We start from the raw sequence: 72,089 nt of genomic DNA on the forward strand, positions 1-72,089 counted from the left end.
GAAAGCCAGAAGGTTGACCTGGTGGAAGAATCGGAGGTGTCCTGTACTCGGCACAAGATTAGGAAGAAGGAAAAAAAAAAAAAGATTAGGAAGAAGGCTCTGGGAGGGTGTAGGAAACTCACCAGGCTGCCAGTTTTGCCTGTTGGCCAGACCTTCAAAATGAAACTTCCAGCAGCACACTAAAGATGACAAAAAGACAATCAGGAGAACTATAACTTACTAAAGAGACCTAGGACTTTCCTCCTGATAAGAACTTTCCTCTCTGGGTCACAGAACCCCATTTGTGTAATCAAAGAGTTGGACCTTAGGAAGTTAAGATCTTTTCCCCCTCTGATTTTCTATGGCTCACTGAGCTTAGTAACAGAATGGAACTAGCTACCCAAAAATTCTATAGGATTCCTTACTTATTGTAGTTCTCCCATTGCCTAGAAGTGAGTAGCACCAATACCTCAAGTTTCTGGATGTTCACTTTTGAAGAAGGCAGAAAAGGGAAGAGGTTAAGGAGATTGTGTTCAAATCCATGGCTAAATTCCCACCAGTAATGGGGTAGAACCCACGAAAATTGAGTCAGTAAATGTAAAGAGAAGGAAGCAGATACAATCCTAGAGCCAGAGGAAAAGAGGAAGAGGAGGCCTCAGCCAGACATGGATAAGGTGCTCTAGACACCTCCCCAGCTGACTCTTGGATTCCCTGATCATATTCTCTTTATATTCTCCCCTCCAGCTCATCTTACCATGTACAAACGTAGTGTGGCCTGTACTGGCTGCCCAGCTCTAGTTTACCACTCTCATCATTTTCTGTTCCCCTTCCTTGATGTGCCCAGGAAACTACAGTTTGAAGAGAATGTTTTTAAATTATTACATAATACAGAGTCCTTGTATCAAAGGTCTGAGTTCTAGTCCCAGATTTGCTCCTGACTTACTCTGTGGCTTTGGGCAAGTTTCCCTGATATATTCTCAGGAACTCATCTGTAACTTAAAGGTTTTGTAATGCTTCTTAACTTTTTCTGAGATCCTAGAATTGTAAGAAACTGATGAAATCTGTGAATGCAGATGGTACAATTTTGCATATAATTTCAGGTGATTCATAGACCCCCTAGGCTAAGAATTCTTGCCTGATAGCTAAGGGCCCTTTCAGCTCTCAGTCTGTGGTTATGTGATCTGGACTTAAGGCCAAGGTCTGCCTGCCCCTTTCAGAGGAAGCAGAAGAATCCACCTTCCAAATACATGTTTGGCCTGAGCTTCCAGTTGCTTTTGGCTTTAAACCATGACACTCTGGCTAAGTGGAGTTCTTGTTTCCCTCACAAGGCCTGAAACTGAGTCACAAAGACAAAGGCAAGGTGCTAGAGATCTGTTTAAAACCCAGTGCCTCAGGATACCTAGGTGGCTCAGTGGTTGAATGTCTGCCTTCGGCTCAGGTTGTGATCCTGGGGTCCTGGGATCAAGTCCCACATCAGGCTCTTCCACAGGGAGCCACTTCTCCCTTTGCTTATATCTCCGCCTCTCTGTGTCTCATGAATAAATAAATAAATAAAATCTGAAAAAAGACACCCAGTGCCTCTGAGCTCCCTTTCTGGCACCCCTCGGGTGCCAGCCTAAAATTAAAGGCAGTAGAAGGTAGGCCTCTGGTCCAGGTAAAAAAAATGACCCCAGGAAGTCTGGCTTGCATTGCTGGCTGGAAAGTCTTGTCCAGACTGTGCTGTCCTCTGGTGGCTATGAAGACATACATATATAAACTTTGCCATACGCCCAAAATTTTAATGGCAGTTTACTGGGACGGTGAGCAGCTGGTATCAAGCCCAAAGAAGTCCCACAGAGTGCTTGGATATTTTTCCACAGCTACTGTTATAAGACAATCTCAGTATTGGACTCTAGGGAGCTAGAGGTGAGGCAGTACTACCATAACATTCTGAGGTTATCCTGAGCAAGTACTCACGTTTGATCTTGGAGGCATCATTGCTGACTCTAGTGAGCCCTCTCTTTTACAGATCCTTGTTATTCTTTCCTTGGGACCCTGAAGTAGAGTTCCCTTATTAAGACTCTATCAATATATTAGGCATGAGAAAGGAGGGGGTGGTCAATGAATAGCCAGGCCTCTAACTACAGATGAAGACCAGGGCTCCTTCTCAAGTATCAAGACTAATCTCATCCTCTTTTGGGCTCAAACCTATGTAGTCAACTGCCTGCTGGGCATCATATACCTAGATGTACCACAGATTTTTTTCCCTCAAATCACCATATCCCAACTTAACTCATCACTTTCATAACCTTTTTTTTCTTTCCTAACCTTTTTATATCACTTAGGAGGCTTTGAACTGCAAGTAATAGAAGTATAAGTAAAATAGATTGATTTATGATAAAATTTATGAAAATGTATTGTCTTTAACAAATACCCTGGAGGTAGTCAGTTATGATGTTGGTCAATTCAGTGGCTCAATAATACCAAGAATTCAGGTCCTTTCCATCTGTCTGCTCTATTGTCTTCAGCATGTCAGCTACTCCTTTTATGGTCAAAAGATGGCTACAGCAGTGCCACACATCAAGTTTTTGTACAATGTTGTCCATGGACTTAAGTACAGGACAACCCATCTTTTTATCTTTTTTAAAGGGAAAATATTACCTAGGAACTTCACAGCAGACTTCTCCTCACATGTCATGGGTAATAATTACACCAAATGACTTAAGCTTTAGAAATTAGTATCAGGGTAAATGCTGGTCTAGTAGAATGTATTTGGAAGCCTTCCTTCCTCTTCTATTGTTTGGAAAAGTTTGAGGAGAATAGGTGTTAATTCTTCTTCAAAATGTTTGTTAGAACTCACCTGTGAATCCATCTGGTTCTGGGCATTTATTTTTTGGTACTTTTTGTTTACCATTTCAATTTTGTTACTTGTAATCAGTCTGTTCATATGTCCTATTTCTCCCTGGTATAGTTTTGGAAGACTATATTTCTAGGAATTTATCCATTTCTTCTATATTGTACGATTTGTTGGCATATAAGTGTTCCTAATAATCTATTATGATTTTTCCCATTTTTGTGATATTAGTTTTACTTCTCTTCAATTTCTGATTTTAGTTATTTGAATCCTTTCCCTATTTTTCTTCATAAGTCTGTCTAAAGGATTATGAATTTTGTTTATCTTTCCAAAGAATCAGCTCTTGATTTCATTGATATGTTCTATTTTTTTAGTGTCTACTTTACTTTTAATTTTTTAAAGTTCTCTTAAGTTCCATTTAGTTAAAGTACAGTGTAATATTAGCTGCAAGTGTACTATATGGTGATTCATCACTTCCACACAACACCCAGTGCTCATCACAGCAAGTGCACTCCTCAATTTCCATCACCTATTTCATCCACTTCTGCAGCCACCTCCCCTCTACTATCAGTTTTTTCTTGATAGTTAAGAGTCTGTTGTATGGTTTGCCCCTCTCTCTCTTTTCTTCCTTTTGCTCATTTGTTTTGTTTCTTAAATTCCTTATATGAGTGAAATTATATGGTATTTGTCTTTTTCTGAATGACTTATTTTGCTTAGCATAATACTCAAGCTCCATATAATATATATGTGATACATATATATACATTACCTCTTTATCCATTCATCAGTCAATAGACACTGAGCTGTTTCCATTATTTGGCTATTATAGATAGTGCTACTATAAATCTTTGAATTAGTATTTTGTATAGCTAGGAGTGTAACTGATGGATCATAAAGTAGTTTTATTTTTACCATTTTGAGGAACCTCCATACTGTTTTCCACAGTGGATTGGCTGCACCAGTTTGCATTCCCATCAACAGTGTGAGATGAGAGGGTTCCTTTTCTTCATATCCTCACCAATACCTATTGTTTCTTGTCTTGTTAATTCTAGCCAGGCTAACTGGTATGAGGTGATATCTCATTATAGTTTTGATTTGTTTTTCCCTAGTGATCAGTGATGTTGAGCATCTTTTTATGTATCTGTAGGACATCTATATGTGTTCTTTGGAAAAATAACTATTTGTGTCTTCTGCTCATATTAATTGGATTATTTGGTTTTGGGGTGTTGTGTTTTACAAGTTCTTTATATATCTTGGATAGTAACCCTTTGTCAGATATGTTATTTGCAAATATCTTCTCCCATTCCATAGGTTGTCTTTTAGTCTTATTGATTATTTCCTTTTGCTGCACAAAAGCTTTTTATTTTCCTAAAGTCCCAATAATTTGTTATTGCTTTTGTTTCTCTTGCCTCGGGACACATATCCAGAAGTTGCTATGGCCAATGTCAAAGAGGTTGCTGCCTGTGTTCTTTTCTAGGATTTTTATAGTTTCAGGTTTCATATTTGGATCTTTATCCATTTTGAATTGATTTTGTGTATAAGAAAGTGGTCCAGTTTCACTGATCCTAATGGGGAAAAACTGAGAGCTTTTTCTCTGTGATTGGGAATAAGACAGAGATGTCCACTCTCACCACTGTTATTTAATATAGTACGGAGGTCTGGGCCACAATAATCAGACAACAAAAAGAAATAAAAGGCATCCAAATCAGCAAGGAGGAAGTCAAACTTTCACTATTTGCAGATGACATGGTATTCTATGCAGAAAACCCAAAGGAGTACATAAAAAAACTGCTAGGACTGATAAATAAGTTTAGTAATGTCACAAGATACAAAATCAGTATACTGAAACATGTTGCATTTCTATACACCAATAATGAAGCAGCAGAAAGCAAGGCGAGGAATCAATCTGACTTATAATTGCACCCAAACCATAAGATACCTAGGAATAAACCAAACCAAACAGGTGAAAAATATATGTTCTGAAAACTATAAAACAGTGATGAAAGAAATTAAAGAGGACACAAAGAAATGGAAAAACATTCCATGCTCATTGATTGGAAAATCAAATATTATTAGTCTATACTACCCAAAGCAATCTACACATTCAATGCAATCCCTATCAAAATACCGCTAGCATTTTTCACAGAGCTAGAAGAAACAATCCTAAAATTTGCGTAAAACCACAAAGGAGGGATCCCTGGGTGGCGCAGTGGTTTAGCGCCTGCCTTTGGCCCAGGGCGCAATCCTGGAGACCCGGGATCGAATCCCACGTGGGGCTCCCGGGGCAGGGAGCCTGCTTCTCCCTCTGCCTGTGTCTCTGCCTCTCTCTCTCTCTCTCTCTCTCTCTCTGTGTGACTATCATAAATAAATAAATAAAAATTTAAAAAAAAAACCACAAAGGACCCCAAATAGCCAAAGCGATCTTGAAAAAGCAAAGCAAAGCTGGAGGCATCACAATTCCAGACTTCAAGTTATGCTACAAAGCTGCAGTGATTGAGACAGTATGATTTTGGCAAAAAGCGGACACATAGATCAATGGAACACAATGGAAAACCACAAAATGAACCCACAACTATATGGTCAGTGAATCTTTGACAAAGCAGGGAAGAATATCCAGTGGAAAAAAAGAGAGTCTCTTTAACAAATAGTGTTGGGTACACTGGACAGCAACATACAGAATGAAAGTGTACCGCTTCCTTACACCATACATAAAAGGAATTCAAAATGGATGAAAGACCTAAATGTGAGACAGGAAACCATCAAATTCCTAGAGGAAAGCACAGACAGCAACCTCTTTGACATCAGCCTTAGCAACTTCTTATTAGTTTTGCCCTTTATCACCCAGCACTCTAGTCATTCTGAAAGTTTTTGTTTTTGTGTGAGAACCCAATTTTTGGATACAAGGGGAGCTATCGGAGAGAGGTAGCTATTCCTTTCTTCGGTCTGGTTCAAAACACTTACCAGTCACACCTGATTCTTCTTAGGACCTTGGTTCTCTGACAGCATAAACCTATCATGAGCCCTGGTATGTTTTCTATGACTGCTCTGGCTGAGTTCTCAGCCTATTTATCCATAACCAGGGACAGCTTTCCACAAACAGGAGCTGCCATAGGTTCGGAAATCTTCATCTCTCCCCAAGAAACACCTCTAAGAGTATGACCCATGGAAAAAGAATGTAATAGAATGTGCCATCTCTGGAAATCTTGGTGACTTTAGCACACTTCCTCCCTGTCCTTCCCATCACCTACCATCACCACCAGTCCTCTCTACTGACAGCTAGCCCAGTGCATTCTCACACCACACATTGTCATAAAAATGGTAGACTTAGAAATACATTTTAAGACAATATGGAAGAATGACTTAAAAACTGTGTAATTGGGACTCCAGGGTTGCTCAATGGTTGAGTGTCTGCTTTCGGCTCAGGGCGTCATCCTGGGTTCTGGGATGGAGTCCCACATTGGGCTCCCCGCATGGAGCCTGCTTCTCCCTCTGCCTGTGTCTCTGCTTCTCTCTCTCTGTGTCTCTCATGAATAAATAAATAGAATCTTAAAAAAAATAAATAAACTGTGTCATTGGGAAGCTTAGGGCACAGGGAGAATATGGTTTTCATGCTGCATTCCTTATTCATTCATCACTCATTTGTTTACTCACTCCTTAACAATTACCACGTGTCTTTTGTGGATTAAGTCCTGTGTGAGATTCTGGGAATAAAGAAATAAGGCACAAACCACTACCCTCAAAGAATCCCCAGATTAGTGGAAGCAGATCTGACAGTGTTGTAATACATAGTGTTCAGTGTCAGCTTAGGGTTTATGTACAAAATTTGCGTTAGAGGATTCAAGCAACATTCACAAAAAAGATAGTTTTTTTTAGTGATTTTGGAAGAACAAATAGGATTTCACCATTAGAAGTGGGAAAGGGGGACACCTGGGTGGCTCAATGCTTGAGTGTCTGCCTTCAGCTCAGGGGTTGATCCCGGGATCCTGGGATTGAGTCCTGCTTTGGGTTCCCCGCGGGGAGCCTGCTTCTCCCTCTGCCTATGTCTCTGTCTGTCATTAATAAATTAATAAAATCTTTAAAAAAAAAAGAAGTGGGAAAGGGTGCTCTAAGCAGAGGGACTACAATGTCAAAAGCCTGTGACTAAATTATAATAGTTAATATTTATTGAGAATCTACTATGTATCAAGTATTTTATGCACTAATTCATTTAATTCTAACAAATACCGTAAGAAGTAAATATTATTACCTCACTTACAGATGGGTAATTGAGGCACAGAGAGGTTAAATGACTTGCCCAAGGCTATTTTAACTAGGAAATAGGGAAGTCATTATTTGTACCTGGGAAGTTGGACTTCAGAGTTAATGCTCTTAACCACCATCTCTTTCAGATGCTAGTAAGAAACCTTTTGACTAGCCTATAAAGATGGACAGATGGAGAGATACAGAGGTGAAAATGGCAAGAAGCAAGTTGAAGATCATTTCAAAGACGTATGTGGAGAAACAATGAGGATGTTTTAAAATGGAGACTTTTGCATTAGGTTTGACTCTTAGACAAAAATTCAGTCCTATGTGGAATACCCTATTTGCTCACCTCTATGTAAGACATTATTGCCACATCCCAGGTTAGCACCAGAATCCAGGAGGCTTATGCAGTGTGCAGATAAATGGAAGAAGAACTTTTTAAAAAGGTTATTTATTTATTAGAGAGAGAGCACAAACAAACAGGGGGGAGCAGCAGAGGAAGAGGGAGAAGCAGACTCCCTGCTGAGCAGGGAGCCTGATACGGGGTTCAATCCCAGGATCCTGGGATCATGACCTGAGCTGAAGGAAAATGCTTAACCCTCTGGGCCACCAGGTGCCCTGGAATAAGAGTTTATAATCTCCAGATTCTTTTTTTTTTTTTTAAGATTTTATTTATTCATGAGAGACACACAGAGAGAAAAGCAGAGACATAGGCATAGGGAGAAGCAGGTTCTATGCAGGGAGCCTGATGTGGGACTGGATCCCAGGACTGCAGGATCACGCCCTGAGGCAAAGGCAGATACTCAACCACTGAGCCACCCAGGTGTCACTAATCTCCAGATTCTTATGGCCTCTACTGACACCCTTGTTATCCAAGCCCAGCCAATGGCTTATGAAAGAGGCAAGCTGAAAACTACCTGAGGAAATTAGGCCCAGGCAACCATTGTCTTTGGCTTTGGTTCAGAAAAAGCTTGTGAGGTCCAGAGATGTATTTGAATTTGGGGGAGAAACTGGGAGGGCAGAGATGTAGCTTCTTGAGAGGTAAGGATATTGTGTTCTGGCCACAAAACCCTTCTTTGGAAATGTAACCACATTACTAAGAGTTTCTTTTCTCAGCATTCTTCTGCCTTTAATCTTTTTTGGTAGTTAGTTTTTGTGTGTGTGAAATGTCAGTAACTTTAAGTTGTGCTACAAAGAAGCAGAAAATATATGTTTGCAAACATAGCTTGTTCTCACCCAGTATCCGTTCTCTTCTTCTTGTCTCATGGAACTGATTTTGAGTCCCAGATAAAACAAGCAAACAGACAGATACAAAACTACATGTTTCACCCTTCCTAGCCTCCCAGAAGGGTGGCTAGATGAATTAGTTCTGACCAATGAGATGTAAGCAGAAGTCACTGTGTGGAGATTCTAAGAAAGTATTTTTAAAAGGGGTAGACTCTGTGGAAAAATAACTTTTGCTTTTTTCCTGTCCTATTTTCCTGGAATGTAGACTTGAAGTCTGGTGCTACAAGAGCTATCTGTTTTATAGATAGAATTCTATACCCTAAGAATCACACCACAGGTAAGAATAGTAGAACATAAAGACAGGGTGATCTGGATACCCAGTGGGTCTTAAACTCTCTCGTAATTTCTTATTATGTGAGGAAAATAAATGCCTTACATATTTAAACCTCTGAGTTTTTTTTAAAGATTTTATTTATGTATTCATAGAGACACAGAGAGAGAGAGAGAGAGGCAGAGACACAGGCAGAGGGAGAAGCAGGTTCCATGCAGAGAGCCCGACGTGGGACTCGATCCAGGGTCTCCAGGATCACGCCCTGGGCTGCAGGCAGCGCTAAACCGCTGCGCCACCGGGGCTGCCCAAACCTCTGAGTTTTTTGTATGCTTGTTTTATTTTATTATTTGTGGCCAAATGCAATACCAAATTGGTGTAGTCTGCAGCCTTCTTCAAGTGGAGTTTCAAGAGTGGTGGAACAATGGAGTCTACTGAGGAAGAGGTGATTCTGAGGAGTACTCTGTGAGCAGCTGCTCCTTCCCTCTCACAAGGAAGCTCCTCTTTGTCCAAACCTGAGAATTTCTTCTGAAACTCCTCTTTGTCCAAACCTAGGAATTTCTCTGTTCTGATTAAATCAGTAAGGCAGTGCTCTTAGAAGGGGTGGCAGTGAGAACAAGAGCCTTTAAAGTTCAGGAGATAAAATATGGACATCCGATAAAAGCTGTACTTTCCCCTCCTATATCTCTGCCTTTTGAAACTTTTCTCTAACAAAATCGAGGATAGTCCCTGTTCTGTTATTTTTTAGATATATAAATGTAATGATTTAATAACTACAAGTAAGACAAAGTGATAGAATTGTGCTTCTTTTGCAAACTGGTGACAATGATATGTTTAGATACAATTTTCACATAGAAACTGAAAACAATTTTCACATTGAATAAAAACCTTCACAAATAACTCATGGGCAATGAAGACATACTGAGTTTGACCAAAGTAAAACATTATCAAAAATTGTTGGAGTTACTCATATTTTAAATTCAATATATTTACTGTGTTTAAAAATTTACCTGTTTATCACAATAACTTACTAATATTTTCAGGTATTACAGAGAAGGTATATTCCATTGTTTATAACATTTTTGAAGTTTTAATTTTAATTCCAGGATACTTAACATACAGTGTTATAATAGTGTCAGGCATGCAGTATAGTGATACAATTCCTTTTATCACCCAGTGCTCATCGTGACAAGTGCCCTCCTAAATCTTTATCACCTATTTCACACATGCCCTGACCCACTTCCCCTCTGGCAACGATCTGTTTGTTCTCCAAGTTAAGAGTAAGTTTCTTGGTTTGCCTCTCTTTTGTTTCCCTTTGCCTATTTGTTTTGATTCCTAAATTCCACATATGAGGGAAATCATATGATATTTTTCTTTCTCTGACTTATTTTACTTAGCATTATACTGTCTGGCTCCATTCATGTCATTGCCAATGGCAAGATTTCATTCTATTTTATGGCTAAATACCATTCCATTGTCTATCATCTATCTATCTATCTATCTATCTATCTATCTATCATCTATCTATTTATCTATCTATCATCTATCTATATCCATATATACATTCCTTATGTCTCCATATATCCCACAACTCTCTCTCTCTATGTGTGTGTGTCTGGGTGTCTGTGTGCATCCCACAACTTCTTTGACCACTCATCAGTCAATGGACACTTGGGCTGCTTCCATATCTTGGCTTATTTTTAAAAACAAACACAGGAATGCATGTATCCCTTTGAATTAGTGTTTTTTGTTTGTTTGTTTTTGTTTTGTTTGGGTTTTTTTTTTGGCAAATACTCAGTAGCGTGATTGCTAGATCATAGGGTACTTCTATTTTTAATTTTTTGAGGAAGTTTCATACTGTTTTCCACAGTGGCTGTATCAGTTTGCATTCCCACCAATAGTACAGGAGAGTTCATTTTTTCCCACATCCTCACCAACACCTGTTGTTTCTTGAATTGTTGATTTTAGCCATTCTGTCAGATGTGACATGGTATCTCATCATGGTTTTGATTTGTATTTCCTTGATGATGAGTGATGTTGAGCATGTCTTCATGTGTCTGTTGGCCCCCTGGATGTCTTTTTGGAAAAATGTCTATTCATGTCTTCTTCCCATTTTTAATTGCGTTATTCATTTTGGGGGTGTTGAGTCTTATAAGTTCTTTATATATTTTTTTCATACTAACTCTGTATTGGATAGGTCATTTTCAAATATTCTCTCACATTCCATAGGTTGCCTTTTAGATTTGTTGATTATTTCCTTCACTGTGCAACTTTTTATTTTGATATAATCCCAAAAGCTTATCTTTGTTTTTGTTTCCCTTGCCTCAGGGGACATGTCTAGAAAGAATTGCTATGGCTAATGCCAAAGATGATACTGCCTGTGTTCCTCTCTAGGATTTCTATGGTTTCAGGTCTCACATTTAGGTGTTTTATCCATTTTGAGTTTATTTTCGTGTATGGTGTAATACAGTGATCCAGTTTCTTTCTTTTGCATGTTGCTGTCCAGTTTTCCCAAAACCATTTGTTGAAGATTTCTTTTTCCCACTGGATATTCTTTCCTGCTTTGTTGAAGGTTAGTGATGAATAGTTTTGGATTCATTTCTAGGTTTTCTATTCTATTCCATTGATCTATGTGTCTGTTTTTGTGCCAGTATCATACTGTCTTGATCATTACAGCTCTGGAATTGTTATGCCTCCAGATTTTAAAGGGTTACATGCACCCTAATGTTTATAGCAGCATTATCAACAATAGACAAAATATGGGAAGAGCCAAAATGTTCATTGACTGATGAATGAATAAAGAAGAGGTGACACACACCCACACCTCCCTCCCCCCTCCCACACTCACACAATGGAATATTAGCCATAAAAAGAATGAAATCTTGCCATTTGCAATGACATGGATGGAGACAGACAATATAATGCTAAGTAAAGTAAGTTGGTCAGAGAAAGATAAATACTATGTGATTTCACTCATATGTTGAATTTAAGAAACAAAACAAATGAGCAGAGGGGAATAAAAGAAAGAAAGGCAAACCAAGGAACATGTTCTTAGCTATAGAGAACAAATAGATGTTTACCAGAGGGGCGGTTGGTGTGAGGAATGGATTAAATAAGATTACATACATAAAAATCCCAAAACATAGAAAAAGACAGGACACCATGTGTATAATCAGCAGAAATAACTGCCTTACAGTTATCAAGATTTTAAATAATGGAATTATCAGGCACATAATAAAAAATAAGAATTAATGTTTTAAAATAATTTTAGGGATGCCTGGGTGGCTCCACAGTTGAGCATCTGCCCTCAGCTCAGGGCATGATCCCAGGATCCAGTATCTAGTCTCACATTGGGATCCCTACTAGGAGCCTGCTTCTCCCTCTGCCTGTGTCTCTGCCTCTCTCTGTGTGTCTCTCATGAATAAATAAATGAATTTTTAAAAAATTAAAAAAAATAATTTTAAAAAGGGACTCCTGGGTGGCTCAGTTGGTTAAGTGGCCTACTCTTGATTTTGGCTCAGGTCATGACCTCAGGGCCCTGGGATCAAGCCCCAAGTCAGGCTCTTGCTCAGTGAGGAGTCTGCTTAAGGATTCTCTCTTCCTCTCTCTCTGTCCCTCCTCCTGCTTGTGCTCTTTCTCTCTCTCAAATAAATAAATCATAAAAATTAATAAAATAATTTTAAAAAATTAAAATAATATAATAAAGTGCAAGAGAGAATTTTTTCATGAAGAAATTAAAAAAAATTTAATTAGAATTTCTCAAGATAAAAAAAGATAATTGAATTAAAAACCCTTGGTAGATTTAGCAGCATATTGAACAAACCTGGAGAGGATTAGGGTCATAGATGATAGAACACAAGAGATTATCAGACAGCACAGAGAAGAAAAAAGATGTAATTTCTTTTAAAGCTTAATATGTAAATTAAGAAGGACCAACATAGATCCAATTAAAGTCCCATAAGGGAAGAGGAAAAAAAATGTACAGGATCAATATATAGAGAGATGATGCCTACAAATTTTCAAAACTGATAAAAGGCAAGTTTATGTATTAAAACACCAAGGAATAGCGACACCTGGGTGGCTCAGTGGTTGAGCATCTGCCTTCGGCTTAGGGTGTGATCCCAGAGTTCTGGGAACTCTCTGCTGGTCAGAAGCACTTACATTGCTGAGCCCTATGGACTGAAACAATTGGTGAAAAAGCTCTTGGAAGGCTACCCACCCAGGGCACAACACAGTAGACTAAAACATATCCCTAGTCGTCCAGTGAAAAGGGCCTATTTACTTATCCTGGAGCTCAGCTTGAGGGGCAGATTTCAGATTAATCATGTCTAGATGTTACAGAGGAGATTTTAGAGAATATAGGCCAAGCGACACTTGCTTTGCACTCTCCCTGGGTCTCCCTATAGCTTGCCAGTACTTCTCAGAAAGGAGCTTATACACTCATCTGGAGCCCCAGTTTTTGCAACTGTTGCCAAAGGGCCACCTTTAGTCTGAAGACTCCAGGGGTTTTAACTGTTGTCCCATAGGACTATATGTATTTGCATACTTTACAAGCTGCTAGTGAGTCTGTTTCAAATCAGCCTGAAAATAGGTGCTGTTATCCCTCCCTTTGGAACACTGATGGGTTTTGGCATAATCTCAGCAACTGAGACCTATCAATAATAAATCTAGCTACTGAGAAATATGAGGATATGAGAAATAGTGAGGCTAAGGGTAATGAGGTGCCACACATAGGTGAAGAAGTTATCTTGGAAGGGATCTTCCAGTCTCAGGTATTATAACAGGCATCAGGTAGATCAGAAACTATCCAACCAAAGTCCTTCCCCAGATTCCTGACCTAGAAAATCATGAAATATAATACAAATGGTTGTTTAAAAGTCATTAAGTTTTGGGGCTGCTTGTTAAGTAGCAATAGATAACCAGAGCAATATTATACCCCTTTGTCCTACATAATGGTTTTGTCCTTTAACTCCACTTTTTCCAACAATAACACTATTTCTCCTTTAGTATGTCAAACCATTTCCATTTTTAAATTCTCCTTCTCATCTTTTTAAAAAAAATGTGTTTCTCATAAGCAGCATAGTTTGTGTCTTAAACCAATATTACAGATTTTCTTTTGCTTGGAGAATTCAGTTTGTCTACATTAAAAAACACTTTTTAAAGATTTTATTTATTTATTTGACAGAGAAAGAGAGAACAAGCAGCAGGAGCAGCAGGCAGAGGGAGAGAAAGAAGCAGGATTCCCACTGAGCAAGGGCTCCAGATGAGTATATAAGCTCCTTTCTGAGAAGTACTGGCAAGCTATAGGGAGGCCCAGGGAGAATGACCTCAGGACCCTGGGATCATGACCTGAGCCAAAGGCAGACACTCAACCAACTGAGCCATGCAGCTGCCTCATTTCTTTACATTTATGTTGATAAGTGAGACTTGGTTAATACTTCTGTCTTGTTTTACATTTATTATATTTTATCATCATTTACTCTTTTATGACTTGCTAACTCTCTGGCTGATTCACTTTTCCCCTTTCCTTAATTTTTACAGTTTTGTCAGCTTTCATTTAATTCAATTTTCTTCAATGTTATTTTGAAAGTTCTACTAGTTTTTTAATTCAATTTTGATAATGGTTTCATTTTCATGTCTCACAACCATAACTTTCTCTGTAACTATTGATATTTAATAACTATATTTTTGCCAAGATACTTTACTTACCCATAACCTTCCTCTCATCCATGGACTAAATTGAGACATTTGCTTACTTAAATTTCCCTACTACCCAAGGTTCATCTTTCTCTGCACTCTGACACAAACTCCCATCAGCCACATCCACCACCAATAGCAACAACAACAAAAACAACTACTACAGTGTTTGCAAAGAATTCTAGACATTTTAATTACAGGTAATCATTATGTTTTCCTTATATCATTTTCATGACTTTTCTGTTTCAACAATCTTTAATTAACATTTAAATATTTTCAGCAGTATAGTATCATTAACTCATTTAACATTAATTATATACACACATTATAAGATTGCTAGCTACTTTTTTCTTATGCTTTTCATCATAGGCTAGCTTAGGAACACTGGTAACATTTTACTTACATTTATTTAGGGCACTTCTTTAAATATTTTCCTCAAATAGATAAGAAAGTGGCCCTATGTCTTATGTTATATATGTACACATTTTTTTTCATTTCCCCCATAAGATGAATGATATTTTAGCTTATTTCAGGATTCATTGCTCTTTTTTCCTTAATCATCTAAATATATTGATTGTTTCACTGTCTTCCGGCTTTCTCTATGTATTAGTTAAAAACAGATTAGGTTGCTGTGACAAAGGGAACATACAGAGTTATCTAAACAGGTTATAAGTTTATTTTCTTTCACATAAAAGTCAAGGTAGGTAATGTAATGTAGGTATGTCAGTTCAACAGTGCAAGAGACTAATGCCTCTTGTATTTTATTGCTTTATCATTTTCAAAACATGGGTTACATCTCATGGTACAAGTTGGAATCACCAGCTTTCACTCATATTTAAAGTCCAGGCAATTGGAAGGCAGAATAAAAAAGGGGAGAGCTTGTTTCTCCCCTTTAAGAGTGTGATCCATATGTTGCACAAGTTACCTCCATTTGTACCAAATTAGTCACAATTTAGTTTTATTACTGTTTAACTACTAAAAAAGAAGGTTAAAATGGTTATTGGGGGATTTGTAGTTTTTTTCAACATTGTACCCTTATTGATCATCTAAATGTGTACTGGTCCTCCCACACATCAATATGTTCACCCTTGTCCTCAAAAATACACTTGTATCAGACTCAAAGTATCTGAATAATGAAAAGTTATCACTATCTTATCTGGGTGTGGCTTCCTGTAGCAGTGACCAAAATACTAATAGACAAGCTATCTGTACAAACATAATATACAATGGAGGAAAAGAGACAATATGCCTGCAACAAAATACCAATGTAGAAAAGAAAAAAAAAGGTCCATAAAAATTATAAGATCCTACTGAGTAGAAATTGTAAAAATTCTCTTTCCTACTTGTGAAATAATCTTGGTGACTCCTTGTTTCTTCAATCTTGGAGGCATTCATTCCCTTGTTCATTGATTTTCTTGTTGCCCGGCTTTCCTTTCCAGGAGGTTCTCCCTTGTCAGTTATCTTCTCACAGGCACTGCTTAGGGATAAGTTTTTCTTTTCCACTTCTAGAATACTGTGTCTCTTTTGGTAGCATGGAAGATTAAATCACATGCCAGTCCTTTATTGTGTAAATCTCAAAAGAACTTGCAGCCTCAAATATATACTACAAGACCAGCAAGTATGCCAATTGGTTGTTGTGCTACTGCAGATAAAAAAAATATAGGGGAAATATGTCCGGAGGCCACAACCTTCCAGGATCCCTATTAGCACTATTGTTTGGGTTGTAAAAATCTGGAATTAATTAAATGTCCCTCAATATGAAAATGGATAAATTGCAGCATATCCACATTATGCAAAAGCAGCCATTAAATAGTATGATATCAGCCTACATGAACTAGCATACAAATTGATTCGTGTACTATTAAGAAAAAATCATAAGTTTAAGAAGCATATGTATTGTATTTTTCTATTTATAGTAAGAAAACTATATATATATAGTTTTATATATATAAGCATATATAAAACATATATATATATATATATATGTTAAAAGGCATAGGAAAGTATCAGAAATATACAAAAATAATTACTACTGGTTACCTGTGGTGAGGAGAAAAGAATATGTGGAAGTGAGGAAACTCACTGGAGAAGGAATCTTCCATTTTTTTCTAAGTATTCATATTATGGCAATATTTAAGTATTAGACAACTCAGTTTTAGTCCATTTAATTCCTTTTGTCCTACACCCCCTCTCCTTTTTAGATAATGTTTGTGAAGTATTAGCTTACTGTCTGAAAAGGAGGCCACAGAAGAATAACAACAAGAGTTAATTTTTGGATTTTAATTTTAAAAATGCACTTTTGAATACTAACAATCAAGATATATTCAATAGTTTATAGACTAAGAAGAATGAGTGAAGAGATAAGAGCTAGTTATCTCACTCTAGTGGTGGGAGCTATCCACCTAGAGATGGAGATCCAGAGAGGGAAATAAGAGATATAGACTTATGAGGGCACTGAAAAAAGAGACCCTAAAGTCAACCTGATCCCTCTAAGAAATGGAGCATCAGAAACCCCCAGATGAATTTGTGCAGCTGAGAAAATATATCTTTTTCTTGCTTCTCATAGCTTTCTTAGGAGGTACATGAGAGAGTAGAGTTGGTGGAATGAGGCGCTCGGTACAAATGGGCCTATATTAGGCTCATGGAGTTCTACTATCTGTGTTCAAGGACTAAAAAGTTTATATTAGACACAGTAAAATTGAGGAAAGGCTCAGAGGTATTAAGGCCAGGCTGAGAACTCTTGAGATTTGTTCAGACAAATGAAGAGGTTGGTTGAGGTTCCACATTTTTCAGTTGAAGTCAGTTGGCATACATGTCAACCACTATGGACTAGGTAGCTCCTCCTACATGAAATGGACCACCTTGTTATTTTCCTGGAACTCAAAAACAACCCAGGAATTATCAGAGAAAAATGGCCTTAAGTTACTTTAGATTTAACTGGAAAAAAAGGCAATCCTACTTGATGAGATTTTGATCCAGAAAATAATGTTATCCTTTGCAACCAGAGTTCGTAGCCCATAAGGACTACTTTCAGTGAAGATGACAGAGGAGTATGGGATCCTAAATTTGGTCCCTGGGATTCAGCTAGTAGTTATCAAATCATTCTGAACATCTGTGAAATCAGTTGGAGATCTGAGAAAAGAAGTGTTACAATTCTACATATAAAAAAGCAATCACTTTTTGGAAAGTAGGAGGTGCAGAGACTTGAATCCGGGGTGATAAAACTAAGGATACAGGGGAGGAGCAGGTGCAGGGGTAGGGAGCCAGCTTAAGAAAGTGACTGAAAAGTATTATAAGCAGAGGAGTGCAAAATTGGAACTTTTATAAGTCTTCTATAGCAAGGGACATCCCAAGCTTAAAGGTGCGCAGGTGGCAAAATGGGGAGGAATCCTAAGCAGGAGAGCATGGTCTTAGGATCCCCAGGTTCACAAGAAAATAAAGGGTGCCTGAATGCAGCAGAATCTCCCAGCATTGGAGTGGGGAAGCCATCTGAAAACAGTGAGTCTAGGTGCCAACTTTCTGCTCTGTGTTTTCATAAACTGAAAACCATGCAGTCATGCAACTGCTTTTCCAGGAAGGACCCAGTAAAAGGCAAAAGAATGGTAAGATCCCCCTCCCTCTCCTAGGAGGAATGGCCTGGGTCCACACCACAGGAGTCCATAAAATTTGGAGTCTTGAAACTCAGTTCTGTGTTTGAGATAAAAATGCTCTGTCACAGGCTAGGGGAAGAGAGTTTGGAGGAAACCAGGGAGACAAGAGTGATTGACTGCTTTTCTGTGAGGGCTCACTGAAGAGTTGGGGGCATGAACTTTCAGCTCTAGGGCTAGAGAGGAGGGCCCTGTCATTTTCAACTAGCCTATCAGTGCTGAATGCCTTTAGGGAGAAAAACAGCACCACATAGTGGAATCTAGAGCCAGTTACACTGAACTCAGCCCCTGGCAAGGGAGACACATTTCCACAAGGACAAGGGCACCTGAGAATCGGCACAATGGGCCCCTCGCAAAGAACAGCACAAAGTTTACTGATCATAGAGAACTGCAAAGCTTCAGCTTTTGGGGAAAACAGTATATAGAATTTATGGGGTTTAAAAAAATTCTTTAGTCTTTTAATTTTATTTTTCAGTTATCTTATTTTTTCTTCTTTAACTTTTATTTTTATGTGTATGCTATATATATATGTATATATATGTATGTATATATATGTTTTATTTTTGCTTTCCTTTTATTATACTGTGTTTTATTTTTGTACATATGTGTTTTTCCTTCTTTCCTCTTTTGGGATCCAGTAGCAACAAGCAGACCAAAACACACCCAGGATCTATTTTTTTTGTTTGTTTTTTTCTGTTTTGTGTCTTGTTTGATTTTTTTTTCTGGATTGTTTTGAGTTTTATCCCTGTTGTTGTCTTTTTCTCTTTCTTCTATTCATTTCTGGACAAAATGACAAAATGGAGAAATTCATCCCAAAAGAAAAAACAGGAGGCAGTAGTACTCACTGCCCAGGATTCACTCAATATGGATATAAGTAAGATGTCTGACCTACAATTTAAATTATTATAAAGATACTAGGGCTTAAAAAAGGCATAGAAGACACTAGGGAATCCCTGACTATAGTAAAAAACAATTGAAATCTACTCAGGCCAAAATTAAAAATGCTATTACTGAGATGCAGTCCCAAATGGAGCCTCTAAAAGAGAGGAGAAATGAGGCATAAGAGAGATTCAATGATATAGAAGATAAATGATGGAAAATAAGAAAGCTGAAAGGAAAAGAGAAGACAAACTACTGGATCACAAAGGGAGACTTTGACAACTCAGTGATTCCATAAAGCAAAATAATATCAAGATAATAGAGGTCTCAGAAGATGAAAAGAGGGAAAGAAGGGCAGAAGGTTTATTTGAGCAAATTATATCCAAGAACTTCCTTAATCTGGGGAAGGAAACAGGCATTCAAGTCCAGGAAGCACAGAGTACACCATCAAAATCAATGAAAATAGGTCAACACATTGACATATAAGAGAGAAGCTTGCAAATTTCAAAAATAAAGAGAAAATCCTGAAAGCAGCATGAAACAAGAGGTTCTTAAAACCTACAAAGTTAGAAACATAAGTCGGGTAGCAGATATGTCCACAGAGACCTGGCAGGCTAGAAAGGACTGGCATGATATATTCAATGTGTTAAATGAGAAAAACATGTAGCCAACAATACCATATGCAGAAGGGTATCATTCAGAATAGAGATAAGGAGTCTTCAGGATAAAACAAACAAATAAAAAAAAAACAACAACAAAACTGAAAGGAATTTGTGAACAATAAACCAGTCCTCTAAGAAATATTAAAGGGGGGCAGTCCAGGTGACTCAGCGGTTTAGTGCTGCCTTCAGCCCAGGGTGTGATCCTGGAGATCCAGGATCGAGTCCCACTTCGGGCTCCCTGCATAGAGCCTGCTTCTCCCTCTGCCTGTGTCTCTGCCTCTCTCTCTCTCTCTCTCTCTCTCTCTCTGTCTCTCATGAATAAATAAATAAACGTTTTTTTTAAAAAGAAATATTAAAGGGGATCCTTTGAGTAGAGAGCCCCAAAATAACACAGACCAGAAAAGAACAGAGACAACCTACAAGAAGAGCAACTTTATAGGTAATACAATAGCACTAAATTCATATCTTTCAATAATTATTCTGAATAAAAATGGGTGGAATGCTCCAATCAAAATACATAAGGTATCAGAATGGATAAAAAAAATAAAAGACCCATTGATATGCTGTTTACGAGAGACTTATTTTAGACCCAAGGGCAACTCAAATTGAAACTGAGGGGATGGTGTACCTGGGAAGGTATCAAGGTAATGGACATCCAAAGAAAGCTGGACTAGCCATCCTTATATCAGGTAAACTAGATTTTAAACAAAAGACATTAATAAGAGTTGAAGGAGGACACTATGTAGGACAGCCCTGGTGGCTCAGTGGTTTAGCACTGCCTTCAGCCCAGTGTGTGGTCCTGAGGACCGTGATTGAGTCCCGGGTCGGGCTCTCTGCATGGAGCCTGCTTCTCCCTCTCTCTCTCTCTCTCTCTCTCTCTCTCTCTCTCTCTCTCATGAATAAATTAAATCTTTAAAAGAAAAAAAAGGAGGACACTATGTCATAATAAAAGGGTCTGTCCAAAAACAAGACCTAACAATTGTAAATATTTATGCCACTAACTTGGGAACAGCTATCATCTATCTATCTATCTATCTATCTATCTATCTATCTATCTATCTATCATCTATCTATCATCTATCTATCTATCATCATCTATCTAAAATACAATAATAGTAGGAGACTATAACACCCAACTCACAGCAATAGACAGATAATATAAGCAGAAAAAGAACGAAATAAAGCCTTTGAATGACATACTGGACCAGATGGACTTAACAGATTTATTCACAGCATTTCAAACAAAAGTAACAGAATACACAATCTTCTCAAGTGCACATGGAACATGGAACATTCTCCAGAATAGGTCACATACTATATCAAAAATCAAGTCTCAACTTGTACAGAAAGACTGAGATTATATAATGTATATTTTCAAAATACAATGCTTTAAATCTTGAACTCAATCACAAGAAAAAATTTGGAAGTAACACAAATACATGGACTTTAAAGAGAATCCTACTAAAGAACTAATGGATCAGCCAGGAAATTAAAGAAGAATTAAAAAACACACAGAAGCAAATGAAAATGAAAACACAATGGCTCAGAACCTTTGTAATATGGCAAAGGCAATCCTAAAAGGGAAGTTTACAGCAATACTGGTCTTTCTCAAGAAATAAGAAAAGTTTCCAATACAGAAAATAACTTGACACCTAAAAAAGATGGAGAAAGAGCAGCAAATAAAGCCTAAACCCAGCAAGAGAAGAGAAATAGTAAAGATTAGATCAGAAATTGACAATATTAATTTTTTAAAAAATCAATAGAAAGATCAATGAAACTAGGAGCTAGTTCTTTGAAAGAATAATAAACTCCTAGTGAGACTTATCAAAAAGAAAAGAGAAAGGAGGGGAGATCACAACCATCACTGAAGAAATAAAAACAATTAAAAGAGACTATTATGAGAAATTATATGCCAAAAATTAGGCAATCTGGAAGAAATGGATGCATTCTTAGAAACCTGAACAGACCCATAATTAACAAAGAAATTGACTCAGTAATGAAAAATCCTCTAACAAACAAGAATCTAAGGCTAGATGGCCTCCCAGCAGAATTCTATCAGACATTTAAAGAAGATTTAATACCTATTGTTCTGAAACAATTTCCAAAAATAAAAATGGAAGGAAAATTTCTAAACTCGTTCTATGAGGCCAGCATTACCTTGATCCCAAAACCAAAGACCCCACCAGGAAGGAGAATTGTGGGCCAATATCTCTGATGAACATGGATGCAAAATTCTCACCAAGATACTACCTAATAGGATCCAACAGTATATTAAAAGGATTATTCACCACGACCAAATGGGATTTATTCTTGGACTGCAAGAGTGGTTCAACATCAGAAAATCAATCAATGTGATACACAACATTAGTAAAAGAAAGGACAAAAAAATACGATCCTGTCAATAAAGGCAGAAAAAGCATTGACATAATACAACATCCTTTCTTGATAAAAACTCTCCGTGGTGTAGGGATAGTAAAAACATACCTCAACATCATAAAAGCTATATGCAAAAAAATTCACAGCAAATATTATCCTTAACAGGGAAAAACTGTGAGTTTTCCCCTAAGATCAGGTACACAATAGAGATGTCAACTCTCACCCTTGTTGTTCAACAAAGCACTGGAAGTCCTAGCATCAGCAATCACACAGCAAAAAGAAGAAAAAAAAAGAATCCAAACCACCAAAGAGGATGTCAAACTCTCATGCTTCCCAGATGACATGATACTCTATGTAGAAACTCCAAAAGACCCCACCCCCAAATTGCTAGAACTGATACAGAAATTCAGCAAAGTTGGAGGATATATCAATGCACAGAAGTCAGTTGCATTTTATTTTTTTTTTATTTTTTTTTCATTTTTTTTTATTGGTGTTCAATTTACTAACATACAGAATAACCCCCAGTGCCCATCACCCATTCACTCCCACCCCCCGCCCTCCTCCCCTTCCAACACCCCTAGTTCGTTTCCCAGAGTTAGCAGTCTTTACGTTCTGTCTCCCTTTCTGATATTTCCCACACATTTCTTCCCCCTTCCCTTATATTCCCTTTCACTATTATTTATATTCCCCAAATGAATGAGAACATATAATGTTTGTCCTTCTCCGACTGGCTTACTTCACTCAGCATGATACCCTCCAGTTCCATCCACGTTGAAGCAAATGGTGGGTATTTGTCATTTCTAATAGCTGAGTAATATTCCATTTTAATATACTAACAATAAGACAGAAGAATGAAATCAAGGAATTGATCCTGTTTACACCAATTTGCACCGAAAACCATGAGGTACCTTGGAATAAACCTAACTGAAGAGATAAAGGATCTGCATTCAGAAAACTATAGAACACTTCTGAAAGAAATTGAAGAAGACACAAAGAAATGGCAAAACATTCGATGCTCATGGATTTGAAGAACATTGTTAAAATGTCTATGGTACCCAAAGTAATCTACATATTCAATGCAATAAAAATACCACTGATATTTTTCACAGAGCTGGAACAAGTAATCCTATAATTAGTATGGAACTAGAAAAGACTGTGAAAAGCCAAAGGAATGTTGAAAAAGAAAATCAAATCTGGTGGCATCACAATTCTGGACTTCAAGCTGTATTTTTACAGACCTGTAATCATCAAGAGAGTATGGCACTGGCACTAAAACAGACTCATAGATCAATGGAATGAATAGAGAATCCAGAAATTGACTCTCAACTTATGGTCAACTAATCTTCAACAAAGCAGGAACAAATATTCAATGGAAAAAAGGACATTCTCTTCAACAAATGGTGTTTGGGAAAACTGGAGCCACATGTAGAAGGATGAAATTGGACCACTTTCTTACCCCATACACAAAAATAAACTCACAACGGATGTAAAGCCTAAATGTGAGATAGGAATCTGTCAAAATCCTAGAGGACAACACAGGCAGCAACCTCTTTGATCTTGATGGCAGCAACTTCTTGCCAGGCAAGTTCTCAAAAGCAAGGGAAACAAAAGCAAAAATGAACTATTGGGACTTCAAGATAGAAAGCTTTTTCACAGCAAAGGAAAGAGAAAAAACTAAAAGGCAACCTATAGAATGGGAGAAGATATCTAGAAATGTCTTATCAAAGTAAGGGCTAGTATCCAAAATTTGTAAAGAACTTATCAAACTCAACACTCAAAAACAAAAGAAAAAAAAACAGTTAAGAAATGGGTAGAAGACGTTTCTCCAATGAAGATATACAAATGGCCAACAGACACATGAAAAAATATTCAACATCACTCATCATGAGGGAAATACAAATCAAAAATACAAATCAAAACCACAATGAGATCCTGCCTCATGCCAATCAGTTTGGCTAAAATTAACAACTTAATAGAATAGTGCAATCTCAATAGAATGGAGTAAAAATTCCAGGTAAATTTAAAGAATATATTATATAAAAAAGAATGTATTATAGAAGATTGACATTATCAAGATGATAACATAGGTCATTGTCAACTTCAGTCCTCCTCACAGGAAGGCCAGTTGTCAACTATACCTAAGTAAGATACCATTGTAAAAATCTCATAACACAAAGTGAGAATAAAAAAACCTCTCAGAACCACAGAGACTGAGAAAGATTACATTAGAAGGGTAAAAAAATAGGCCAGCATAGCACCACACCAACAGGACCCCCTTGGACAAATGGTTTCTTCTGTGGGAAAAAGAGAGCCCAACATTGACATCTAGCTCCCACAGCATTGTAGGTTCTTCTCAGGAGGCCCACATGGGTCTCACATCACAGGGATCATGAAGGGAACTTGACTAATGGTGATAGATCAGACTGGCATAGAGAAATGGGACAGGATATACAATAACCAGTACTTGATTTTGGCAGACCACCTTCCTCCTCACAGAAGAACCAGAGTAGACATCCCAGGTAGCAGTTCTGTCCACCCGCAGAGATGCACTAGTGATTCCATCTGGCTGGGGGCTTGGTACACAGTACTGCTTGATTTATAGAATCAAGCATCAAGAATGCTTCCCATTCTATGAGCTTATAGGCCCTGGAGCCCATTCTATTGCCCTGCCAACTGGGAAAGCACATTTGTAGGCCCATCTATTGCTGAATACTACTTTACATCCTGAACAACCAGAAAATCTAACATAAGAAGTTACATAGCCAATCCTATAAACCCATTTAAAACACAGCACTCTATAAGGAAGCTCAGATGGTGGCTTAGTCCATCCTCAGAGCCAAGTCAGTGGCCCTATTAAGCCAGAGAGTTTTGTGGGCAGTTCTGCCTAATTTGGTTCCCAAAAAAGGATCTCTACCAAATTGATGTCTGCCTGTTCTGTGGCCTTGTCTGGGGAGGGAAGTGGATTCAAAGCCCAATCTAAAGCTGAACATAGCCTGCAATCCAGCCTGTCCAGGTGGCCTAGCTGTAACACCAGGGAAGCTCTATGGCACACCCTCTAGACTTACTTATAGTGGTGTCCAAGCAGAGAATCCATTCTGTCTACCAACATAGCAAAATAACATTATCTGCCAGGGAACTCGGTGGGAAGTTCTGCATGATTCAGGCCCCCAGGCAAATAGCCACACCAGCTGTGAAGCTGTTCTATGGCTGCACCCAGGCTGACTAAATATGGCCTACAGCTCCACCTGACCAGAAGCCAAACAAGAACATGTGGCAAACTGTCCAGTCCTCTTGCACTTACATGGAAATGAAAAAGAGAGCCCATTTAGTGGCACTGCCCATGTGCAGAGCTGACCTGGTGGCCCCATCTGGCCAGAGAGCATGGTGGAAAGTTCTACCTCATTCAGAAACCCAATCATTTATCCATATTAGCCATGGAATCAGTGTTATCTCACTGCTAGGCAAGGAAGCAAATTTAGATACCTGCCAACTACTGATTATAGCATCTGGTGTCTCCAAACTAGGAATGTTAACCAGAGAATCCAGGCAACTATTGATAGGAAACCAAATCAGCAGTCTTATCTAGCTTTCCCCAGGAAGCATCACTCTCTCTGACCTCAGAACTTACTAAAATAAAAACACCACCTGCCCAAAGATGCTAAGAGCCAATAAATCCAGAACCCTAAACTAAGCTGACAAATGAAGGAGTGCCTCTGCCAGAATGAAACTATAAAGTCTAGAAGAGAAGATGCTTACTCAAATGCAGAGATGCGAATGCAATGAATCAAAGATCAAAAAAAAAATCGGGTAAATATGACACCATTAAAGGAAGCTAATAAAGATACAATAACTGACACAAAAGAAATGGAGATCCATGACATATCTGAAAAAGAATTCATAAAAATCCTCTGAAAGAAGAAACTGTAAGAAAACAATCAGCTAAATGAAGTTAGGAGAACAAAGCATGAGCAAAACAAGAAATTGAATAAAGAAATAGCCTATTTTTTAAATAGAAATCATACAGCTGAAGAATACAATAACTAATCTGAAGAATTCAATAGAGAACTCCAACATCAGACTCAATCAACAAGAGGAAATATTCAATGAACTAGAAGATAGGCCATTTGAAATTAATCAGTGAGAGAAGCAAAACAAAGAATGAAAAAGTGTGAAGAAAGCTTGTATTTATGAAATATGATCAAAAGAAAAATATAAACATTGTAGAATCCCAGAAGGAGAAGAGAAAGACAAGGGGACAAAAATATATTTAAAGCAAAAATAGCTGAAAACATCTCAAACATGGGCAAAAATGTGGACATTCGAATTCATGAGACCCAATAGATCTCAAATAGGTTGAACTTGAAAAGAGATGTTCCAAGAAACATTATAATTAGTCAAATGTCAAAGATAAAGAGACTAAGTTTGAAACTAGCAAGAAAAAAGTGACAATACGTACAAGGAAACTTCCAGAAAATTATAGGGCGATTTTTCAATATAAATTTTATAAGCTAAGAGAATGTGGTATGATATATTCAAAATATTGAAATAAAAGAACGCAGTCAAGATTAGTATACTTGGGAAAACTGTTCTTCATAAATTTAGAAGAGATAAAGACTTCCCCAAACAGAAGCTGAAGGAGTTTATCACCACTGGGACTAACTTACAAGAAATGCTAAACAGAGTTCCTTTGACACAAATAAAAGGATGCTACTTAAGATCATAAAAATGTATGAATATATGTGTAAAACTCATTGATGATAGTAAATATATAGGTAAAATCAGATTCTCTAATATTAGTGGCAGTGCATATTTCATTTACAACTCTAGATTTAAAAATAAATAAACATAGTCAACATAACTATAATGAAAACAAGTTGTTAGTGTCTTAACAATAAAGAAAATATGCCATTGTAATATCAATAACATAAAATGTGAGGGAGAGAAGTTAAACTTTAAGGTTTATGTATGTTAATAAAGTTAATCAGCTTAAAATAGGATGTTATAAATATAAGAAAATTTAAGTGAGCCTCATGGTCACGACAAAGGAAAAATCTGTGGAAGATACACATAATAACATGGTGAAGGAATCATAGCATATTTTTAAAAATTGCAATCAAATCACAAAAGAATTTACCAAGATAAGAAACAAGGAAGGCAGGATCTACAAGAGTCAGAAAACAATAAAAATGGCATTAAGTCCTTACTTCCCAAAAAGCAGTTTTAAAAAAATGAATTAATATATCCAATTACCACACATAGAGAGGCTTAATGGATCGAAAAACAAGATTCAATGATATACTACTTATAGAAGACATTTTAAAGACACAAATAGACTGAGACTGAAGGAATGGAAAAGATACTTTAAGCAAATGGTAGCCAAAAGGAAGCAAGGATAGCTATACTTAGATCAAATAGATTTCAAGTTTAAACTGGTTGAAAGAGATGAAAGAGGCAATTATATAATGTTAAAGAGCTCAACTGCCCAGAAAAACTAACAAAGGAAATATTTACACACCTAATATTAGAGCAAATAAAAATATAAAGCAAATATTAAAAAACAAAAACGAATACAAGAATAGTTGGAGAATTTAAATACCCCATTCTAAACAATGGATAGATTATCCAAACAGAGAATAAATAACAGATAAAAAAAAAGATTTGCAGAATACTATAGAGCAAAATGGACTGCAAAGGCATATATAGAATATTCCACTCAAAAATGCTAGAATAAAAATTCTAAAGCATTTTTATGGTCTTATTTTATTTTATAAATTTGGAATTTAGTACCTTCAACATATGGACCAAAATACACTCAGAACCAAGTGGATCACCATGTTGATACACTCTGTGAGATTATATACTCTCTTCCCTTCCAATTCCACCCCCCCCCTTTGTCTTCTTGTCTTTGATTTTGTTGTTGCTGTTGTTTCTCTATATAAGTTTTGCTGGTTTATATAAATTTGGAATTTAGTACCTTCTAACACATAGAACAAAATACACTCAGAAGCAAGAGGATCACCCTCTTGGTCCACACTGTGAGACTATATTCTCACTCCTCTACCTCTTTCTCCCCCACAACCTTAAAAAGTTTTTCTTACTATTTTTTAAAACATATTTTTCACTTTCCTGTTTTTTTCTCTTTCTTTTATTTTCTGGTCCCTGCCCTCTTTGGAATCGTCTAGGGTGTATTTTATATAAGTCATGGTGGATTTATTTATTTATTTATTTATTTATTTATTTATTTATTTATTTTTTGAAGTTCAATTTGCCAACATATGGCATAACACCCAGTGCTCATCCCACCAAATGCTCCCCCTCAGTGCCCATCACCCAGTCACCCCAACCCCCCACCCACCTCCCTTTCCACTACCCCTTGTTCATTTCCCAGAGTTAGGTGTCTCTCATTTTTTGTCACCCTCACCGATATTTTCACTCCTTTCCCCTTTATTCCTTTTCATTATTTTTTTATATTCCCCAAATGAATGAGACCATATAATGTTTGTCCTTCTCCGATTGACTTATTTCACTCAGCATAATACCCTCTAGTTCCACACGTCAAAGCAAATGGTGGGTATTTGTCGTTTCTAATGGCTGAGTAATATTCCACTGTGTACATATACCAGATCTTCTTTATCCATTCATCCTTGGATGGACAACAAGGCTCATTCCACAGTTTGGCTATTTTGGACATTGCTGCTATAAACATTGGGGTGCAGGTGTCCCGGCATTTCACTGCATCTGTATCTGGGGTAAATCAATCCCCAGCAGTGCAATTGCTGAATCATAGGGCAGTTCTATATTTAACTCTTTGAGGAACCTCCACACAGTTTTCCAGAGTGGCTGTACCATTTCACATTCCCACCAACAATGCAAGAGGATTCCTTCCCCTTTCTCCACATCCTCTCCAACATTTGTGGTTTCCTGTCTTGTTAATTTTCACCATTCTCACTGGTGTGAGGTGGTATCTCATTGTGCTTTTGATTTGTATTTCCCTGATGGCAAGTGATGTGGAACATTTTCTCATGTGCTTGTTGGCCATGTGTCTGTCTTCCTCTGTGAAATTTCTGTTCATGTCTTTGGCTCATTTCATGATTGGATTGTTTGTTTCTTTGCTGTTTAGTAAGTTCTTTATAGATCTTGGATACTAATCCTTTGTCTAATAGGTCATTTGCAAATATCTTCTCCCATTCTGTAGGTTGTCTTTTAGTTTTGTTGACTGTATCTTTTGCTGTTCAAAAGCTTCTTATCTTGATGAAGTCCCAATAGTTCATTTTTGCTTTTGTTTCTCTTGCCTTTGTGGATGTATCTTGCAAGAAGTTGCTGTGGCCAAGTTCAAAAAGGGTGTTGCCTGTGTTCTCCTCTAGGATTTTGATGGATTCTTGTCTCACATTTACATCTTTCATCCATTTTGAGTTTATCTTTGTGTCTGGTGTAAGAGAATGGTCTAGTCTCATTCTTCTGCACGTGGCTGTCCAATTTTCCCAGCACCATTGATTGAAGACACTGTCTTTATTCCAGTGGATAGTCTTTGCTGCTTTGTTGAATATTGACAAAGACCATAGAGTTGAGGGTCCACTTCTGGATTCTCTACTCTGTTCCATTGTTCTATGTGTCTGTTTTGTGCCACTACCACACTGTCTTGATGACCACAGCTTTGTAGTACAACCTGAAATCTGGCATTGAGATGCCCCCAGATATGGTTTTCTTTTTTAATATTCCCCTGGCTATTTGTGGTCTTTTCTGATTCCACACAAATCTTAAGATTATTTGTCCCAACTCTCTGAAGAGTCTACTCTCTGAAGAAAGTCCATGGTATTTTGATAGGGATTGCATTAAATGTGTAAATTTTCCTGGGTAGCATTGACATTTTCACAATATTAATTCTTCCAATCCATGAGCATGGAATATTTTATGGTTGATAGATATATTTGACTCTGCTTGCTCATACAGCCATTCTGTACTGGACAAAATAATTAGAGGGAGGAATTCTCCACAAAAGAAAGAACCAGAGGTAGTACTCTCTCTCACAGATCTATTGGATATGAGCTGACAGAGATACAGCTCAAGGGGACAATTACAAAATTGCTGGTGGCTCTTGAAAAAAATATAAAGAATTCTAGAGATTCTCTTCCTACAGAATTGAGATCTAATCAGGCCAAAATTAAAAATACTTTCCCTAGATGCAGTTTAAACTGGATGCTTTAACTGCTGGGATAATGAGGTAGAAGAGAGAGTGAGTGAAATAGAAGAAATTTGATGATAAGAAAGGAAACTGAGGAAAAAATAAAAAACAGTTAGGAACCCTTGAGGAGAGGCTCCAGGAAATTATTGATAGTTTGAGAAGGAATAACATTCATCTTATTGGGATTCCAGAAGCTATGGAGAGAGAGAGAAGTATATTTCAACAAATTATAGCTGAGAACTTCCCAAATCTGGGGAAGGAAATGTGCATTCATATCCAAGAGATAGAGACAACCCCCACCCAAATCAACAAAAACCAATCAACACCAATATATAATAGTGAACCTTGCAAATTTCACAGAAAAAGTGAAAATCCTAAAAGCAGCTGAGACAAGAGTTTCCTAAATTATATGGGGAGAAATATTGGATTAACAGCAGCCCTCTCCAGAGAGCCCTCGCAGGCCAGAAAGGGATAACATGTATATATTCAGGGCACTAAACAACAAAAACATGTAGCCAAGAATAATTTACCCCAAAAGGCTGTCATTCAGAATAGATGGAGAGATAAAGAACTTCCAGGATAGGCAGAAACTGAAAGAATATGTGACCACAAAACTGGCTCTGCAAGAAATATTAAGGGGACACTGTAAGCGAAGGAGAGATCCCAAAGACACAGTCTGCAGAATCAGGGACTGTACAGGTTATACCATGACACTAAATTCATATCTAGTTACTGTGAATGTTAATGGGCTAAAAGAACCAATCAATAGACACAGGATATCAGACTGGATAAAAAAGTAAGACCCATCCATATGCTGTCATTTTGGAACTAAAAACACCTCCAGACTGAAAATAAGGGGGTGGAGAACAATTTACTATTCAAATGATCCTCAAAAGAGAGCTGGGGTAGCAATCCTCATATCAGATAAATTAGATTTTAAATAAAGACTGTAATAAGAGATGAAGAGAGACACTGTAACATACTTAAAGGGTCTATCCATAAAGATGACCTAAGAATTATGAATATTTATTTCCCTACTGTGGGAGCAGACAATTATAGCAATCAATTAATAACCAAAGTAAAGAGATACATAGATAAAAATACATTAATAGTAGAAGACTTCCAACACAGCACTCTCAGCAAAAGACAGATCATCTAACCAGAAGATCACCAAAGGAAAAGGGGCCTTGATGACATACTGGACTAAATAGATTTCGCAGATATATACAGAACATTCAATTCCAATGCAACTGAATACATATTCTTCTCAAGTGTACATGGAACTTTCTCCAGAATAGACCACGTACTGGGTCACAAATCAGGTCTCAGCCAATACCAAAATATTGGGATAATCCCCTGCAGATTTTCAGACCAAAATGCTTTGAAACTAGAAATCAATTACAAGAAGAAATTTGGAGGAAACTCAAACACTTTGAGGTTAAAGAGCATCCTACTAAAAGATGAATGGGGCAACCAGGAAATTAGAGAACAATGGAAACTAATGAAAATGAAAGTAAAACTGTTCAATATCTTTGAGATACAGCAAAGCCTGTCCTAAGAGGTAAATACATCACAATACAAGCCTCCCTCAAAAAAATTGGAAAAAACTCAAATACATAAGGTCACCTTGCACCTAAAGGAATTGGAGAAAGAACAGCAAATGAAGTGTAAACCATGCAGAAGAAGAGCGATAATAAAGATTTGAGGAGAAGTCAATTAACTAGAGACCAGAAGAATTGTAGAACAGATCAACAAAACCAGGAGCTGGTTCCTTGAAAGAACTAATAATATAGATAAACCCCTAGCCACATTTATTAAAAAGAAAAAAAGACTTAAATTAATAAAATAATGAATGAAAGGAGAGATCACACCAAATACCAAGAAAATACAAATTATTTTTAAAAAGTATTATGAGAAACTATATAATAACAAATTAGGCAATCTGCAAAAATGGATGGATTCCTAGAAACCTACAAATTACCAAAACTGAAACAGGAAGAGATAGAAAACCTGAACAGGGCAATAACCACTGAGGAAATTGAAGCAGGCATCCAAAACCTCCCAAGACACAAAAGTCTAGGGCCAGATGGCCCTGGGGCAATTATACCAAACATTTAAAGAAGAAATGATACCTATTAAACCAAAAGTGTTTCAAAGGACAGGAATGGAAGGGATACTTACAAACTCATTCTATGAGGCCAGAATTACCTTAATCCCAAAACAAGACAAAGACCCCACTAAAAAGCAGAATTACAGACCAATATCCCTGATGAATATGGATACAGAAATTCTACCAAGATAATAGCCAATAGGACACAACAGTACATTAAGTGGATTATTCACCACAACCAAGTGGGGTTTATGCCTGAGATACAAGTGTGGTTCAACATTCATAAAACCATCAATGTTGTATCACATCATTAAAAGAAAAGACAAAAACCATATGATACTCTCAATAGATGCAAAGAAAGCATTTTACAAAATACAGCATTCATTCCTCATCAAAACTCTTCAGTGTGTAGGGATAGAGGGAACATTTCTCAATAGCATACAAGCCATTTATGAAAAGCCCACAGAGAATATCATTCTCAACTGAGAAAAACTGAGAGCCTTTACCCTAAGATCAGGAACATGACAGGGTTGTCCACTCTTACCACTGTTATTCAACATAGCACTAGAAGTTCTAGCCTCAGTAATCTGACAACAAAAATAAATAAAAGGCATTCAAATTGGCAATGAAGAAGTCAAACTCTCCATCTTTGTAGGTGACATGATACTGTATATAAAAAGCCTAAAAGACTCCACCCCAGGATTTCTAGAACTCATACAGCAATTCAGCAATGTGGCAGGACATAAAATCAATGCCCAGAAATCAGCGGCATTTCTATACACTAACTAACAAAGAGCCTGAAGAAAGAGAATTTAAGGAATCAATCCAATTTACAATTGTACCCAAAAGCATAAGATACCTAGGAATAAACCTAACCAAAGAGGTAATGCCATGTCCACAACTGCAAAACCCTTATGAGCAAATTCAAGGAAGATGCAAAGAGATGGAAAAATATTCCATGCTCATGGATTGGAAGAACAAATATTGTGAAAATGTCTATGCTACCCAGGGCAATTTACACATTCAATGCAATTCCTATGGAAATAGCATGGACTTTTTTCATAGAGTTGGAACAAATAATCTTAAGAATTGTGTGGACCCACAAAAGACCCTGAATGGCCAGAGTAATGTGGAAAAACAAAATTAAAGCTGGGGGCATCACAATGCCGGACTTTAAGCTGTATTACAAAGCTGTAATCAATGAGAAAGTATGGTACTGACACAAAAATAGACATGTAAATCAATGGAACAGAATAGACAACCCAGAAATGGACTGTCAACTCTATCGTCAACTAATCTTTGACAAAGCAGAAAAGAGCATCCAATGGAAAGAAGACAGTCTCTTCAATAAATGGTACTGAGAAAATTGGTCAGCCACATGCAGAAGAATCAAATTGGACCATTCTCTTACACCATACACAAAGATAAAATCAAAATGGTTGAAAGATGTAAATATGAGACAAGAATCCATCAAAATCCTAGAGGAGAACATAGGCAACACCCTTTTTGAACTTGGCCACAGCCACTACTTGCAAGACATATCTCTAAACACAAGGGAAACAAAAGCAAAAATGAACCATTGGGACTTTAGCACGATACAATCTTCAAAATCTTCTGTACAGCAAAGGAAACGGTCAACAAAACTAAAAGATGGTCTACAGAATGGCATAAGATATTTACAAATGACATATCAAATAACTGGCTAGTATCCAAGATCTACAAAGAATTTATCGACCTCAACACCCAAGAAACAAACAATCCAGTAATGAAATGGGCAGAGGACATGAAAAGACATTTCTCCAGAGAGGACATACACATGGCCAAAAAGCAGAAGAAAACATGCTCCACACCACTTGCCATCAGGGAAATACTAATCAAAACATCACAATGAGATACAACTTCACACCAGTGAGAATGGCAAAAATTAACAAGACAGGGAACAACAATGTTGGAGAGGATGTGGAGAAGGGGGAACCCTCTGGCACTGTTGGTGGGAATGCAAACTGGTACTGCCAGTCTGAAAAACAGTGTGGAGGTTACTCAAGAAGTTAAAAATAGAGCTGTCCTATGACCCAGCAATTGCGCAACTGGGTATTTACCCAAAAATACAGATGTAGTGAAATAACAGGACATTTGCACCCCAAGGTTCATAGCAGCAGTGTCCACAATAGCCAAACTATAGATGGAGACAAGATGTCCTTTGACAGATGAATGGATAAAGCAAAAATGATATATATATGGTTCAACATTCATAAAACCATTGATGTTGTATCACATCAATAAAAGAAAAGACAAAAACCATATGATCCTCTCAATAGATGCAAAGAAAGCATTTTTTTCAACATTCATAAAACCATCAATGTTGTATCACATCAATAAAAGAAAAGACAAAAACCATATGATCCTCTCAATAGATGCAAAGAAAGCATTTGACAAAATACAGCATTCATTCCTCCTCAAAACTCTTCAATGTGTAGGGATAGAGGGAACATTTCTCAATAGCATACAAGCCATTTATGAAAAGCCCACAGAGAATATCGTATCATATGATACGATCATATGATCAACGTATCATATATATATAATGAAATATTACTCAGCCATCAAAAGGATGAATATCTACCATTTGCTTTGTTGTGGATAGAACTGGAGGGTATTTTGCTGAGTGAAATAAGTGAATCGGAGAAAGACAATTATTATATAGTTTCACTCGTAGGTGAAATATAAGAAATAGTGAAAGGGACTATAAGGGAAAAGGTGGAACCTGAGTAAAGAAAATTTACAGAGGAAGACAAAATATAACTCTGAGAAACAAAGAGTTGCATATGGGGAGGAGAATGAGGGGATGGGGTAACTGGATGATGGGCAATAAGGAGGGCACTTGATGAGATGGCACTGGATGTTATACTGTATGTTGGCAAACTGAATTTAAATAAAATATTTTTTATAAAAGAAATGCTAAAGCCCACATAGAACATTTTCTAGAATAGATTATATGTTTTTCCACAAACCAAAGAAAATTGAAATCATACCAAGAATCTTTCCAGACAACAGTAATATTAAGCAAGAAATCAGTAACAGGAGGAAAAGTGGAAAAGTCATAGATATGCAGAAATTAAATATAATTTGAGAAATCAATGGGTCAAAATAAAAATGAAAAGGAAAATAAAATATATCTTAAGACAAATGAAAATGGAAACGAAATATATCATAACATATGAGGTGCCGCTAAAGCAATTCGAAGAGGAAGTGTTCTTCCTGTCTATTTTTATTGATATGTAATTGGCATATAATATTATATTTGATATTTTTGTATATACATAGGAGAGAATTGATCACTACAATAAGTTTAGCTAATATCCATCACTAACATTATTACAGTTGAATTGTTTTGATGAGAACATTTAAGATTACATTATTAGAACTTTTCACATATACAATTCAGTATTATTAACCAAAGTTACCATGTTGTATATTACATTATAATGATTTACTTATTTTAAAACTAGAAGTGTTTTACCTGTAGCCTACCTTTAACCATTTATCTTAAATACTACCCTTCACCTCTGGCCACTATCAAACTGTCCTTTGTATCTATAACTTTTTAAAATTTTATTATGGTTATTTTTGAATTTTAATGTATTTATTTTTAATTCCAATATAATTAATGTACAGTGTTATATTTGCTTCAGGTGTGCAATATAGTGATCCAACAAGTATATACATTAGTCAGTGCTCATCAAGATAAGTGTATCTTAATTAGTTCATCCATTCTCCCACCCACCTCCCCCATGATAACTTCATTTGTTGCTTATATTTAAGAGTTTGGGGAAAGAAGAGCAGTGAGTATGGCAGAGGACTAGGGGGAATCCTAAACTTGCCTCATCCATTGAACACAGCTAGATAAATATCAAATCATTCTGAATAGCCAAGAAATTGATTGGAGGACTGAGAGGACAAATTGTACAACGAGAAGTAGAAAAATGGCAACATTGTAGAAGGTAGGAGCTGTGGAGAGTTGATTTGGGGAAGAAAAGAATTGTGGTTCTATGGAGGGGAGGGAGCTTGGATCATGAAGAGAGCAGAGAGAGAGAGACAAAGAGAAGGCAGCAGCATTCAGGGAGTTGTACAAGAAAATTTATTTCCCAAACCATTGACTGGGAAAAGGAGAGGGGCTGACTAACACAAGATTTTATGAGCAGTAGAGCTGAGTTTGGAGTTTCAGAAATATACACCTAGACCAGTGTCATTCCTGGCAGGCATAGTGGTCCTCCTGTGGGGAAGGAGGGCAGAGGCCTGGAAGCAGGAAGTATAGTCTGAGGATCCCCTGGGTCACACAGGGAGAAATGGTTCCCTTCTATGAGTACATTTGGGAATGATAACACAGCCTCTTCAGGGACAAATGAGCTGGTGGGAGCCTATATGCTGCCCTGTTCATTAGCATAGGAACAGAGACAACTGTCGAGGGCAGCAACCCTTGGTGCCAGCTTTTGATTTACCATAAATCCTGGACTGTGCTATGTTGTGACCACTTTTCTGGGACAAATTGGCACTGGTCACAGCATGGTGAGACCTTCCCCCAGAGGATGAATGCAGGTCCACATCATGTGGATCCATAAAATTTGGAGTTTTGAAACCCAGCTGTGCACCTGAAACAAAAGGAGTACTGTGGCACTTGGCAGACAGACAGTAAGAACATAGACAGGGTAAAGATATGTGATGGAAGCTGGGGACATCAAAGGGGAGATTGTTTGCTCTTCTCTGAGGGCTTCCTGAAGAGGGTCAAGTGTGAACTTCCCATTCTGGGGACAAGAGAGCATAGTAATGCCATTTGCTTCCATCCATCAACACTGAACCACATGAATGAGCAGCAGAACACCCCCTAGTGAAGGCTGGAGCTGCTTACACCAAGCCCCACCTCCTGAGCCCTGCAGGGGTATCTCCACTAAGGCAAGTCCACCTGAGAATCATTGCAGTAGGTCCCTACCCCAGAAGACCAGTAGAAACCACTTATACACACTAACTCCACTGATCACAGAGTGCTGCACAGGTTAGCTCCAGGGAAAATAGTATCTAGCTTCTTTTAATAAGCAGAAATAGACCTAGTTAAAATGTGCCACACAGTGGACTATGAACACCCCCCACTGCAGGCAAGGAGAAACTGTGAGAACTGATATGAGGGAAGGAGCAGCCAAAATACAACAGCAGAATGCACACTGTGAAAATCCTTCTAAAGCACCAGGCCCAAAACAGTAAAAGATCTCTTCTTAATATAGCCATTACTCTCAGGAGCAGGTGTAAAACAAGCCATCCTAACAACCACACACACACACACAAACAATGACACAGACAAGATGACAAGATGAAGGAATTCACCCTAAAAGAAAGAACAGGAAGAAGTCATCTCCAGGGATTTAATGAAAACAGACATAAGATGCCTGAACCAGAATTTAAAACAGCAATCACAAGGATACTAGCTGGGCTTAACAAAAACATAGAAGACACTAGAGAATCCCTTTCTGCAGAGATAAAAGAACTAAAAACTAGTCAGGCCGAAATAAAAAATGTTAAAACCAGGATGTAAACCCAAATGGATGCAATGACAATGAGGATTGACAAAACAGAGGAATGTATCAGTGATATAGAAGATAATGTTATGGAAAATAATGAAGCTGAAAAGAAGAAGGAAAGAAAGGTATCAGATCACAAATGTAGACTTAGGGAACAATAAGGAGTAATTGACTCCTTGAAATATAATAATATTAACACCATAAGAGTCCCAGAAAAAGAGGACAGAGAAAAAGGGGAAGAAGGTTTATTTGAGCAAACTATAGCTGAAAACTTCCCTAATCTGGGAAAGGAAACAGACATCGAAATCTGAGGAGCTCAGAGAACACCCATTAAAATTCACCAAATGCTGGAAATCACTAAGACATACTGTGGTCAAATTCACAAAATACACAGAAAAGGAAGAAATACTGAAAGCAACAAGAGAAAAAAGTTCTTAAACTACAAGGAAAAAATAGATTCATTAACAGCAGATTTGTCACAAGAAATTTGGCAGAAGAGAAGAGAGTGGCAGGATATATTTAACAGGCTTAGTGGGGAAAATATGCATCCAAGAATACTTCATCCACTGAGACTGTCACTCAGAACAGAAGAGATAAAGAGTTTCACAGAAACAAAAAATAAAAGAGTTTATAAACACTAAACCAGCTCTCCCAGAAATATTAAAGCGGAGACTTTGAGTGGGGAAAAATGACCAAAAGCTACAAAGACCAGAAAGGAACAAGAACATCACCAGAAACACCAACTTTATAGGTAAGACAATGACACTATATTCATATCTATCAATAATCACTCTGAATGTAAATGGACTAAACGCTCCAATTCAAAGTATTAGAGTATCAGAATGGACAAAACCACTATACCCATCTATATGCTGCTACAGAAGACTCATTTTTGATGAAAAGATATCTGCAGATTAGAAGTGAGGGGATGGAGGGGCACTTGGGAGGCCCAGTTGGTTAGGTGTCCATCTTTTGATCTCAGCTCAGGACTTGACTTAAGGGTTGTGAAGTCATGGAAGGTACTTAAATTTAAAAAGGAAAAAAAAGCGAGAGGATAGAGAACTATCTACCATGCTAATGGAGGTCAAAAGAAACGTGGAGCAGTCATACTTATATCAGATGAACTAGATTTCTTCTTCTTTTTGTATATTTTTTATTAGAGTTCGATTTGTGAAAATATAGTATAATGCCCAGTGCTCATCCCATTAAGTGCCCCCCTCAGTCCCCATCAGCCACTCACTCCATCCACTCACCTACTTCCCTTCCCAATACCCCTTGTTCATTTCCCAGAGTTAGGAGTCTGTAATGTTCTGTCAACCTCACTGATATTTCCCACTCATTTTCTCTCCTTTTCCCTTTAATCCCATTCACTATTTATATATTCCCCGTATGAATGAAATGATATAATGTTTGTCCCTCTCCGATTGACTTACTTCACTCAGCATAATGCCCTCCAGTTCCATCCACGTTGAAGCAAATGGTGGGTATTTGTCATTTCTAATGGCTGAGTAATATTCCATTGTATACATAAACCACATCTTCTTTATCCATTCACCTTTCGATGGACACCGAGGCTCCTTCCACAGTTTGGCTATTGTGGACATTGCTGCTAGAAACATCAGGGTGCAGGTGTCCCGGCGTTTCATTGCATCTGTATCTTTGGGGTAAATCCCCAACAGTGCAATTGCTGGGTCATAGGGCAGGTCTATTTTTAACTCTTTGAGGAACCTCCACACAGTTTTCCAGAGTGGCTGCACCAGTTCACATTCCCACTAACAGTGTAAGAGGATTCCCTTTTCTCTGCATCCTCTCCAACATTTGTGGTTTCCTGCCTTGTTAATTTTCCCCATTCTCACTGATGTGAGGTGGTATCTCATTGTGGTTTTGATTTGTATTTCCCTGATGGCAAGAGATGCAGGGCATTTTTTCATGTGCGTGTTGGCCATGTCTATGTCTTCCTCTGTGAGATTTCTCTTCCTGTCTTTTGCCCATTTCAAGATTGGATTGTTTGTTTCTTTGGTGTTGAGTTTAATAAGTTATTTATAGATCTTGGAAACTAGCCCTTTATCTGATGCGTCATTTGCAAATATCTTCTCCCATTCTGTAGGTTGTCTTTTAGTTTTGTTGACTGTATCCTTTGCTGTGCAAAAGCTTCTTATCTTGATGAAGTCCCAATAGTTCATTTTTGCTTTTGTTTCTTTTGCCTTCGTGGATGTATCTTGCAAGAAGTTACTGTGGCCGAGTTAAAAAAGGGTGTTGCCTGTGTTCTTCTCTAGGATTTTGAAGGAATCTTGTCTCACATTTAGATCTTTCATCCATTTTGAGTTTATCTTTGTGTATGGTGAAAGAGAGTGGTCTAGTTACATTCTTCTGCATGTGGATGTCCATTTTTCCCAGCACCATTTATTGAAGAGACTGTCTTTCTTCCAGTGGATAGTCTTTGCTCCTTTATCGAATATTAGTTGACCATAAAGTTGAGGGTCCACTTCTGGATTCTCTATTCTGTTCCATTGATCTATGTGTCTGTTTTTGTGCCAGTACCACACTGTCTTGATGACCACAGCTTTGTAGTACAACCTGAAATATGGCATTGTGATGCCCCCAGCTACGGTTGTCTTTTTTAAAATTCTCCTGACTATTCGGGGTCTTTTCTGATTCCACACAAATCTTAAAATAATTTGTTCTAACTCTCTGAAGAAAGTCCATGATATTTTGATAGGGATTACATTAAACGTGTAAATTGCCCTGGGTAACATTGATATTTTCACGATATTAATTCTTCCAATCCATGAGCATGGAATATTTTTCCATCTCTTTGTGTCTTCGTCAATGTCTTTCAGAAGTGTTGTGTAGTTTTTAGAGTACAGATCCTTTACCTCTTTGGTTAGGTTTATTCCTAGGTATCTGATGCTTTTGGGTGCAATTGTCAATGGGATTGACTCCTTCATTTCTCTTTCTTCAGTCTCATTGTTAGTGTATAGAAATGCCACTGATTTCTGGGCATTGATTTTGTATCCTGCCACGCTGCCAAATTGCTGTATGAGTTCTAGCAATCTTGGGGTGGAGGCTTTTGTGTTTTATATGTAGAGTATCATGTCATCGGCGAAGAGGGAGAGTTTGACTTCTTCTTTGCCAATTTGAATGCCTTTAATGTCTTTTTGTTGTCTGATTGCTGAGGCTAGGACTTCCAGTACTATGTTGAACAGCAGTTGTGAGAGTGGACATCCCTGTCTTGTTCCTGATCTTAGGGGAAAGGCTCCCAGTGCTTCCCCATTGAGAATGATATTTGCTGTGGGCTTTTTGTAGATGGCTTTTAAGATGTTGAGGAATGTTGCCTCTATCCCTACACTCTGAAGAATTTTGATCAGGAATGGATGCTGTCTTTTGTCAAATGCTTTCTCTGCATCTATTGAGAGGATCATATGTTTCTTGGTTTTTCTCTTGCTGATATGATGAATCACATTGATTGTTTTATGAGTGTTGAACCAGCCCTGTGTCCCGGGAATAAATCCTACTTGGTCATGGTGAATAATTTTCTTAATGTACTGTTGTATCCTATTGGCTAGTATCTTGTTAAGAATTTTTGCATCCATGTTCATCAGGGATATTGATCTGTAATTCTCATTTTTGGTAGGGTCTTTGTCTGTTTTTGGAATTAAGGTGATGCTGGCCTCATGAAATGGGTTTGGAAGTATTCTAGCCATTTCTATCCTTCGGCACAGCTTTAGTAGAATAGGTATTATTTCTTCTTTAAATATTTGTAAAATTCCCCTGAGAAGCCATCTGGCCCTGGACTTTGTGTCTTGGGAGGTTTTTAATGACTGCTTCAAGTTCCTCCCTGTTCAGGTTTTCTATTTCTTCCTGTTCCAGTTTTGGTAGTTTGTGGTTTTCCTGAAATGCATCCATTGTTTCTAGATTGCCTAATTTATTGGCATATTGATGCTCATAACATGGTTTTAAAATCATTTGTATTTCCATGGTATTGGTTGCAATCTCTCCTCTTTCATTCATGATTTTATTTATTTGAGTCATTTATCTTTTGTTTTTAATAACTGGCTAATATTTTACCTATCTTATTAATTATTTGAAAGAACCAACTCCTGGTTTTGTTGTTCTGTTCTACAGTTCTTCTGGTCTGTATTTCATTGAGTTCTGATTGAATCTTTATTATCTCTCTACTACTGCTTGGTGTAGGTTTCATTTGCTTTTCTTTCCCCAGTTCCTTTAGGTGTAAGATTAGCTTGGGTATTTGAGTTTTTTCCAATATTTTGAGGGAGGCTTCTACTTCCCTCTTATAACTGCTTTTGCTGTATCCCAAAGATTTTGAACAGTTGTATCTTCATTCTCATTAGTTTCCATGAATCTTTTGAATTCTCTAATTTCCTGACTGACCCTTTCATCTTTTAGCAGGATGCTCTTTAACCTCCACTTGTTTGAGTTTCTTCCAAATTTCTTCTTGTGATTGGGTTCTAGTTTCAAAGCACTGTGGTCTGAAAATATGCAGAGGACAATCCTAATGTTTTGGAATCCATTGAGACCTGATTTGTAAACCAGTATGTGGCCTATTCTGGAGAAATTTCCATGTGCACTTGAGAAGAATGTGTATTCAGTTGCATTCGGATGCAAAGTTCTGTAAAAATCTGTGAAATCCATCTGGTCCAATGTATCATTTAAAGCTCTTGCTTCTGTGGTGATGTTGTGTTTAGAAGATCTGTCTGTCATTTGCAGAAAGTGCTGTGTTGAAGTCTCCTATATATTAGTGTATTTATATCTAAGTATGTCTTTACTCTGGTTATTAATTAATTGATATACTTAGCAGCTCCCACATTAGGGGCATATTTATGAATGTTAGGTCTTCTTGTTGGTTAGACCCTTGAAGTATGATATACTGTCCCTCTTCATCTCTTACTACAGTCTTTGGGATAAACTTTAATTTATCTGATATGAAGATTGCTACCCCTGTTTTCTTTTTAGGACCATTTGAATGGTAGTGGTTCTCCAACCTTTCATTTTCAGGCTGGAGGTGTCCTTAGGTCTCAAATGAGTCTTTTGTAGAGGGCAAAACTTGGGTCTTGCTTTGTGTGTGTGTGTGTGTGTGTGTGTGTGTGTGTATGTGTCTTGCTTTTTTATACAGTCTGAAACCCTGCATTTTTGATGGGATCATTTAGCCTATTCATATTCCGAGTTACTATTGAAAGATATGAATTTAGTGTCATCGTAATACCTATTAAGTCCCTGTTTTTGTGAATTATTTCTTTGGGCATCCTATTTCTTTTATAGAGTCCCCCTAATATTTCTTGCAGAGCTGCTTTGGTGGTCACATATTCTTTAGTTTCTGCCTATCTTGGAAGATCTTTATCTCTCCTATTTTGAATGACAGGCTTGCTCGATAAAGTATTTTTGGCTATATGCTCTTCTTATTTAGGACCCTGGATATATCCTTCCAACCCATTCTGGCCTGCAAGATTTCTGTGGAGAGGGCTGCTGTTAATCCAATATTTCTTCCCATATAATTTAGGAATGATTTGTCTCTCCCTGCTTTAAGGATTTTCTCCTTATGTTTGGAATTTGCAAGTTTCAGTATTAAATGTTGAGGTGTTGAATGGTTTTTATTGATTTTTGGAGGGGGGGACCTCTACTATCTCCTGGATCTGAATGCCTATTTCACTCCCAAATTAGGGAAGTTTTCAGCTATGATTTGTTTGAATGTGATTTCTGGCTCTCTGTCCCACTCAGTGCTCTCTGGAACCCAATTATATGTACATTATTCCTTCTGAGTGTTTCTTTTCCTTAACCTCTCTTCATGGTCTTTTAATTGTTTTTCTCTTTTTTCCTCAGCTTCTTTCCTTGCCATGCACTTCTCTTTTATGTCTCTCAATCTGTTCCACATCATTAATCCTCGTCATTAGGAAAATCCAGTTTGGATTGCATCTCACTTAATCATTTTTAATTTCATCCTGATTAGATCTCAGTTCTTCAGTAATGAAGTCTCTAGAGTATTTTATGTTTTTTTTTGCAGAGCAACCAGTAGCTTTATAATTGTGCTTCTGAATTGGCTTTCTGACATCGAATTGTAATCCAAATTATGTAACTCTGTGGCAGAGAGTACTGTTTCTGATTATTTCTTTTGTGGTGAGTTCTTCCTTCTAGTCATTTTTCTCACTGCGAGTGGCTATGTGAGTGGGCTGAGTCAAGAATATCAATGACGACTTAAGTAAATTTCACCGTAGATGATTCTGTTGAGGTCAGAGATCATAAAATGAAAATAAAGATCAGAACAATATAAAACAAAAGGGCCACTAAAGTGAAAAACAAAGTTTAAAACAAAGTAATAAAAAATAAAGGGCAAGAATCCCAAAGAAGGAGAAAAAAAGAAAAGAGAAAAAAGAGGAGGAAAAAGCAAAATAAAGAGGAAAAAAAGAGAAGAAAAAAGGGGGGACTGAAAGCAGGTAGTGTTGATAAAGCTGTAGTGGAGGGAGAATGTTGTCTACCTGAGGGGTTTTGGAGCATGATCCTCTTAGTTCTGAGTGCATTAAGTTCTGTATGTTAGAAGATGCTCAGTCCCAATTTTAGATAAACCAGAAATACTTGAAGAGTGCCCCAACATTGACCACCAAAACAAAAACCAGTTAAAACGGGGGGGTGGGGGAGAATGGAAATGAAGAGAGAATATAATCTTACAGAATGATCCAGTACAGTATTCCACTTAGTTCTGGGTGCATGCTGGTCATGTTTTAGAAGGTATTAACTTCTGGCATTGTAGAGCAAAATGAGGCAGAGAAAATAAAAAACACAAAACAAAAAAAGCCCCATATCTCGTATATATCCCAAAATTAAGTTGAGTATGTTGAATGGTATCTAGAAATGGAAAATATATCTAAGACATGTAATTGTAGAAATATGAAAGTCAAAAGGAAGAAACAAAAATGAAGAGGTGGTAAAATATTGTAGTTAAGGTGGCAAAAGAGATAAAAAATTGAAAATTTTTAGTCTGATATAAAAATGAGTTGTACTGGAAAAATGGGGGGGGGAAAGGAGGGGTACCCTCTAGCTCTATATACTATAAATCCCTCGACTTCCCCTGGAGTTCTCCAGCAGTGTTTGGTCAAGAACTCTCTCTTCCCAGGTACTTCCAGCTGGTCTTCTATGGGAGGGTCTGCTGAGCTGAATCTCAGGTGTGTGTGCCTGGGTGGAGCTGCCCCGCCCCCTACCGGGTGCCGGGCTCAGTGGGAGCTGTTTACCCCGTGAAGTTTCTATTCCCTGGCATCCCTGCCTCTCCCAGGCACATGGTGAAACAAGGAGGAAAAACAGCACTGACAGTGGCCAAATTTCCAGCTCTGGAGTCAGCTCCCCACTAGTAACTAACACAGTCTCCCAGTTTGCACTGGCCTAGATGCTCCCAGGGCAGGCATGGGTGTGCTGAACTGCACAGCTTGTAGGTCGTCTAGCGGCAGGAGTTCTCATTCTCCTGAGCTCTCCTTTCGCCTGTCCCACGGGGAGTACAGGATCACAGGCTTTGTCTGCTCAAGCGCCCTGGGATCTGGGGCCCTGGGTTGCTGAAATCAGGCTCCCAGGGTGCGTGGCTCCTGAAGACAGCTGGGTGCAGACCCCTCTGTCTGGAGCCAGCCAGCCAAACCGACTGGCTTCTCCCAAATACCCAGCCGGCTGTGCTCCAGCCCTTTACAAAGATTGGTCCATGGTTGGTGGTGCACTTTCCCCCTGGCGCACTTCCTTTTTTAGTGACTCTGGGATACTGGAGGCTTCACTGCCCCTCCTGTGCTTCTGCCCGATTTCCCTCTTAATCACTTTTCCATCTGGGAAGAGTCTGGTATGGATTTTTAAAGTTCCTGCTTCTCTGGGACTGGGCTTTCCTGTCCCGGAGGCTTCTGCTGCCTGATTTTGCTGGGCTCGCAGCCTGGCTTTCACCTGGCTCCTCAAGGTGCCCCTTCCCCACTTGTTTCTTTTTTATTTTATTCTACCTTCCTACCTTGCTAGAAGCGAAAACCCTTTTCTTTGTAGCATTCCAGCTATTCTCTCTTTTTTAAATCTCAGTTCGAATTTGTAGGTGTTCAGGATGATTCTAAAGTTATCTAGGTAAGTTGGTGGGACTAGGTGAGTTGAAGTCCCCTACTCCTCTGCTATTTTGCCCTGCCTCCTGATTTCTTTTTTTGACTTATGTGCTGTTCAATAGCTGTTTCATGTGTACTTGAGAAGAATTTGCTTTTGTATAAAATGTCCTGTGTATGTTTTTTAAGTCTATTGCTCTAACTTGTCATTTAGGACTAATGTCTCCTTATTGATTTTCTGTCTCAACACATTCAAATAAGTGGGGTTTTAAAGTTCCCTAATAGTATTGTTTTCTTGTTGTTTCTTTAAGTATGTTATTATTTGCTTTACAGGTTTAGTTTTTCCTTTGTTGAATGTGTAAATATTTACAAATATTATATTCACTTTTTTAGATTGACTGTTATTATATACTGACATTTTGCTTTTGTTAATCTTTGTTTTTTAAGTTTTTAGATAAATTCCAGTTATTTAACATACAGTATAATATTATTTTCAGGTGTATAATTTAGTGATTCAATACTTATAACACCCAGTGCTCATACAAGTGGACTCCTTAATCACCATCAACTATTTCATCCATCTCCAGCCACCTCCCCTCTGGTAACCATCATTTTTGTTCTGTATAGTTAGGAGTCTATTTCTTGGTTTCCCCCCTCTCTCTTTTTTTCTTTGCTCATTTGTTTTGTTTCTTAAATTCCACATATGAGGGAAATTATGTGCTATTTATCTTTCTCTGACTGACTTATTTGACTTAGCATAATAGTCTCTACTTCCATCCAAGTCATTACAAATGGCAAGATTTCATTCTCTTTTATGGCTGAGTGATGTGCCATTGTACATATAAATCATACCTTTTTAATCCATTCATCAGTTAATAGGCACTTGGGCTCTTTCCATAACTTGGGTATTGTAGATAATACTGCTATAAACATAGGAGTGCATGTATACCTTTGAATTAATATTTTTGTATTCTTTGGGTAAATACCTAGTAGTAGAATTACTGGATTTTAGGATAATTCTATTTTAAAGTTTATGAGAAATAACCATAATGCTTTCTAGAGTGGCTGCACCGGTTTGCATTCCCACCAACAGAGCAGGAGTGTTCCCCTTTCTCCACATCCTTGCCAACTCCTGTTGTTTCTTGTGTTGTTGGATTTCGCCATTCTACCTAGTGTGAAGTGATACCTCATTGTAGTTTCGATTTGTATTTCCCTGATGATGACTGATGTTGAGCATCTTTTCAGGTATCTATTGCCTGTATGTCCTAAAGTCTATTTTTCTCTTATAAATAGAGCTATCTCAACTTTCAGTTTCAATTTCCCTGGAATATCTTTTTCCAGCCCCCACTCTCAATCTATGTAAATTCTTACATCCGAAGTGTCTTTTAGGTGACATAGAGCCAAATTTTTTTTCTTTAATCCAGACAATCACTATAGGTGTTTTGATTGGAGAATTTACTCCAATTGGTTTATTTTTAATTTTTTAAAAATTCAATTAGCAAGCAATAGTACATCATTAGCTTCAGATGTAGTTTTCAATAATTTATCAGTTGCATATTACACCAAGCACTCATTATATCATCTGCCTTCCTTAATGCCCAGTTACCGCATTCCCTCACCCACCTCCCCTTCAGTGACACTGGCTTGTTTGCAAAGTTAAGAGTGTCTCAAGAGCTGTCTCCCTTTCTGATTTCTACCCATTCAGTTTTCCCACCCTTCCCTTATTGTCCTCTGCACTATTTCTTATATTCTGCATATGAGTGAAACCATTTGATAATTGTCTTTCTCCAATTGACTTATTTCAGTTAGCATTACACCCTCCATTTCCACCCACATGGATGTAAATTGGGGGTATTCAACCTTTCTGATGGCTGAGTAATATTCCATTGGATATATATATCATATCTTCTTATTTTATTTTATTTTATTTTATTATTTTATTTTTTAATTTGTTTTTATTGAAGTTCGATTTGCCAACATATAGTATAACACCCAGTGCTTATCCCATCAAATGCCCTCATCAGTCCCCATCACCTCAGTTACCCCAAATCCCTGCCCACCTGCCCTTCTACAACCCTTTTTTCATTTCCCAGAGTTAGGAGCCTCTCATAGCATGTCTCCCTCTCTAATTTTTCCCACTCACTTCCCCTCCTTTCCCTTATAATTTCTTTCACTATTTCTTATATTCCCCATATAAGTGATACCATATGATGATTGTTCTTCTCCGATTGACTTACTTCACTCAGCATAATACTCTTCAGTTCCATCCATATCGAAGCAAATGGTGGGTATTCATCCTTTCTGATGCCTGAGTTTTATATATATATATATATATATATATATATATATATATGAAATTATATATATTGTCTTTACCCATTCATCTGTTGAAGGACATTGTGTCTCCTTCCACAGTTTGCCTATTGTAGATATATTGATGCTATGAACATTGGGGTGCAGGTGCCCCTTCGATTCACTATGTATGTATCTATGGGGTAGATACCTAGTAGCGCAATTGCTGGGTTGTAGGGTAGCTCTATTTTTAACTTCTTGAGGAATCTCCATACTGTTTCAAAGAGTGGCTGCACCACCTTCTACCAACAGTGGAACAGGCTTCTCCTTTCTCCACATCCTCACAAATATTTGTTGTTTCCTGTCTTGTTAATTTTAGCCATTCTAACTGGCATAAAATAGTATTTCATTGTGGCTTTGATTTTTATTCCCCCCATGGCAAGTGATGTGGAGCATTTTTTCACCTCTCAGTTGACATTTGTATGTCTACTTTGGAGAAATGTCTGTTCATGTCGTCTCTCCATTTCTTGACGGGATTTCTTTTGGTTTTTCGGTGTTGATATTGATAAGTTCTTTATAGATCTTGGATACTAGCCCTTTATCTGATATGCCATTTGCAAATATGTTCTCCTATCTCATAAGTTGCCTTTCAGTTTTGTTGACCATTTCCTATGCCGTGTAGAAATTTTTATCTTGCTGAAGTCCCAATAGTTCATTTTTGCTTTTGTTTCCCTTGCCGTCAGAGATGTGTCTTGCAAGAAGTTGCTGTGGCCAAGGTAAAAAAAAAGTTGTTACAAGTGTTCTCCATGAAAATTTTAATGGATTTCTGTCTTACATTTAGGTCTTTCATCCATTTTGAGTTTATATTTATTGATGGAGTAGGAGAAAGCTCTAGATTCATCCTTTTGCATTGGGCTGTCCAATTGTCCCAACACCAATTATTGAAGAGACTAACTTGTTTTTCTTTCATTTAAAATTTTTTTGATTGACAAAAAAAAAAAAAAAAAATTTTTGATTGGAGTTCAATTTGCCAACATATAACATAACACCCAGTGCTAAAATCGCCAAGTGCCCCCCTCAGTGCCCATCACCCAGTCACCACAACCCCCCGCCCACCTCCCCTTCCACCACCCCTTGTTCATTTCCCAAAAGTAGGTGTCTCTCATATTTTGTCACCCTAACTGATATTTTCACTCATTTTCTCTCCTTTCCCTTTATTCCCTTTCACTAATTTTATATTCCCCAAATGAATGAGACCATATAATGTTTGTCCTTTTCTGATTGACTTATTTCACTCAGCATAATAAACTCCAGGTCCATCCATGTCGAAGCAAATGGTGGGTATTTGTTGTTTTTTTTTTTTTTTTTTTTTTGTCGTTTCTAATGGCTGAGTAATATTCCATTGTATACATATACCATATCTTCTCTATCCATTCATCTTTTGATGGACACCGAGGCTCCTTCCATATTTTGGCTATTGTGGATATTGCTGCTAGAAACATCGGGGTGCAGGTGTCCCAGCGTTTCACTGCATCTGTATCTTTCAGGTAAATCCCCAGCAGTGCAATTGCTGGGTCATAGGGCAGTTCTATTTTTAACTGTTTGAGGAACCTCCACACAGTTTACTAGAGTGGCTGCATCAGTTCACATTCCCACCAACAATGCAAGAGGGTTCCCCTTTCTCCACATCCTCTCCAACATTTGTTGTTTCCTGTCTTGTTAATTTTCCCCATTCTCACTCATTGTGGTTTTGATTTGTATTTCCCTGATGGCAAGTGATGCGGAGCATTTTCTCATGTGCTTCTTGGCCATGTCTGTGTCTTCCTCTGTGAAATTCCTATTCATGTGTTTTGCCCATTTCATGATTGGATTGTTTGTTTCCTTGCTGTTGAGTTTAATAAGTACTTTTTTTAAAAAATATTTTATGTATTTATTCATGAGAACACAGAGAGAGGCAGAGACACAGACAGAGGGAGAAGCAGGCTCCATGCAGGGAGCTCGATGTGGGATTCCATCCTGGGACTCCAGGATCATGCTCTGGGCCAAAGGCAGGAGGCACCAAACTGCTGAGCCACCTAGGTGCCCCAAGTGTAATAAGTTCTTTAGGGATCATGGATACTAGTCCTTTATCTGATAGGTCATTTGCAAATATTTCTCCCATTTTGTAGGTTGGCTTATAGTTTTGTTGACTGTTTCTTTTGCTGTGCAGAAGCTTTTCATCTTGATGAAGTCCCAATAATTCATTTTTGCTTTTGTTTCTCTTGCTTTCATGGATGTATCTTGCAAGAAGTTGCTGTGGCCAAGTTCAAAAAGGGTGTTGCCTGTGTTCTCCTCTAGGGTTTTGAAGGAATCTTGTCTCACATTTAGATCTTTTATCCATTTTGAGTTTATCTTTGTGTATGGTGAAAGAGAGTGGTCTAGTTTCATTCTTCTGCATGTGGATGTCCAATTTTCCCAGCACCATTTATTGAAGAGACTGCCTTTTTCCAGTGGATAGACTTTCATGCTTGGTTGAATATGAGTTGACCATAAATTTGAGGGTCCACTTCTGGATTCTCTATTCTGTTCCATTAGTCTAAGTGTCCATTTATGTGCCAGTACCACAATGTCTTGATGACCACAGCTTTGTAGTACAACCTGAAATGTGGCATTGTGATGCCACCAGCTATGGTTTCTTTTTTAATATTCCCCTGGCTATTAGGGGTCTTTTCTGATTCCACACAAATCTTAAGATGGTTTTTTCCAACTCTCTGAAGAAAGTCCATGGTATTTTGATAGGGATTGCATTACATGTGTAAATTGCCCTGGGTAGCATTGACATTTTCACAATATTAATTCTTCCAATCCTTGAGCATGGAATATTTTTCCATCTCTTTGTGTCTTCCTCAATGACTTTCAGAAGTGTTCTGTAGTTTTTAGGGAATATATCCTTAATGTATTTGGTTAGGTTTATTCCTAGGTATCTTATGCTTTTGGGTGCAATTGTAAATGGGATTGACTCCTTAATTTCTCTTTCTTCAGTCTCATTGTTAGTGTATAGAAATGCCACTGATTTCTGGGCATTGATTTTGTATCCTGCCACACTGCCGAAATGCTGTGTGAGTTCTAGCAATCTTCGGGTGGATTTTTTCTGTGGGGTTTTATCTGTCCAGTATCATGTCATCTGCAAAGAGGGAGAGTTTGACTTCTTCTTTGCCAATTTGAATGCCTTTTATTTCTTTTTGTTGCCTGATTGCTGAGGCTAGGACTTCCAATACTATGTTGAATAGCAGTGGTGAGAGTGGACATCCCTGTCTTGTTCCTGATCTTAGGGGAAAGGCTCCCAGTGTTTCCTAGTTGAGAATGATATTGGCTGTGGTCTTTTCGTAGATGGCTTTTAAGAGGCTGAGGAATGTTCCCTCTATCTCTATCCCTACACTCTCTTTTTGATCAGGAATGGATGCTATATTTTGTCAAATGCTTTCTCTGCATCTGTTCAGATGATCATATGGTTCTTGTTTTTTCTCTTGCTGATACGATCAATCACATTGATTGCTTTACAAGTGTTGAACCAGCCTTGTATCTGGGGATAAATCCCACTTGGTCATGGTAAATAATCTTCTTAATGTATTTTTGAATCCTATTGGCTAGTATCTTGTTGAGAATTTTTGCATCCATCTTCATCAGGGATATTGATCTATAATTCTCCATTTTGGTGGGATCTTTGTCTGGTTTTGGAATTAAGGTGATGCTGGCCTCATTCAATGACTTCGGAAGTACTCCATCTCTTTCTTTTTGAACAGCTTTAGTAGAATAGGTATGGTTTCTTCTTTAATCGTTTGATAGAATTCCCCTGGGAAGCCATCTGGCCCTGGACTTTTGTGTCTTGGGGGGTTTTTGATGACTGCTTCAATTTTTCTCCCTGGCTATTGACCTGTTCATGTTTTCTATTTCTTCCTGTTCCAGTTTTGGTAGTTTTGTTTTTCCAGAAAAGCGTCCATTTCTTCTAGACTGCCTAATTTATTGGCGTATAGCTGCTCATAATAGTTTTTAAAATAGTTTGCATTTCCTTGGTATTGGTGGTGATCTCTCCTTTCTCATTCATGATTTTATTAATTTGAGTCTTTTCTCTCTTCTTTTAAATAAGACTGGGTAATGCTTTATCTATCTTATTAATTCTTTGAAAGAACCAACTCCTGGTGTTGTTGATCTATTCCAAAGTTCTTCTGGTCTCGATTTTATTGTGTTCTGCTCGAATCTTTATTAACTCTTTTCTTCTGCTGGGTGTAGGATCTATTTGCTGTTTTTTCCCCAGCTCCTTTAGGTGCAAGGTTAGCTTTTGCATTTGAGTTCTTTCCAGTTTTTGAATGGATGCTTGTATTGCAATGTATTTCCCCCTAAGGACTGCTTTTGCTGTATCCCAAAGATTTTCAATGGTTGTATCTTCAGTCTCATTAGTTTTCATGAATCTTTTTAATTCTTCCTTAATTTCCTGGTTGACCCTTTCATCTTTTAGCAGGATGGTCCTTAATCTCCACGTGTTTGAAATCCTCACAAACTTCTTCTTGTGATTTAGTTCTAGTTTCAAAGCATTATGGTCTGAAAATATGCAGGGTACGAACCTAGTCTTTTGGTATCTGTTGAGACCTGATTTGTGACCCACTATGTGGTCTCTTCTGGAGAAAATTCCATGTGCACTTGAGAAGTCAGTTGCATTTGGATGTAAAGTTCTGTAGATATCTGTGAAATACATCTGGTCCAGTGTATCATTTAAAGCTCTTGTTTCTTTGGAGATGTTGTGCTTAGAAGATCTGTCGATTGTAGAAAGCACTGTGTTCAAGTCACCAAGCATAAGTGTATTATTACCTAAGTATGTCTTAACTTTGGTTATTAATTGATTGATATACTTTGCAGCTCTCACTTTCGGGGCGTAAATATTTATGATTGTTATGTCCTCTTGTTGGATAGGTCCTTTTAGTATTATATAGTGTCCCTCTTCATCTCTTACTACAGTCTTTGGGATAAACTTTAATTTATCTGATATGAGGATTACTACCCCTGCTTTCTTTTGAGGACTATCTGAATGGTAAATGATTCTCCCACCTTTTATTTTCAGGCTGTCGGTGTCCTTATGTCTAAAATGAGTCTCTTGTAGACAGAAAATAGATGGGTCTTGTTTTTTTATCCAGTCTGAAACCCTGTGCCTTTTGATGGGGTCATTAAGCCCATTCACGTTCAGAGTTACTATTGAAAGATATGAGTTTACTGTCATCATGATACCTATTCAGTCCCTCTTTTTGTAGAGTGTTTCCTTGGACTTCCTCTTTCTTTTACAGAGTCCCCCTTAGTATTTCTTGCAGAGCTGGTTTGGTGGTCACATATTCTTTCAGTTTCTGTCTATCTTGGAAGCTCTTTATCTCTCCCTCTGTTCTGAATGAGAGCCTTGCTGGACAAAGTGTTCTTGGCTGCAGGTTCTTCTCCTTTTGGACCCTGAATCTATCATGCCAACCCTTTCTGGCCTGCCACGTCTCTGTGGAGTGGTATGCTGTTGCTGCTAACATAATACTTCTCCCCATAAAATTTTGGGATTTCTTGACTCTTGCTGCTTTAAGGATCTTCTATTTGTCTTTGGAGTTTGCAAATTTCACTATTACATGTGGAGGTGTTGAGCAGTTTTTATTGATTTTAGGGGTGGGGATGTCTCTATCTCCTGGATCTGATTGCGTTTCCCTTCCCAAGTTAGGGAAGTTCTCAGCTATAATTTGTTCTAATACACTTTGTGGTCCTCTGTCTCTTTCGGCATCCTCAGCAACCCCAATTAAACGTAGATTTTTCCTTCTGAGGCTGTCATTTATTTCCCTTAACCTATCTTCATGATTTTTTAATTGTTTTTCTCTTTTTTCCTCAGCTTCCTTCCTTGCCATCAGTTTGTCTTCTCTGTCACTCACTCGTTCTTCTACCTCGTTAATCCTCATCATTAGGACCTCCAGTTTGGATTGCATCTCATTTAATTGATTTTTAATTTCTGCCTGGTTAGATCTAAATTCTGCAGTCATGAAGCCTCTTGAATCCTTTATGCTTTTTTCCAGAGCCACAAGTAGCTTTATAATTGTGCTTCTGAATTGGCTTTCTGACATAGATTGTAATCCAAATTGTGTAACTCTGTGGGAGAGATGACTGCTTCTGATTCTTTCTTTTGTGGTGAGTTTTTCTTTCTACTCATTTTGCTCAGTACAGAGTGGCCAAAAACAAGGTGTACTGGAAAAAGGAGAAAAAGAAAAAGGGAAAAAAGGAGGGGGGACAAACAGAATACAAAAAACTATGGGGTGTATACTCTGATTCTATATACTGTAAATCCTTCGACTTCCCCTGGAAGTTTGCAGTGCTGCTTGGTCAATAACTTCCTTTTCCCCTGTCCTTCCAGCTGGTCTTCTGGGGAGGGGCCTGCTGTGCTGATTCTCAGGTGTGTGCACCTGGGGGAGGTGCCTAGCCCCCTGCCAGGTGCTCGGCTCAGTGGGAGCTATTTATCCTGTGAGGTCCCTGCTCAGTCCCAGGTACAAGGTGACACCAGGAGTAACAACAGTGGCAGTGGTCAGCTCTCTAGCTCTGGATTCAGCTCCCAAAGTAACTACCGCAGGTCCCAGTCTGCAGGGGCCTGGATGCTCCGGAGTGGGGGCGCTGATCTGCACAGCTCAGGGCCGCTGGGCAGCAGAAGCGTCCTCACTGTCCTGGGCCCTCCAAGCCTCAGCCTGTCCATGGGGGGAGCACCGGATCTTGGGCTGTGTCCCCAGCGCCCTTGGCTCCAGGGCCTGCAGGGCTGGAATCGTGCTCTTGGAGCCGTGCAGCCCCCTCTGTGGGTGGAGCTGCCACCTGAGCTGCTCCTGAGGCCCCGCCAGGCACTCACTCCAGCCCTTTAGGGAGCTCGGCCCACCGTGTATGGCACGCTGGCCCCCAGGGTTAGTGCCCCTGGGAGCCTGAGGGCATTCCTGCCCTTCCTGGGATCCTGCCGGAGCTCGCTGTGAGCACCTTTCCATCTGGGAAGATGGGTAAAGTTTCTATCTCTCCAGGACTGGGCTTTCCTGTCCTGGGGGCACTCTCCGCCTGGTCTTAGCCTGGTTCCTTGCGGGGGGGGGGGGGGGCCCTCTCCCTTCACAGCTTTTTTATTTCTTTATTTTTTCCCATCTTCCTACCTTGATAGAAGCGTGAACTCTTCTCACTGTAGCATTCCAGCTGTTCTCTCTTTAAATCTGACTGAATTCGTAGATTTTCAGGATGATATGAAAGTTATCTAGGTAAGCTGGTGGGGACAGGTGATTTGGGGACCCTACTCTTCCGCCATCCTGTCCTGCCTCTATATCAGTTTTTTCCTGAGTGTTCCCGAGGAGGGTACGGTTTATTAGACATCCTATCCTGGGCGGACTTCACCTTCCGTCTCTTAGTCACGGCATCCTCAGAGTCCCTGAACGCAATCAGTCACCAAGCTCGCCCAGCTCGCTCCACTTTTTTTCTATTGGATATTCTTTCCTGCATTTTCAAAGATTAGTTGACCACAAAGTTGAGGGTCTATTTCTGGGTTCTCTATTCTGTTCCACTGATCTGTGTGCCTGTTGTAGTGCTAGTACCATACTGTTTTGATCATTAGTGGTTTGTAATACACCTTGAATCCTGGCATTATGGTGCCTCCAGCTTTGGTTTTCTTTTTCCATATTCCTCTAGCTATTTGGGGTCTTTTCTGGGTGCATGCAAATTTTAGGATTATTTGTTCCAGTTCTGTGAAAAATGTCAATGGTATTTTAATAGTGATTGCCTTGAATATGTAGATTGCTCTTGGTAGCATAGACATTTTAAAAATATTTATTGTTTTTCATGAGCATAGCATGCTTTTTCCATTTCTTCAATTTCTTTCATAAGTGTTCTTAGTTTTTAGAGTATAGATCCTTTACCTCTTTGGTTAGGTTTATTCCTAGGTAGCTTATGGGTTTTGGTGCAATTATAAATAGGATCCATTTCTTAATTTCTCTTTCTTCAGTTTTATTGTTAGTGTATAGAAATGCAACTGATTTCTGTCTGTTGATTTTTATATTTTACCATATAGCTGAATTATTGTATGAGTTCTAGCAATTTTCGGGTATGGTCTCTTTGGTTTTCTACATAGAGTTTCATGTCATCTGGGAAGAGTGAGAGTTTGACTTCTGTGTTGCCAATTTGAATGACTTTGATTTCTTTTGTTGTCAGATTGCTGAGGCTAGGACTTCTAATACTATCTTTAACAACACTGGTGAGAGTGGGCATCCCTGTTGTGTTTCTGACCTTAAGGGGAAAGTTCTCAGTTTTTCCCCATTTAGAATGATATTTGTTGTGAGCTTCTTGCAGATGGCTTTTAGGATATTGAGGTATGTTCACTCTAGCTCTACACTGTGTAGAGTTTTTATCAAGAAGGATGTTGTATTTTGTCAATTTTTTGGCATTTATTGAGAGGATCATATGGTTGTTGTCCTTTCTTTTGTTAATTTAATATATCATGCTGATTGATTTGCAAATGCTGAACCACCCTTGAATCCCAGGAATAAATCCAACTTGTGTTGAGTAATCCTTTTAAGGTACTGTTGGATCCTATTTGCTCGAATATTGGTATTTTGGTATCAATATTTATCACTGGTATTGGTCACTAATTCTCCTTTTTGATGGAATCGTTTTGTTGGTTTTGGGATATACATAATGCTAACCTCATAGAATGAGTTTGGAACTTTTCCTTTCATTTCTATGTTTTGAAACAACTTCAGTAGAATAGGTATCATTTCTTCTTTAAATATTTGGTAGAATTCCCCTGGTAAGCCATCTGGCCCTGGACTCCTGTTTTTGGGAGGTTTTTGATGACTGCTTCAATTTACTCACTGTTTATTGGCCTATTCAGGTTTTCTCTTTCTTCTTGTTTCAGTTTTGGTAGTTGATAAGTTTCCAAGTATACAGACTGCCTAATTTGTTGGTGTATAGCTGCTCATAATATGTTCTTAAAATGGTTTCTATTTCTTTGATGTTGGTCATGATCTCTCCTCTTCTGTCCATGATTGTATTAATTTGGGTCCTTTCTCTTTTCTTTTTGTTAAGTATGGCTAGGGATTTATCTATCTTATTAATTCCTTTAAAGAACCAGCTCCTGTTTTTTTTGACCTGTTCTAATATTCTCCTGGTTTTTATTTCATTGATTTCTGCTCTAGTATTTATTTTTTTTCTCCTGCTTGGTTTAGGCTTTATTTCCTGCTCTTTCTCAAGCTCCTTTAAATGTAAGGTTAGCTTGTATATTTGAGATTTTTCTAATTTTTTTTAGATAGGCTTCTATTGAAATGTACTTCCCTATTAGGACCACCTTTGCTGTACCCAAAATGTTTTGAACACTTGTGCTTTCATTTTTGTTAGTTTGCATGAAACTTTTTACTTTTGCTTTAATGTCCTGGTTGACCCATTCCTTCTTTATTAGAATGCTCTTTAACCTCCAGGTGTTTGAGTTCCTTCCCAGTTTCTTCTTGTGATTGGGTTCAAGTATCAAAGCATTGTAGTCTGAAAATATGCAGGGAATCATCTCAATCTTTTGATATCAGTTGAGACCTGATTTGTGACTCAGTATGTGGTCTATTCTGGAGAAAATTCCATGTGCAGTTGAGAGGAATGTGTATTCTATTGCTTTAGGATGGAATGTTCCATATATATATATATATATATATATATATATATATATATATCTGTGAAGTCCATCTGTCCAAGTGTGTCATTCAAAGCCCTTGTTTCTTTGTTGATATTCTGCTTATATTATCACTCTATTGCAGTGAGTGGTTTGTTGAAGTCCCCTAGCATTAACATATTGTTATGTATGTGTTTCTTTAATTTGGTTATTAATTGGTTGATATAATTGGCTGCTCCAAGTTAGGAGCATAAATATTTAGAATTGTTAGATCTTTGTGTTGGAGAGATACTTTAAGTATGATATAGTGTCCCTCTTCATCTCTTATTACAGTCTTTGGTTTAAAATCTAATTTAAAAAATAAAATCTAATTTATCTGATTTAAATAAAATTTATCTGATTGTTACCCCAGTTTTCTTTTGAGGTCCATTTGCATGGTAAATGGTTCTCCATCCCCTTATTTTCGTTCAGAATGTGTCTTTAGGACTAAAATGAGTCTCTTCTAGACAATATTTGAATGGGTCTTTCTTTTTTTTTATCCAGTCTGATACTCTGTATAATTTGATTGAAGTGTTTAGCCCCTTTACATTCAGAGTAAGTATTGAAAGATATGTATTCTGTTCCATTTTATTACCTGTAAAGTCTGTGTTTCTGTAGATCATCTCTGTTTCTTTCTGCTCTGCATAACTCTTGGGTTCCCTCTTGACTTATAGGGTACCTTTTAATATTTCTTGCAGGGCTGGACTGGTGTTCACATATTCTTTCAGTTTCTGTCTGTCATGGAAGCTCTTCATCTCTCCTTCCATTCTGAATGACATCCTTGTTGGATTAAGTATTCTTGGCTGCATTTTTTTTCTCACTTAGTACCCTGAATATATCATGCCAGCCCTTTGTGGCCTGCCAAGTCTCTGTGGATAGGTCTGCTGTCAATCTTATATTTCTCCTTTTGTAAGGAATCTCTTGTCTTGAGTTGCTTTCAGGATTTTCTCTCTTCTCTGAAATTTGCAAGTTTCACTATTATATGTTGGGATGTTGGTCTATTTTTATTGATATTATATTGTATATAAGTGCCTCCTTCCTTCCTCAGATTATGGAACTTCTCAGTTATGATTTGCTCAAATATACCTTCTCTCTCTCTCTGTCTCTGTCTCTCTCTGTCTCTCTGTCTCTCTCTCTCCTCACCCTCAGGAACTGCAATAATTTTGGTGTGAACTCTTTTCATAGCATCACTGATTTCTCAAAGACTTTTTTCATGGGCTGTTGGTTTTCTCTCTTAAACTCAGCTTCCTTCCTTTCCATCCACTTGTCTTCTATGTCACTCACCCTTTCCACTGCTTAGCTGTTTGAATATCCAATTTAGGCTGCATTTCAGAGTATTTTTAATTTTGGCCTAATTAAATCTCATTTATGCACTATGAGATTCTCTAGTATCTTTTGTGCTTTCAAGCCCAGCTAGTAAATTTATAATTGTTATCCTGAATTTCGTCTCTGACATTTTACTTAAATCCATATTGATTAGATCTTTGGCAAAGAGTATCACCTCTGGTTCTTTCTTTTGTGGTGAATTCCTCCTTCTAGTCATTTTGTCCAGATAAGAATGTATGAACAGGTGAACAAAATCAAAAATATCAACCACAACCCAAGCAAAATACATACAAGATAAATCCAATGAGGTCAGAAACAAAACAGAAAAGACAAAGAAAAAGAAAAAAAAGAACAAAAAAGAAAGAAGGAAAAAAAAGAGAAGATGTGTAAGAGAGAATATAATCTCACAAGTTGGACAAAACAAGGTGATCCACTTGTTTTTGAGTGTCTTTTGGTCTGTGTGCTATAAGACACTAAATCCCAAAATTGTAAAGAAAGCAAAAATTACACATATACAAAAATAAAATTAAATAAAGTGAATGGAAGCCAAAAATGAAGTATATAGCTATAAAATGTAAACGTAAAAAATGAAAGTTGAAAAAAAAGACAAAATCAAAGAGTTGATTAAGAAGAAACTATTTGAAAAGGAAAAAAAAATGATAATTTTAAATTGAGAGAAAATTGAATCATGAGAAAAAAACTTTGAATGCTATATACTATTTTCCCCTACCGCTGGAATTTTGCAGTGCTATAGTAACTTAGTAAACTTGTAAACTTGGTATTCCATATTCTTCCAACTGGTCTGAGGGAGGGACCTGCTGCTCTCCCTCTCAGGTGTCTTTGCCTGGGTGGAGTTGCATCATCCCTGACAGGGGGGCAAGCCTCCATGTAAACTGGTTTTTGGTGTGGCTTTTGTTCCCTGAAGGTTTTCCTCACCTTTAAAGAGGATCAAATAAAAAAGGCCTTGCCCAATCTTCAGCCCCAGAGCTGAAAGTTTGAGGTTCCCTCTCTTCAGTAAACCATTAGGGATAGACGGTCTTCACTTTTGTGTGTGCCCTAGTCTGCTGACTTTGGGGTGTGTGCCCACACCTATCCTCCAGGGGAAGTCAGAGTTTGTCCCCTTAATGCACTTTGTAGGGTGCTGGCACTGAAAGCGGTCTCCAGATCCTCAAGCACCTGCTCTGCTCCCGAGGGAAGGTGGAGGGTTGCCCCACACCATTCCCTATAGGGTCCCTGTCCTGAGAGCTGCTATCTGTTCATGAATGTACCTGCTCCACTTCTTCTGGGATATGGCAGAGGGTCCCTGCATTCCAGTCTTCTGAAGATTCCCCAGTGGAGAGCAGTCAACCGATGGGGCCCTTGCTCATGGTCTATGGCTGAACCAAGTTGAGAGCCTCCTCCTGGGCTCTCCAACTCCAATCAGTTGCCTGATACACTTCTTGGGAACTCCACTGGCTCAGGCACCCCCATTCATTCTGTGTCTTTGGGGATCCCGAGACCACACTGTCCCACCTAGAATTCTGCCTGGTTCAACACATGTGTACCTTTCAGTCACAGATATCTCTCACTGGAAATTTCTAAGGGTTCTCATTTTGCCCTCTGAGGCTACATCACTTTCCAGTAACCAGCTTCCAAAGCCTGCCTCCCCCTCGCCATTTGTCTTCCAATATGTCCCCTCAAATTCACCTCTCTGCACCTCCTACCTTGCAAAAAGTGGTTCCTTTTCTTTTGTAGAGTTCCAGATATTCATTTCTTACATCCCTGGTTGAATTCATGCGTATTAAGAATGCTTTAATAGTTAACTAGCTAAATTCAAGGGACCAGACGAAATGAGGTCTCTCACTCTTCCACCATCTTGCCTCCTCCAACTACTTTATTTATTTATTTATTTATTTATTTATTTATTTATTTATTTTAAAAGTTATTATCCATAGGTATGTAATCATTGCCAGTTTGTTGTTTGCTCATTGTTTTGTACTTCCTCTGTCCTTTTCTTCTTTTGTTTTCTTCCTTTTGTGATTTCATAATTTTCTATAGTAGTATGTTTAGATTCCTTTCTCTTTATCTTTTGTTTATCTATCAGTACTTATTGCTTTCTGGTTACCATAAAGTTACATAAAATAACATTTATAATGGTCTGTTTTAAGTTGATAACAACTTAAAGTTCATTTTAAGCCTCTTTATTTTTACTTCTCAAATAAAGTCAATAGTATTGTAATAATAACGTATGGTGATAGATGGTGACTACATTTATCATAGTGATCACTGAGCAATGTATAGAATCACCAAATCAATATATTGTACACCTGAAACACATGTAACTTCAGAAAATGCTCTGCATCACTTGCCATCAGGGAAATACAAATCAAAACCACAATGAGATACCACCTCACACCAGTGAGAATGGGGAAAATTAACAAGGCAGGAAACAACAAATGTTGGAGAGGATGCGGAGAAAAGGGAACCCTCTTACACTGTTGTTGGGAATGTGAACTGGTGCAGCCACTCTGGAAAACTGTGTGGAGGTTCCTCAAACAGTTAAAAATATACCTGCCCTACGACCCAGCAATTGCACTGTTGGGGATTTACCCCAAAGATACAAATGCAATGAAACGCCGGGACACCTGCACCCCGATGTTTCTAGCAGCAATGGCCACGATAGCCAAACTGTGGAAGGAGCCTTGGTGTCCAACGAAAGATGAATGGATAAAGAAGATGTGGTTTATGTATACAATGGAATATTACTCAGCTATTAGAAGTGACAAATACCCACCATTTGCTTCAACGTGGATGGAACTGGAGGGTATTATGCTGAGTGAAGTAAGTCAGTCGGAGAAGGACAAACATTATATGTTCTCATTCATTTGGGGAATATAAATAATAGTGAAAGGGAATATAAGGGAAGGGAGAAGAAATGTGTGGGAAATATCAGAAAGGGAGACAGAACGTAGAGACTGCTAACTCTGGGAAACGAACTAGGGGTGGTAGAAGGGGAGGAGGGTGGGGGGTGGGAGTGAATGGGTGACGGCACTGGGGGTTATTCTGTATGTTAGTAAATTGAACACCAATAAAAAATAAATTTAAAAAAATTATACTTCAATTAAAACAATCTGTTGATAGTCTTATGGGAATTCCTGTGAATGTTACAAGTTGTTTTTGTCTTGCTTCTTTTGAGATTATTTCCCTGTCTTTAACTGTAATACTTTGATATGATGTGTCTTGATGTGCATCTCTTTGTGTCCTTCTAATTTGGAACTCTATAGGCTTCCTGGACTTGGATGTCTATTTCCTACCCCAGGTAGGGACTATTTTGAGCATATTTCTTCAAATAGGTTTTTCTCCTTTTATCTCTCTCTTTTCCTTCTGAGACCTTTATAATGAGAATGCTGGTCTGCTAGGTATTATTCCACAAATTCCCTAAGCACTATTCACTCTTTTCATTTTTTTTCTTTTTTCTATCTGAGTTCCACTACTTTCTCTTTGAATTCACTGATCCTTTCTCCTGCTTCATCTAATATGCTGCTTTACCTCTTTATTGTATTTCCAGTTCAGTTATTGAATTCCTCAACTCTGTGACTTCTATTTGCTATTTTCTTACATTTTCTATCTTTACTGGAATTCTCACTTTTTTATCCATTCTTATCCTAAGTTCAGTAAGCATTTTTATGATTTATTTTGTACTCTTTGCAGGTAAAACACTTATCTCTTCTTTCATTAATGTCTTTTTCTGAGGTTTTGTATTGTTCATTAATTTGGAACATATTTCTCTATTTCTTTATGTCCTATAAATCTCTGTTCCTTGACACATTAGATAAGACAGCCACTTTTCCCATTTGTGAAGGAGTGGCCAAATTTCATGAGTTCTTACAATTGGGTGGGCTTAACATTTGGAATCTTAAACATTAATAGGCTCTACTCTGGGAATGCCAGGAGGGTGAGAGGAAACTTAGTCTTCACCCTTAAAGAGAGCAGAAACAGCCCCATGGAGATACAACATAGAAGCAGTAGTTTGAAAAAGGCCTGGAGTATACAAGAAATTTGTTTGCTAATCTCAGAGCATGGGCTGGAAGGACAAGGATCATTGGGAGACTTCTTCAGCAGTAAGGAGCTGGTGAGCACCATTTCACTCCCCAGCCCCCCACCAGCCTAGACACATAGACACCTGCAGAAACCAGCTCTAACCCAGAAACTCATTACCTAACTTGCTAAAAATGCAGCCTAACCCTGTGTTGTCCTTCATAGTGCCACCTCCAGCCAGGTCTCTGCTGTAGGTGCCCTCCCACAGCATACACACACAAGCCTTGCTAACATGAGGTGCCCAGAACCCATATTTATTCTTCTGTGTACCTGTATGCTCCAATATGCCCTTGGCCAGACCCATAGAAAGAGATGCTACAAGGCTGGCACTGTGCAAGCATCCCAACAGGGATTAGCACCACTTCAAAGTGACTCTTTCCCCAGGGAGAGGGAAAGATAACTACACAGAGAAATCCAACTGTGGCCCAATTAGTGGGCTGAGAGAAGAAAGCTGGTCTAACAGAAGGCCTCACTTATCAACAAAAGCTTCTCAGGTGACAGCACAGGAAAAGTGCCTGATACTTCAGTGGTATTGCATTTCTGGAAAATGACTGGTCTGACTTAACTCAAGCACAAGGTGGCCCCAGACTGGGCCACTAAATACAGAGGGACTGAACCCTGCTCACAAGGCAGACATTGCAGAGAACCAGACTAAAGGCAAAGGCTCTACAGCCACAACAGCAGGGTATATGAAGCACACATGGGAGACACCCCTGAAGAGCCAGGTTCTGGTAAACAGGGGACAGTGCACTGCAAGACACTACAGGGCCTCTTCATCATAAGGCCACTAATCTCAAGGGCAGGAGACCTAGCTGACTTTCCTAACATGTAGAAACAGACACAGAAAGTTATACAAAATGAGGAGACATAGGAATATGTCCCAAGTGAAAGAACAGGGCAAAATCACAGCAAGCGACCTAAGTAAAAGGGAGATAAGTAATGTGTCTGATATGTAATTTAAAATAGTGGTCATGGGCAGCCCAGGTGGCTCAGCGGTTTAGCACCACCTTCAGCCCAGGGCCTGATCCTGGAGACCCAGGATCAAGTCCCACATCAGGCTCCCTGCATGGAGCCTGCTTCTCCCTCTGCCTGTGTCTCTGCCTCTCTCTCTCTCTCTCTCTCTCTCTCTCTCTCTCTCTCTCTCTTTCTCTGTGTGTGTGTGTGTGTGTGTGTCTCATGAATAAATAAATAAAACCTTAAAAAAATAGTGGTCATAAAGATACTTACTGGACTTAAGGAAAGAATGGAGGACCTGAGGGAGACCCTAAATGAAAGAATAGAAAACAAAAAAGAACAAATCGGAGATGAGGAACTCAATTACCAACATTAAAATATACTAGGTGGAATACTTTGTAGCTTAAAGGAAGCAGAAAAACAGATCAGGAACATGGAGGATAGACTAATGGAAAGTGATGAAGCTGAAGAACAGAGAGAAAAATAAAAAATGAATATACAATTGGGGAACTCAGTGTCACCATCAATCATAATGTTTGCATTATAAGAATCCCAGAGGAAGAGAGAGAAAAGGATGGAAAGAAATATATTTGAAGAAATAATTATACATTTCCTTCCCAAATATGGGGAAGGAAAGAGAAATCCACTTCCAGAAGGCACAGAGAACTCTCAACAAAATCAAATGATGTCCACACCAAAATATATAGTAGTAAAAATGGCAAAATCAAGGAATTTTAAAAGTAACACATGAAAATAAAGCAGTTGCATATAAAGAAAACCTCATAAGTATACAAGGTGAGTTTTCAGGAGAAACATTGTAGGTAGAAGGTAGAGTCATGATATATTCAAAGTACTGAAAGAAAAAAAAAAACTTGGAACCAAAAAATACACAATCGAAGAAACCTACCATCCAGAATAAAAGGAACAATAAAGAGTTTCCCAAACAAAAGTTAAAGAAATTCATGGCCACCAGCATCCCTATCAGAAATGTTAAAGGGCCTATTTGGATGGAAAGAAAATGCCACATGTTGTAGTAATAAAAATAGGAAGCAGAAAAGCAGTAAAAATAAGTATATCTATAAAATCCAGTTACAGGAATCATGAACTAAAGTGATGTAATGTATAAAACCATATACATGATATATGGGTAGGAGAGGAATAAAAATGTGTTCAAACATAAGTTGTCATCAACATAATATGGACTTATATATGCAGAATATGTTACATACAAACTTGATGGTAATCACAAATCACAAGCCCACAATAGATAAGCAAAATATACAGAGAAAGGTATTTGGACACCTATATCCAAATACATCACTAAAGAAACCAGAAAACTGTGAGAAAAGAGAGCAAAAAAAGAAAGGAACAGGGAAAACTAGAAAAAACAACCATAAAATAAGTAACAAGATGGCAATAAATGCATACTTATCAATAATTATATTGAATGAAAATGGACTTAATATTCCAATCAAAAGACATAGTATGATGGAATGGATAAAGAAGCAAGACCTAAAAGAGACTCAAGACCCACAGAAATATAGAATTTGGAAAGAAAGGGATGGAAAAGCATCATGCAATTTGGTGTGAAATGAAAGCCAGGGTAAAAATACTTACACAAAATACACAATAAAAAAAATACTATAACAAGAAACAAAAGAGGACACTATATAACCACAAAAGGAACAATACAATGAGAAGATAAAACAATTGTAAATATTTATGTACCCAAAATAAGGAGCACCCCCCAAAATATAGGAGCTAATAACAAACATAAAGAAGTAATTGACATTAATACAATAATAGCAGGAAAGTTTAACACCTCACTTAAATCAACAAATAGATGATCCCAGTGGAAAATCACCAAGGAAACAGTGGCTTTGAAATGCATATTGCCATGAAGGATCTAACAGATAAATTGAAAACATTTTATCCTAAAACAGCAGAATATACATTATTTCAAGTGTACATGGTAGCATTGTCCACAATAGATCACATATTAGGTCATAAAACAAGTCTCCACAAATTCAAAAAGATCAGTCATACCATGAATCTGTTCTAACCACACCACTATGAAACTAGAAAATAACTACACAAAAAAGATGTGAAAAGAAAACACATACATGGAGGTAAAATAATATTCTACTAAACAATGAATGGGACAATTAAGAAATCAAGGAGAAAATAAAAAATACAGGGAGAAAATAAAAATGAAAACACAGCAGTCCAAAAACTTGAGATCCACCAAAAGTTGATTTAAGAGGGAAAATTAACACTGTATAGGGAAGGATCTAGGATGGCGGCACAGTAGGAGGACCCTAGGCTTGTTTTGTCTCTCCAACAAAACTTGATAATAATCAAATCACTCTGAATACCCAAGAAATTGACCTTGGACTGACAGAAAAAACTGCCCAACTAGAGGAAAGAAGCAGCCACATTGAAGAAGGTAGGAAGTGCAGAGATATAGTTTGGGGGAGAATTTGATGCCTCACAAGTGTGATACTGCCAAGGGGAAGGAGAAAGGTGAGAAAGAGTTCATAGACAATGCACAAGGAGAACACTACCTCAAAGGTATTGGTTGGGAAAAATGAGAGAGGCTTTTTCGTGAGTTTTTGCAACCAGTGGGACTCAAATATTAGAGTTTTAAAAGTAGGTGGGCCTGGCTGAGATAAAGCCCTAAGGGCACTATTCTACTCCTAGAAAGGAGGAAGGCAAACAATCCTGAGGCAGACAGCATGATTTGAAAATCACACAAAGCACATGGGTGAGAGGCTGTTTCTACTTTTTGGGGGTGCATTTTTGGGGGTGCACCTCCCCTCTGTGGGAGGTGGTGTTCACAGTTGCCTCTCCAGGGACAAAACAGCCAGTGGGAGCCATTTTCCTGACCTTCAGCATAGGTGCAGAGACGCCCGCTGAGGGCAGCTAACTGAAACACGAGCTATTTAGCCTACCTGCTCCAAATCCCACAATTCTGCACTCAGTTGTAACTGCCCTTCTCAGTAAAACCAGCATCTATTTAAGTGTGGTGAATCCCTCCCCAAGAAGACCAGTGCAGGCACCTGGAACAACATGTCCCTAAATTATGGAATTTTAAAAGTCAGCAGGCTTGGCTGAGATAAAGTGCACTATGCTGCATAAAGTGCACTTTATTCCTGGTGCAGACAAGCCACCAGGAATAGACAGTATGAAAACCATGATTTGAAAAGCCTGGGATACACGAGAGGAAATTACTTGCTCTACTGGGAGAGCTTCCCTGAGAGCAGCAAGCATGGAGATCACTCCAGGGACAAAGCAACTGTCTGGCACCATTTCTCTCCCCTGCCCCTCAGTATAACCACAAGGCCACCTGAGGGAACCACTACAGCACCAACACTCACTATCTAACTTGCTTACACGAAACCATGACCCCCCCACACACACACACATTCAAGTAGAACTGCTCTTTCAAGTCATACTTGCCTTAGTCCCAGTATGGCATCAGATCTCATTTAACAAACAGATCAGAGCACACCTAGTTAAAACTTCCCACATTCTAGCCAAGCTCCAAACATTGTCCTCTACAGACAAGGAGAGCTTCTGCAGATGAATGGCCTGAAGGATAAGCAGGAAAAACATGGCAGCAGAGTACATGCAGCACACATCAGAGACAGTCCCTGAAGAGCTAGGGTCTGGACACTATATGACCTGTTCTCCCTAAAGCCTTTCTCTTAGGAGCAGGAATCATAACAGAATTTTATTACACATAGAATAAGACAGAGACTTAGACAAAATGCCAAGACAGAGAAACTAATCCCAAAATAAAGAACAAGAAAAGGTCACAGCATTGGATCTAATCAAAAGAGATATAATTAATATATCTGATGGAGATTTAAAGCAACAATCATAAGGATACCTGCTGGGCTTGAGAAAAGCATAAAAACATCAGGGAGACCCTTACTACAGAGACAAAAGAGCTACAAAACAGAAGTAAGCAATACAATAACTGAGATTCAAAACAGGCTAGATGTAATTACCACAAGGATATAAAAAGTACAGGAATGAATAATTTATATAGAAGACAGAATAATGGAAAATAATTAAGCTAAACAAAATAAAGAAATTATGGATCATGAGAATAGACATAGGGAACTCATTGACTTCATGGAATATAATAATATTCATATCATAAGAGTTCCAGGAGAAGAAAAGAGGCGACAGGTTTATTTGAGGAAATAATAGCTGAAAACCTCTCTAATTTGGGGAAGGAAACAGACATCCAGATCCAGAAGGCACAGAGAACTCCCATCAAAATCAACAAAAGCAGGCCAACATCAAAACATATTGTAGTTAAATTTGCAAAATATACTGTTAAAGAAAAAACCTAAAAGCAGCAAAAGAAATCCCTAACTTCCAAGGGAAGACCCATAAATCTAGCTGCACATGTTTCCATAGAAACTTGGCAAGCCAGAAGACAGTGGCATGATATAATCAAAATGCTGAATGGGAAAAATCTGCAGCCAAGATTAATCTATCAAGTAAGGCTATCTATCATTCAGAATAGAAAGAGGAAAAAAATAAATAAATAAATAAATTAAAAAAAAAAAAAAAAAAAAAGAATAGAAAGAGGGATAGTTTCCCAGACAAAATCTAAGTAAGTTTGTGATCACTAAACCAACCCTGCAAGGCATATTAAAATTGACTCTTTAAGTGGAAAGAAAGATTAAAGTGACAAAGACAAGAAAGAATAAGAGAAAATCTCCCAAAATAATGACAAAATAAGTAATAAAATGACATTAAATCCATAGCGATCACTAATTACTGTGAATGGATATGGATTAAAGGTTCTAATCAAATGACATAGGGTGTCAGAATAGATTAAGAAACAAGACCCATCTATATGCTTCGTAAAAGAGATTCATTTTACACCTAAAAACACATGCAGATAGAAACTGAGGGGATGAAGAAACACTTATGCAAATGGAAATCAAATGAAAGCAAGTGTACCAATAATTATATCAGACAAACTATGTTTTTTTCCTTAAGTAGAATCCACACACAACATGGGGCTTGATGTCATGAGTTGCATGCTAAACAGACAGGGCAAGCCAAGCACCCCAAAACAAACTAGATTTTATTTATTTATTTATTTATTTATTTATTTATTTATTATTTTTAAATATTTAATTTATTTATTCTTGAGAGAGAGGGAGAGGAGAGAGAGAGAAAGAGAGAGAGAGAAAGAGAGAGGCACAGACACAGGCAGAGGGAGAACCAGGCTCCATTCCATGCAGGGAGCCTGATGTGGGACCTAATGCCGGGTCTCTAGGACCACACCCTGGACTGAAGGTAGCACCAAACTGCTGAGCCACCCGGGCTGCCCCAAACTAGATTTTAAACCAAAAACTGCACAGCATGAGATAAAGAAGGTATCTATATAATCATGAAGGCAACTATCCAACAAGAATATCTAACAATTGTATATATTTATGCCCCCAAATAGGAGCATGCAAATACATAAAGCAATAAGAAACATAAGAGAATTCATTGATAATAGTACAATAATAATAGGGACTTGAACACCCTACTTACATCAATGGACACATTATCTAAGCTGGAAATCACCAAGGAAACAATGGCATTGAATGACACCCTGGTCCAGGTGGACTTAACAGATATATTCAGAACATTTCATCCCAAAGCAGCAGAATACACTTTCTTTTCAAGTGCACATGGGACATTCTCCAGAATAGATCATATAGTAGGTCACAAATCAGGCCTCAACAAGCACAAAAAGAATGACATCATACCACGGATATTTACTCGCCAGAATGCTATGAAGCTTGAAGTAAACCACACACACAAAAATTGGAAACAACACAAATACACTGAGTTTAAATAACAGGCTACTAAAGAATGGACAGGTCAACCAGGAAATCAAAGAAGAAAAAAATATATAAAACAAATGAAAATGAAAACACAGAAGTCCAAAACTTTTAGGATGTAGCAAAAGCAGTCATAAGAGGGAAGTATATAGAAATACAAGCATACCTCAACAAGCAAGAAAAATCTCCCATAAAAAATATAACTTTACACCTAAAGAACAACAAATGAAAACTGAAGCCAGTAGATGAAGGGATATAATAAAAAATGAGAGTAGAAATAAAGGATATAAAAAATTAAAAAAAATAGAAGACATCAAAGAAAGTAGGAACTGGATCTTTGAAAAAATAATAAAATCGATAACCCCCTAGCCAGACTTATAAGCAAGAAAAGACAAAGGACCAAAATAAATAAAATCACAGATGAGAAAGGAGAAATAGCAACAAACATCACAGAAATACATACAATTATAAGGGACTATGATAAAAAAAATTATATTCCAATGAATAAAACAACCTAGAGAAGTGGATAAATTCCTAGAAATTTATAAACTAAAAAAGTGAAACAGTATGAAATAAAAAATTTGAACAGACTGATAACAAGCAAAAAATTGATCAATAAATCAAAAATCTCCCAAAACACAAAAATCTCCCAAAATTCTGGGCCAGAATGCTTCAAAAGCTTAAAAAGGGCTTAATACTTATTCCTCTCAATGAAAAAAAATAGAAATGGAAGGGAAATTTCAAATTCATTCCATAAGGCCAGTGTTGCTCTGATTACAAAACCAGACTAACTCCAATAAAAAAGAGAACTATAGTCCAATATTGTTGATGGACATGGGTGCAACAATTCTCAACATGCTACTAACAAACAACCCCAAAATACATTAAAAGAATTGTTTACCATGATAAAGTGGTATTAATTCCTAGGTTGCCAGTGTAGTTCAGTATTCAGAAATCAATCAACATGATACACCACATTAATAAATGAAAGAATCTGAACCATAAGATCCATTCAATAGATGCAGAAAAAAGCGTTTGATATAATACAACATTCATGCCTGAGAAAAACCCTCAACAAAGTAGGGATAGAGGGCACAGGAAAGTCTGTCTACTCTCATCATTGTCACTTAGCATAGTATTGGGAGTCCAAAGATTGTGAAAATGATGCTATTACCCAAAGCAATCTACACATTTAATGCAATCCCTATAAAAATACCACCAGCATTTACCTCAGAGCTACATACAACAAACCATCTTAAAATTTGCATGTAACCACAAAAGACCAAGAATAGCAAAAGCAATCCTGAAAAAGAAAAGTAAAGCTGGAGGCATCACAATTGTGGACCTCAAGTTATATTACCAAGCTGTAGTAATCAAGACAGTATGGTACTGGCACAAAAACAGACATAGAGATGAATGGAACAGAATAGGAAACCCAGAAATGAAACCACAACTATGTGGTCAACTAATATTCAACAAAGCAGGAAAGAATTTCCAATGGGAAAAAAAAACCCAGTCTCTTCAAAAAATGGTGCTGGGAAAACTGAACAGCAACATGCAGAAGAGTGAAACTGGACCACTTTCTTAAACCAAACACAAAATTCACTATGGATGAAAGACCTAAATGTGAGAGAGGAAACCATCAAACTTCTGGAGAAGCACACAGACAGAAATCTCTTTGACACTAGCCATAGCAACTTCTTAGTAGTTATGTCTCTAGAGGCAAAGGAAACAAAAGCAGTAATGAACTATTGGGACTCCATCACAACAAAAAGCTTCTGCACGGTGAAAGAAACAATCAACAAAACTAAAAGGCAATCTTCAGAATGGGGGAAAAATATGCAAATGACATATTGGATAAAAATATCTATGAAGAATGTTTAAAAGTAAACACCCAGCAAAAAAAATTTCAGGTAAAAAATGGGCAGAAGACTTCAATGGACATTTTTCCATAGAACACAGAGTGATGGCTAATAGACACATGAAAAGATGTTCAATGTCCATCAAGGAAATACAAATCAAATGAGACATTACCTCACACTAGGCAGAATGGCTAAAATGAATGACACAAGAGACAACAATTG

Source organism: Canis lupus, chromosome X, assembly GCF_011100685.1.
Source record: "Canis lupus familiaris isolate Mischka breed German Shepherd chromosome X, alternate assembly UU_Cfam_GSD_1.0, whole genome shotgun sequence".
In the NCBI taxonomy this organism is placed as follows: Eukaryota; Metazoa; Chordata; class Mammalia; order Carnivora; family Canidae; genus Canis; species Canis lupus.